Source organism: Lampetra planeri, chromosome 78 (assembly GCF_965212315.1).
Source record: "Lampetra planeri chromosome 78, kcLamPlan1.2.h2, whole genome shotgun sequence".
In the NCBI taxonomy this organism is placed as follows: domain Eukaryota; kingdom Metazoa; phylum Chordata; class Hyperoartia; order Petromyzontiformes; family Petromyzontidae; genus Lampetra; species Lampetra planeri.
Genome location: NC_136183.1, coordinates 1,311,352 through 1,383,440, shown reverse-complemented (window position 1 = coordinate 1,383,440; position 72,089 = coordinate 1,311,352). Strand labels below are relative to the sequence as shown.

At 50.5% G+C, this 72,089-nt stretch overlaps 1 protein-coding gene across 1 annotated transcript; it reads left to right on the top strand.

Moving 5' to 3' along the window:
• Window positions 1–37,130: 37,130 nt before the first annotated feature.
• Window positions 37,131–56,279, top strand: LOC144738220 (uncharacterized). Its single transcript, XM_078621217.1, has 4 exons — window positions 37,131–37,266; window positions 38,458–38,518; window positions 39,226–39,718; window positions 54,646–56,279. The coding sequence occupies exons 1-4, from the start codon at window positions 37,131–37,133 to the stop codon at window positions 55,915–55,917; spliced, it is 1,962 nt and encodes a 653-aa protein (XP_078477343.1). The 3' UTR covers window positions 55,918–56,279.
• Window positions 56,280–72,089: the final 15,810 nt, after the last annotated feature.

Here is a 72,089-nt window from a genome sequence, read left to right as displayed (position 1 = left end):
GTGGCATACTGCAGCAGGGTTCTGTCCCCTGCCGAAACGCGATATTGCGTGACGTGACGGGAACTGTTAGCGATCATACATTTTGTTCGCCAGTACCGGCCGTACCTGTATGGAAGGAAATTCCTCGTGCGCACTGACCACGCGGCCTTGCAATATTCGTTGAAATTGGACCAACCATCGGGCCAATTGGCTCGGTGGTTGGAATCGTTACAGGAATTTTCCTTCGATATCATGTACGGCAAGGGTACTCGCCATGCCAATGCGGACGCTCTCTCCAGGTTGCCACCCACTCCTCCCTGCGCCTGTCTGACGGGTACGCACCACTGTGCAGCGCTGCCTACCTCGCCCTGTCCGGTTATGGGGGCAATGTCGAACGATGAAGGCGAGGATGTACCCGTTGGCGCCGACGATACACTGCGTTTGCCGCACTCGATTGGCTACGCGAGCAGGAGGCCAATGCCTCTCTGGCTCCGCTGCGGAAACTGATCGGGAAACCGAGAGCTCATTTGGCGGGATGGAAATGGCAGATGCTCCGGGGCCAGGCGGGACTATTGATGTGTACTAATGGATTGTCTGACCGTTCACGCCTGGTCGTGCCGACATCCCTTTTATACGACCTGCTCCGCGCTCTGCATGCTGACAAATTGATGCACCTCGGCGTGCAGAAAACGTTGGCCGCGATGCAGCAGGATTTCTTTTGGTCCGGCATGACGGCAGATGTCCCTGACTTTGTCCGGTCATGCCATGATTGTGCGAAGAGGAAATTGCCTCGGCAACATTATGTTCCGCCACTAGGTTCGATTGAGGTATCTCGTATCAATGAACTAGTTGCTCTGGACATCCTGGGCCCGTTCCCTCCATCGGCTAGGGGAAACAAATGGCCTATGGCCTGGCCTCTGCCTGACCAAACGGCAGCGTCCATCACCGAGGCTTTCTTGAATGGTTACGTCATGGATAAAGGAGCACCTGAAGGGCTGCTCACGGATCAGGGATGTAACTTCTCCTCCAAATTGCTCAAGGATGTATGTGTAACGGGTTCCAGAGACACTTGTAGAGGTAACTTCTTTATTACTCTGTAACAGCACTCCAACAGTCCAACACTCTAACAGTCCAACAGTCCTGATACTCTGTAACAACTCCCAGGTACACAGCCTAGGTACACAGCCTAGATACACAGCCTAGATACTCTACTCTGGCTACGCTCTGGAACTCTTACAAGGTCGTAGAGTCGGGAGTTCCAGAGTCCCACCACTGGCTCTCACAGCGTCCCAGGGTCCTCAGATGGCTGGTCTTGGGTCTTGGGTCTTGAGCTACGACTGGCCCTGATCGTCCAGGGAGCTCCCCTTTTATGCCTAGTCCCCAACGAGGGGTGGGGCCGTGTGCGCCCCCAGATATCCCACAGAGCACACACAGCCCCCCCCCCCCCCCCCCCCCGTTGGTGGCGCCAAGCGGCTTAAGCGCCTGGGCCACCCGGGAACCCAACGCCTGGCACCAAGAGGCTTAAGCGTCTGACCCGCCTGGGAACCCAGCGCCTGGCGCCAAGAGGCTTAAGCGCCTGGCCCGCCCAGGGTCCCAGAGCCCCCAGCAGCGCCTCCCTTCTTATGTCACTACATTACCCCCCTCTACGTAGCCTCCAGCCGACCCGGCTGTCAAAAAAAATACAATTGTACAATAAATTATTTGTTAACCATCAGAATGAGTGTGTGACAAATCAAGAGAAAAAAAATGAGAAGAAAGCGCCTCTCCCCCTCCTGTGGTCACGCGTATAAAAAAAAACTCCAGGCCACCGATGCAGAACAACACTGTATAAACACATATATGCAGGATGAACGCACGCCCCAATCGCCCACTATACATGATGGCAAGGTGAGTGGCGTCGCGTTGGGACGAGAGTTCGGGGCGGGGGTCATGAAAATCGTTTGAGTTTGGAGCGAGTCCGAGTGGCAGGTCCATCGGCCGCTGTTGCGCTTGTGTCCTGGGTCGCTGATCCCGCGGGCAAGCTTGTTCCCACTGGGTCGGCCGTGGCGGGTTTCATTCCCAAGGCACCTGAGGGCGGGACAGCGGGACCTGCCCGAGAGTTAGAAGCAGCATTATCGCGGCGCGGCTCATCAGACATGTCGCGCTCTCGGCCCCGGAGAAGTGAAGGAGGTGTGTAGGGTTGAATGTAAGGTTTTAGACGTGACGGGTGCACGAACCAACGTCGCTTGTCATGCTGGATCCTGATACACTGCGGGCGGAGAACGCGAATAATAACAACCGGGCCTCTCCAAGGCTTAAGCAGTTTTGAGGAAGTAGCCAATGGTACCTGCGGGCAGTGGAGCCAGGCACGGTCCCCTTCTACCCAAACGTGGCGGGACGTGCGGAGATTCCGCAACCGCTCGTTGGCAAGCTGACGGGCTTCTGAGTTATTTTGAGCAGCCTCCCGGGCATCCACGAGACGACGCACATTAGCACGGATGTGGTCGGCAATCTTAGCCTTAGGTGCGGGCTATTTAATGCGCAATTGTACGTCGATTGGGGGGCAAACCTCCCTACCATACATAAGATAGAATGGCGAGTACCCCGTGGCAGCATGGGGCGCTATTCTATAGGCGGCCAAGACACCAGGTATGTCGAGATCCCAATCAGTCTGTGACTCAGACACCTGGTGGCTTAGCATGGAGGTAAGTGTCCTATGTAATCGCTCGACCATACCGTCAGTCTGGGGGTGATATGGCGAGGTGCGAATTTTGTGTGTCCCTAGCAGGTTGCACACATCCCGCAACAGGGTGGAAGAGAAATTTTTCCCTTGGTCGGTCAGCAGGCGTTCGGGAGCACCCTTATCCAGGACGTAGCCCTGGAAAAAGGCCTCTGTAATGGCTGCTGCAGACTGGTTGGGGAGTGGCCAGGCCATGGCCCATCGGGTAAAATATTCGACCCCAACCAAAAGGTACTTACTACCCCGAGGAGTAGCAGGAAACGGACCCAAAATATCCAATGCGACAATCTCATTGACACGGGAAACCTTAATGGATTGGAGCGGCGGGCAGGACGGCCTAGCAGGTGGTTTCCACCGTGCACATTCTGTGCGACCTTGCACAAGGTCAGCCACATCGTTTGCCATGCCCGGCCAGAAAAATTACAATTGGATTTTAGCTAGTGTTTTCTGAACACCCAAGTGCAAGAGGCGACTGTGGGTTTCCCACACAAGTCGCCCCCCAGGGAGGTGGGCACCACCAACGTGTGGGATTGGGACCCCCCATCCCAATGCATGAGGACGCCTTCCCGGATGACATATGATACGGGGCCCCCCTGCCCCCTGTGGCCCTCGGCATCCCTAGCGCGGCGTCTCAATTTGAGGAGGGAGACGTCTTCCATCTGAAGACGTCCCCAGTCGTCCAACCCGAGGCCTAGCAATGCGTCCTGCGGAACTTGCGTGGAGGGAGCCCCGTGGTCCCCGACCCCATCCCCGGCCGCGGCTGCAAGGGATGGGGGCGGTACCCCGGCCTACAACGCCCCGCACCCAAAAAACAAGCACAGCGCCCATTGGTCGGCAGTCGCGACAACCCGTCGGCGTTCCCGTGTTAAATCCCCTTGCGGTAAATGACAGTGAACGCAAAGTCCTGGAGGATCTCGAGTCAACGCGAGAGCTCTCCAGATGGTTGGTCCATTCGCAAGGCGTATTGTAGCGCCACGTGGTCGGAGCGTACTGTGAAATGCCTGCCATACACGTATGGTCTGTACTGCTTTATGAAAAAAACGATAGCAAGCAATTCGCGGCGCGTCACGCAGTAACGTTGCTCCGCGGGTGACAGCACCCTGCTGCCATAGGTGACGACGCGCTCCACTCCATTGACAATTTGCGACAGCACCCCTCCAATTCCGGTGTTGCTGTCGTCTGTATCCAGAATGAACGGAGTGGTAAAATCTGGATAAGACAGGGTAGGAGCATTGACCAGTGCTTTTCGGACGGCATTGAACGATGCCTGTTCTAACTCTCCCCAACGGAATTTTACCCCTTTGGCCGTTAATGCATGGAGGGGCTTCGCGATGGATGCGAATCCCGCAACAAATCGTTGATAATATGAGGCGAAGCCGATAAAACTCCGCACCTCCCCAACAGAGGTAGGAGTTGGCCATGAGCGCATGCAATTTGTCTTTTCGGGGTCTGTGGCAATTCCCGAGCGGCTGACAATATGGCCCAAGTAACGAATCGAATCCCTCATGAGGTGGCACTTTTGCGGTTTGAATTTGAGGTTAGCCGCCCGCATTTTAAGGAAAACTGCCTTCATTCACGTGAGGTGTTCATCAAAAGTTTTGCTGAACACGATTACATCGTCGAGGTAGATTAGGAAAGAATCCCACTGGAGCCCAGCGAGGACCAGCTCCATCAGGCGCTGGAACGTCGCCGGGGCCGAGTGAAGACCCATGGGAAGTCTGTTGAATTGGAACAGTCCCTGCGGCGTGCGAAAGGCCGTCTTTGGTTTGGATGCGTCATCAAGGGGTAGCTGCCAAACCCCCGAGAGGAGATCCAAGGTGGAGAAGTAGTACGCACCTGCTAAGGCATCAAGCGACTCGTCCATCCTGGGAAGCGGGTAGGCGTCGGCCACAGAAATCTTATTAAGTTTCCTGAAGTCAACACAAAAGTGGAGGCTCCTGTCGTGCTTCTTAACAAGAACGATCGGCGCCCCCCATGGGCTATTTGATGGCGCAATGACATCGTCCGCCAACATATCGTTGACGGCCACCCGTACATGTTCCTTTTCGGCCGGGCTCAACCGGAATGGGTTTTGACGAATTGGAGCGGCATCACCCGTGTCGATGTGGTGGCTTGGCAATTTAGTGCAGCTAATGTCGAATTTGCTTTGACTGAAAACGTTGGCGAAATCGCTCAGCAGCGTGCGTAATTTAGCATGCTGTAATGGTGACAAATCGGCAGAAGTGGAGCAAAGCGCGTCGAGCCATCCTGTGTCAGGACCTGGCTTGGCAACGGAAGAGGACTCGCCCCCTACGTGACCCACGATCACATCTTCTGACGGGGCTGGCGTCGCGTGAGCAAGCACCATTCCCTGACAGATAACGGCCGTTTCCAATCCCGCGTTAAGGACCTGGATAAAGGGGTCGTGGTCGCTTCGCATGAGCGTTTGTGCACACACGAGGTCCGACACCCGCTCAGCTGAACGCGAAGGCTCGATCACAGCACCCCCCATGAACGCGTCGTAGTCAAGGGGTTTACGAAACCGGAGGGGAACTAACATCTGAGAGCCGGGAGGAATGTGAATTGTGCAGGCCGCCAACGCCTGCACCGTCGTAGATGCGGAGTGCAACCGAGTGGGTGTGGGCAGGAAGGCCATGCGTCGGCAGGAGGGGAGCTCAATACACCTTTTGTTAATGAGAATTTTAATGGGCATCTTCCCCAAGAAATCTGTTCCGAGGAGGCACGGAACGGCGAGGGTTGATGAGACCAAAATGGGCCCAACTAATTGGACGTCAGCAATGCGGATCTGAGCATTGATCCGTCCGGTGATGCCCAACGAACCCCCATTTGCGGCATAGCATGGCACATTAACTGGCTGCAAGGGACGGAATGTATCGGGCAGAATGTTATAAATTATGTCTGAAATGATGGTCGCCGACGCACCCGTATCGATCAATATACGAACATCAACACCCTCGATGGAACCTACTACGGCAGAGGACCCTGCCGCCGCGGCCACGACCCTATGGGCCAACTCAGACCATTGACCTGGCCCGAGCGCCCGGTTGTTCAATGATGGGCCCGAATCCCCCTCCTCCGAAGCATGACCCCCCTGTGTGGTGTGAGGGTGCTTGCTTGTTGTAAGTGGGGGCCGAGAGTGCGAGGTGTCGTGACTCGCCTGGGTATGCCGAGGATACGGTGGTGGGCGATGCGCCGGAGGTCCTGAAGTCCGGCGTCGGGGGACCCGGCAGCCGGACGCCACATGGCCCCGAAGGCCACAGTTGTGGCAGAAGATGGACGCCCCGTCCTGGCGCGAGGTTGGCCGGTCCCGCTGGTGGTGATCTCGCTGGGATCGCCAGTTAGACGATCCCCGACTTTCTGTTGCCGCGAAGGCCTGATGAGGCCCCGAATGCACGTCATAGGCTTGTGCATCAGGTGGGCCTGCGCAGGCGGCGATGGTCGTGTCCTCATCGCAATGTAGGTGTGCTTGGATGCACCTGGCAGCACGTAGCGACGTGAAGTCGTCGTCGTCGGCGGTCGGCATGGCAACTCGAAGCTGGCGGGCCAAGCTCATGAGCTTTTGCAGCACGAGTGACTCCACAGCGTCTTCATCCATGCGAGGGTAGGCAACCCGCGCCATGGCCAGCAGCGCGCTGCAGTACCCCATCGCCGACTCGGAGGCCTTCTTCCTCGCATGGAAGCGGTGACGTGCTTCGGACGGGGGTCCATAAATCAGCCGCATCTGATGAAGGGCATCCGTGAGCGTGGCACGTTTCGCTTGTGGCGCCGCAAGAAGTGCTGCGAGGGCGTCGTCGTCGAGCATGGCCGGGAGGCCCTGGAGCGCTTCATACTCCGACCAGCCGGACGTCTCTATAAGAGAGACGAACCGGCGTTCGAACGCTGCCCACTCACCCCCCTCTGAAGAAAATGCCTTGAATTCCGGCAGGCGTTGCTGGACGTGAGCCCCGCGCTCGTTGCCTGGCAACCCGGCTGAAGCTGGCTTCGCGTTCGCAGCGCTGTCACTCGGCGGTGAGGGACGCAGCGCTGATGACGCAGCGTTGCTAGGTTGCAGACAGCTGTCACCCGGTGGTGAGGGACGCAGCGCTGATGACGCGGCGTTGCTAGGTTGCAGACAGCTGTCACCCGGCGGTGAGGGACGCAGCGCTGATGACGCGGCGTTGTTTGGTTTGACCACGCTGGGCCCGGAAGTGACGTCGCTCCCAGCGGTCATTGCTCCCCCGGCAGAAGTGACGACACACCCGGATGTATTTGCGGTGGGAACGGCTGCCATCTTTGTGTTGGAGCCGGCGGAATGGCGCGGCCGCTGCGCCGCCTCTCTCCCTCCTGCCTCCGCCTGTGAGCGACGCATGTCGTCCAGGATGGAGACGGTGGCGTGGAGCAGCTCAGTGAGGCGAAGCAGCGTTTCCTCCATTGCTGCTCCCGACGCTGGAGGAGGATCGGCAGGTGTGGTGGACGGCTGCTCAGCCGGCGGTGCGGCGTCGTTATCGGCCCGAGTTGGCTGCCCCGTCGCCGCTTGCTCCTCGACATCGCCGTCAGGACTGAAGGTATACTTCTTGTTCCCATGGCCACTTCTGACGCCAAATGTAACGGGTTCCAGAGACACTTGTAGAGGTAACTTCTTTATTACTCTGTAACAGCACTCCAACAGTCCAACACTCCAACAGTCCAACAGTCCTGATACTCTGTAACAACTCCCAGGTACACAGCCTAGGTACACAGCCTAGATACACAGCCTAGATACTCTACTCTGGCTACGCTCTGGAACTCGCCCTCACAAGGTCGTAGAGTCGGGAGTTCCAGAGTCCCACCACTGGCTCTCACAGCGTCCCAGGGTCCTCAGATGGCTGGTCTTGGGTCTTGGGTCTTGAGCTACGACTGGCCCTGATCGTCCAGGGAGCTCCCCTTTTATGCCTAGTCCCCAACGAGGGGTGGGGCCGTGTGCGCCCCCAGATATCCCACAGAGCACACACAGCCCCCCCCCCCCCCCCCCCCCCGTTGGTGGCGCCAAGCGGCTTAAGCGCCTGGGCCACCCGGGAACCCAACGCCTGGCGCCAAGAGGCTTAAGCGTCTGACTTGCCTGGGAACCCAGCGCCTGGCGCCAAGAAGCTTAAGCGCCTGGCCCGCCCAGGGTCCCAGAGCCCCCAGCAGCTCCTCCCTTCTTATGTCACTACATATGCACTGCGCTGGGCACAAAGAAAATCCGCACTTCCCCTTACCATCCGCAAACGGATGGCATGGTGGAATGGTTTAACCGCACCCTTTCGGCCATGCTTTGTCACACGGTAAGTGAAAAACAAACCGATTGGGACTTGCACATACCGAGCGTCCTGGCGGCATACCGCATGGTTCCGCACGCGTCCACAGGATATTCGCCATTTTTCCTGATGTATGGCCGTGAGAATGTACCCCCGATCGATGTGCAACTGGGTACGGCAGGTAAACAACCATCCCCTTCCTTGCCTGATCACGTACGGGACTCACTTAAACGGGTTACAGAGGCGCGAGAGGCCGCCAGATGTGCGACGGCCCGTACGCAGGCAAGGAACGAGAGGTATGCGCGTTGATCGCGAACTGACATGCCTTGGTCGGTGGGCGATTTGGCATGGCTCCATTGCCCTCGGGTACCAGTGGGAACGTCCGCTGAACTGCACAGGCCTTGGCGGGGGCCTGTGAGGCTGGTGGACATTCGGAACCCCCAGAGTGTTCGCATCCAGTACGGCCAACATCGTTAGTATGTCCATTCGTCGGGACTCAAACCCTACGTTGACCCGCGTGCTGGGCCCTCATCTCCACTTGTTGATCTGCCGGGGTCTGGCGTGCCGAATGTGCCACTTGCCTCGCCCGTTGATCCCCAGCGGGGCTGTGTTGTACCCCCCGCAGATGAACAGGTTTTGAGGGACAACGAGACCCCGGACGTCCCTCCTCCAACGGGACCTATCCCAGATATGACCGAAACCGAACATTCTTCTTCTTCTCCACGGCAACCACCTCCTGCAGATCGGGCGGCGAGGCGACCATGCACGAAAAACAAAGAGGGTCCTGCGTCGCGTACGCGGTCGAAATCTCTTCCGTTTCGTTAGTAATGATTGCCTTGCGGTCTGTTACCCTGCGCTACAGGGGCGCCCTAATGTATGTCCATTGTTTAATGTTTTTAATTCCTCGGCGCGTAGATGCCTGCTCCCCCCCTTACCTTGTTAATGCGTCTCAGACGCCCTAATATTTATCTAAATTGGATTCGGCTTGTCACCCTTTTCCCAGCCGAGACGGCTGACTTTTTACACCGGGGGGGGGTGGGGGTGATGTAATATGAGGATATATCCGGCTCACTGACGTATCACAACTCGTCATGGTGATTGGCTCCGCCGGTCCTGGTTTACAGCCAATGGGGGGAAGTCTGGGGGCATGGCCCTGGCGTGACGGAAAGGTGACAGCTATAAGGATTGGTTCTGCTGGCTTTGGCCACAGCCAATGGGGAGATGAGTCAGGGGCGTGGTCCCGAGAGATGATGAGGGAGCCTGGAAGATTCCATGCAGGCTAACGAGGATTGGCGGAAACATACCACGTAACCCAGGTATTAAATAGGGGTGGAGACGAACGACACGTGGTCCGAACGGGAACTAACAGAGGGGGGAGGCCACGCGGGAGCGGGGCTCCGAGTTGCTACGTGGCAGTGCGTCTCTCTCTCTATATCTGTCCCTCTCACGCTACCTATCAGCAGCATGAAGTAAACTGTAAGATAAGTTGAATAAAAGACGAATTCCAGAAGTTGCCTCAACGAGCTTTATTACATATGCATTCATCTGTGCCTCGATACTGACGTAGATGGTGTGGATATTTTTTTTTCTGCATTTGCGCTTCCTCTGCAAAATTGGTCTGATGGAGCAAAGGCACTCAGCGCAGCTCGGTACAAGAAGGAAACAATGCGACCAGTGTGCATACAGCACGGATCGTACTGGAAATTTGACACAGCACCAGGGAAGGCGTTTGCACCTTCATGATCACATCTTCAAAGACACCAGATAACACACAGGCATCAGATGATCCCCAAGCAGTGGAGTCTGAAATCGAAGTGATGGTGAATAGCGAATAATTGAAGATAAAATGTGAAGATGAAGATTCAACTCCAAAATCGGACCTTCACATCGATGGAGGCAACGTGAAGCAGGAGGAGAATTCTGATGCAGAGCGAGGCAACTCCAAGCAGTATGTGCAAGTAGAGGTGTGGGTGAAATTCTTAGACAATACAAAGTCAAATGGAGACCCGGTTGATGTGTAAGCTTGAGACAATGAAGCCCCAATATATTCACATTTGTCACAGGCCTTTAATGAATAGAATGTGAAGTTGAACACTCCATTCCTCGGTTCAAACTGCAGAGTAAGAGCAACCAGTATTTGCGGACCTGTGGGTTGGGTAGATCTCTAACTAGGAGCGAGAGCCAATAAGCTCCCAATCATTAACTCTGTTATAAAATCATTTATATGGTGCTTGCTTAATCGCCCCAGAAACTCAGAGCTTTGTATATATCTCATCACAAACACTCGAAGAGCACCCCCAAGAGGCTGCTGCACCTGTGTGGCATAGGGTGGCCCTGTACCAGCCTGCATTTGGGCATGAGTCTGTCAGTAGGGGGCGATAATTGACGTGTAATCTCCATTATGTAATTTCTGGATGTTTGGAATTACCCAAATATTGATCACTCGCGTTAAGAACCCGGCGTTGCCCGGGCGATAAAGGCAGACAGACAAATGGACTTACACACAGACATCGACCCACACACATAGAAACACATCGACTTAGACGCACACACACACATGGTTAAACACAGGATAGAGCGTTAGCAGGCCAGCCTAAATGTTTCTAACCGGCGAAGATGTTCCATTAGGGGGGTGCACGTTTTGCAAGTGTAGAGAAGGGAGGGAATTAGCGTGGACGAGAAGACCTGGAGCTTAATGCGGAGCGAGAGACCAGGTATCTTCCACACAGCATAACGCAGCCGATAAAAAGATAATGGCGCTCGACTGATTTGGAGTGAGACCTCTGCTGTTAAACCGGAGCCAGTCATGAGCACACTGGCCAGGTATGCGAATCTCTCCAAACTCTCCACAACTGCCGCTCACCAATTGTTAGTTGTGGAGGTGGATTGTCCGATGATACAAAATACCCAAGCACGTGCTTAGTTTTGGTGGGGCTGATGGTAAGCCACCACCTCTTAATGGCAAGCTCCAGGTTCAGCAGCAGTGCCTCCAACTCCTCCTCTGAATGAGTAGCAATCACCAGAGCATCGGCAAACATAACATGTTTGAGGAACAGGGAGCCATCCCTTGACCGCACCCGGGCATCGATCAGCCTCCCATTGTATCTGTACCATATGGTAATTCCTCCAGTACAGCCATTGAAGGCTTTACGAACTATGTGGTCAAAAGATATGTTAAATAATGTGGGAGCCAGAGGACCTCCCTGTCACACCCCAAGGTGTAGAGGTAATGGCTCTACTTTGACGCGGGGCCGCTCACCATCATGAAGGTCCTTAAGGATCGTGAGCAAAGGGTGAGGTACTCCGAAAGCATGAAGAACAACCCAGAGGCCATGCCTACTGATGGTGTCATAGGCCTTGAGCAGGTCAATAAAGCACATACATTCACTCACACGCATGGACCTACAGACACGCAAAGAAATGGACTTACACTGACTGACATGGAGCCATGCACGCAAAGCGACTAACACAGACGCCCATGGACTGATACACACATATGGACTCACACACGCATAGACATGCACTTTAGATACACACACATGGAGTTACACACACATATATCGATGTACACACAGCGATTCACACACACACACATCGACTCACACACAGACATACGTGGACTCGCACACACATGACGTAAACACACATATGTACTTACACACATCCATATCGACTAAGACACACACACATGGACTTACACACACATACATAGACTGACACACATTGCCCTACACACATACACATATGGACTGTGACACACACATTTACTTTAGATACAGACACATGGATTAACACACATCGACTCACACACACGCATTGACTTACACACACATCGAGTGACACACACATGTATGGATTTACACATGTGGACTAACACACACGTATGGACTGACACACATACACATCGATGTACACACATACACACCGACTGACACACATAGACACACAAACGCACATTGACTTACACACTCAGATGGAGCCATGCACACACATTGACTCGCACACACGCATTGACTTACACACACGTATGGACTTACACACACATGTGGCCTAACACACACACTGCGACTGATATGCACACAAATGAACTGACACACACAAACACTTGTACGTACACACATACACGGGGCGTTGTCCGTTTGAAAAAGACAGAAACACACACATGTACTTACACACAGACATGGACCCACACACATAGAAACCCATCGACTTACACGCACACAAACACATATGGACTCACACACACAGACATCGACTTTAGGCACACGCATGTAGTTTCTGCACACGAACATTATAATAGTAATACAGTATTAGGCAACGTATTAGTTTCATAATAGTAAAGAATGAAGCAGAGTTATGTGCACAAAAACATTATCATTGTAATATTAGTAAACTTATTTGTTTATGAATAGTAAACAATAAACCTGAGTTGTTAGTGAAAGATTCAATAAAATTGTACTTTACCTAGGCGTGGTGATGCCTTGTCCCGTGCAGAGCCCGTGGCCTCGCCTAGATTGGCAAGCCGGAGGAGGTGAGACGTTGCCAGGCTGTGAGGTGGGCCGCTACCCCCGCCCCCCCCCCACCATCCCCCCGCCCGAGGCAGAATAATATTATGTAAGTGCTTAAATAATATTAAATTAATATATACGGACTTCATATCAGTAACTGCACGCATTGGGATGGGGGGGGGGACATCACACTGTGAAGAGAAATCGGCAGCATGATGTGTATATCTATTCCATGTTAAACGCATGAAATAAAATGTCCCCCGTTGAGCTGGAGGCAACGCGCATCACTTGGCAGGGTCCGCCCGCCCCCAGGCAATTGTCGTGAGTTGGTACGGTCCGTATCGCGCAATAAGTAAATAATTAAAATAAGAATGCCACTAATTCGTTAATTAAACGACTTTAAAATTTACGGACGTGAAAACGGAATAGCCTATTCCCACCGCGGGGCTTAGGGCGTGCCGGCTGGCAAGTTATTTCGGTCTTAAACTCCAACGTCCGAGAGCCAAATCCCCCGCAAGCTCGAGTGCACGGAGACTTTTACATATAAGAAGATAACACCAACATGCAATGGCATGCGTTTTGAATGACACAATAGTATGTTTACATCCGCTTTTAAGCAAACGATGCATATTTTGGTAAATATTACTGGAGTAGACAGGGGTGCCTGTCGGATTTGAACCTTGAACTTCTTTAATAGAGATGGTGCTACCACCTGGCTTCCCTCAATCTGAGTAGGCATGGCAGCGTAAATGTTCCTAACTGGCGCAGATGTTCCATTTAGAGGGGTCCACGTTTCACATGCCTAGAGAAGGGAGGGTATGACTGTGGCCGAGAAGACCCGAAGCTCCGTGCGGAGGGACAGACCAGGTAGCTTCCACACAGCATCGTGCAGCTGATGAAAAGATAATGCTGCCCGACTCTTTCGGACCACCCACACAGTGTACACACATACGCAGTGTAGACATGTATTATGTACACACACAGCGAAAACACACACAGTGTACCCGCACAGTATACACAGTGTACCCACGAGGTGGACACACACCATGTACATACACACCGAGCGTAAACAATGTACCCGCACAGTATACAACAACCGCCATTCGCCACTAAGTGGTGGTGACGTCACCACGACGCTTGTGCCAGGCTATATGCACCTTGAGGCCACGTGAAGTGTCGAACGCCCACTGGCAGGAGGTCACGGGGCAGACCCAGGTGCCACGGGTCGACTGACTGAGATGAGTGGCTGATGCACCACCTGTGCCCTCTACTGTGCAAACTTGCTGTGCTTTAGTCACTCGGCGCTCCACTCGTTCTTGTGAGCGTCGCTCCGCCCTCCTTTGTTGTTGGAGGGCGACTGCCTCCAACTGCCCAGTAACGTCCTGCACGAGCCTCCTCCACAGAGACCGATCTTGACACCACTGGTACAAGTCATCGGCAAGTCCACTCAGCTCCACATCCTCCTGTACCACATCACTCCATTTCTTCTCTAGCCTGTGCCACACCCGTTTAGCCCCCTCGATCCGGCCAAACAAAAGCTGTTTCGGCATGCGGTGACTTGGCATGAGCGCTACACGGCCCAGCCAATGCAGCCTTGCCTGCTGGAGGAGCTCACCGATGGGATTTTATCAACATCTGTCAAGGATTTGTGAGCTTCTCACACAATCCAGCCTGGTTAAACCCAGGATGAATCGTAGGCAGGCCAGCCTAAATGTTTCTAACCGGCGAAAATGTTCCATTAAGGGGGGTCCACGTTTCGCAAGCCAAGAAGACCTGAAGCTTTGTGCGGAGCAACAGACCAGGTAGCTTCCACACAGCGTTACGCAACTGATGAAAAGATAATGCCGCTCGATTGATTCGGAGTTAGACCTCTGCTGTTAAACCGGAGCTGGCCATAAGCACACTGCCCAAATATGGGAAACTCTCCACTCTCTCCACAACTGCCCCATCACCAATTGGGAGCTGTGGGGGTGGAGTGTCCGATGGTGCAAAATACCCTGGCAGGTGCTTAGTTTGGGTGGGGCTGATGGTAAGGCCCCACTTCTTAGTGGCAAGCTCCAGGTTTAGCAGCAGTGCCTCCAGCTCCTCCTCTGATTGAGCAGCGATTACCAGATCATCGGCATACATAACATGGTTGAGCAATAGGGAGCCATCCCTTAACTGCACCCGGGCATCAATCAGCCTCCCATTATATCTATAACAGATGAAAATTCCTTCGGTACAGGTATTGAAGGCCTCACGAACTACGTGATGTTAAATAATATGGGAGCCAGAGGACATCCCTGTCACACCCCAAGGTGTACAGCGAATGGCTCCGACTCCCGGCCACGTAGTTTTACCCGGGCCCACTCACCATCATGAAGGTCCTTAATTATCGTGAGCAAGAGGGTCAGGGACTCCAAAATCGCGAAGAACAACCCAGAGCCCAAGCCTCATGATGGTATCATAGGCCTTGACCAGGTCAATAAAGTAGAGATGTAGGTCTTGTTGGAATTCCCTACACCTCTGCTGTAGCAGACGGACAGAAAAAATTACATTCGTGCAGGACCACCTTTTCCTGAAACCACATTGAGGCTCTGCAAGCATCTCCTCAGCATGCCTGGACCTTTCCCGGCACACTGAGGAGTGAGATGCCCCTGTAGTTGTTACAGTCTGTGCGGTCCCCCTTCTTAAATAGAGGGACCACCAAGGCATCCTTCCAGTCCTGTGGAACCCGTCCAGTGGTCCAGACTGTTATTATGATGTCATGTAGGGCAGTCTGTGCACAAACGCCACCCTCCCTCAGCATTTCACTTGGGAGATCATCTCTGCCCGGTGTCTTTCCTGGTCTCAGACTTTGGATCGCCTTTTGTACCTCCTCAACTAATGACACCTCAGCCAGTCACTCACAGGGGGTGACTTCTTCAAATATTTGGGGCACTGCAGCCTCCGAAGGATCATCCCCACTTTGTCCCACGATGTTTCCCATGCCGAGGAATTTCCCCTCCCCCAGGACCTCACAGAAATGCTTAGCAAATCTGCAAACCTGTTCCTGGCGGTCGGAAATTGGATCACCGTTTTTTCCCCTAATGATGGTAATAGGTGTGGCACTGCAGGTTACTTTTTTGATGGAGTTATATAGGGAGATGTGATCGCGGGCCATTGAGGCAGACTCCATCTCCACAGCAACCCACGACCACCACCCATCCTTGCAGTGCCTCACGGCTCTCCGAACCTCCGAGCGAAGGCTGCGGTAAGCCTCCTCATAATCTGACGTAGGATGCTGTAGATGATTAAAGTGGGCCTGTCGCTTTTTCTCATCTATCCTGAACACCTCCTCTGTTAGCCAGGGTCTCTGGGGAGGTCAGGACCGCTTACCAAAAGCAGCCATTGCAGCTGCATGAGTCACAGTCCTAAACCTCGCCCATTTACCCTCGACATCTGGAGGAGTGGGGGACGATGCCAACCCCAGCTGTAAGCGATGATGAAATTCTCGCCTGCAACTTTCATCAGCTAGCTGAGACCAGGCCACTTTAGGTTGGAATGGGGTCCTGGGTGTACATCCACCACCGGAGTGGAAGAATGGCAGGCGAATCTTACAGATGACAAGTCGATGGTCAGAGGGCAGATTAGCTCCACGGTAGGTCATGGTGTCAAGGACATGGGCCCGCATCCGCTGATCCATCACTATGTAGTCCAGCAGATGTTCTTGCTTGGACCCGGCATGCATCCATAATGTTGTGTGGATGTGCCGATTCCTGAACAGCGTGTTGGTAATTACAAGCTCATGCATGGGCTGCACAAAAATCTAGCAGCCTCGTACCGTTGTTATTGATCTTATCGGGCCCATGCCGTCTAATCACTCCAGTCTAGGTGCCAGCATCATGACCAACTCGGGCATTGAAGTTGTGGGGGTCGCTAGCCCCCGAGATCCCTCCCTCGATAATACTAACGGCCGGACTAACATCATCAATCGCCCCCCCGCTGCTAAGCGAACCGCCGCTAAGCTCCTCACCCATGGTGTGGGAGCCGTCACCCGAGGATTCCCCTCCACCGCGGGTCCGCGTAGCAGGCATAGTTAACCACGTACGCGCACACCCACACACAGCTCTGCACGGCACTCACCCAACACTGACCACTCACGTTAGGATCGCGCACCTGTGTTACACACGTCGTGAACTTACGCAAGTAACGAGCACACGCAAGCGGGGCACACGCCGACACAACGACTCAAGCCGCCGCCGCCGTGCGCGCGAGACAAACCGTACAACAATGCGCAGCCGATTACGCGCTCGAGCCGTGGGGTCGGGGGTCAGGGGTCCACCACCGCGCCGCACTTTACGCAAGTAACGAGCACACGCAAGCGGGGCACACGCCGACACACAAAAGTGCTCTCCCCGGGCGTTAACGCACACACCCCCGTACCCGCACAATCGTACAGAGACCACGGCCTTTATGCATACGACCACACACTCGCGAATGCAGTGCACGCTAATACCACGTTCCAAAAACACCCAACAACACGGTTTTGTTACTACGCTCGAGATTTTATTAGCCCTTGCTAACCAACCGAGCCACCCGTGTGTGTGTGCGGGACAGCAAGGCGCTTCTAACCCACACTCTGGTGCCGTGTAGCCCTATTCTATGCTGTGCTCTCTGCTAAACCGCTTTCCTACTCGTCCTTACCCCGAACTAACCCTCTCCTACGGATCCTACCCTCCGCTCTGAGGTGTTGTAAGGCGCGCAACACGATACCGTCTGTAGTCCTTGGTGACCTTGCGGCGCTCAGATCGTCCTGCAGACAATCTAGCGGCTCGCCCGATGACTCCTTCGTCGCTGACCCCGTGTCCAAACTCCAGAAGAAGAGAGTTCCCTACTGCCCCTGCGTTTTCTTTTAAACTATTCACATCAAAGGCTAGGCGCCCCCGTCCCGACCGCCTTGGTCTCTCGACCAATCCTGAGCCTAGGATTTCCCGCTCTTTTGCGATCCCGCCGGCCTTTGAACTTTCGACCAATCAGTCGTCCCGGGTCCTGATCCCAGCTATCTGCCTTGCTGACCCGTGTTTGTGTTTGTATGCGTTTCTAACTGCGGGGCTCTCTGAGCTCGCCGTGGTCGTGCGATCTCAAATCCGCCCACGGCGCCGCAGTGTTACTTGGCCTGGGAAGGGTCCTGTCCAATTCCCTGGCCCTGAGAAACCGTGGGGTAACCCCCCTAGGGGGCCCTCGGGTGAAAACTCAGGGTAGGTGACCCGACCACGAGGCCCTACGTGGGTGCGGGTGCGTGTTTATGTGGGGGAGGTGATGGGGGGCAGTGCGGCGGTGGAAGCCGGGCGGCTCCCTGGCTCGGCCGAGCGGCCCCGTCGCTGTGGCACCACATAGCCCCCCGGGGTGCCAGTCCCCGTCCCGGGTTGACTGGAGCACCTCGCCTGGGTTGCCCCCACGAGGTATCGCCGCGGGGTCCGCGGGATTCGCCCGGCCCTTGTGGCTGGCCTCGGGGGTGGCGGCTCCGTCTCCTGGGGCTCCGGCGGTGGTCTCCTCCTCCATTCCAACGGCTCCCCTCGGTCTCCGGCACCTGCGGGCTGGGGGACAAACTCAGAGGCGGTGGGGTTTAAGGGTCGCCGTCCTCGTCGCCCCCGGCCCCGCCCGGGGCCCCTCGGAGCCCGGGGCTCCGTGGGGCCCATATACTGCGCGAGGCCCCCGGGCACGGGGGGTGGGGGGACCCCGGGGTTTCGGGGTACTTGGACGGCGGGGCTCCCCCCCTCGGGGGCTGCTCGCCACGGCTTCAGTCGGCGGATGTTGACCACCATCTCCCGGCCCCTCTCTCCTCCCTGAATCAGCACCGTCCATGGTGAGATCTGCCGTCTCACAATCCAGGGTCCTCGCCAGTAGGTGGTCAGCTTCCCCACCTGTCCGGCACCGACGCGGGGAGTGTACAGCCACACCTCGGAGCCCGCAGTGTAGAAGGGGGGCTCCATACGGGGTCGGGCGCCCTGCTCTTGCCGCTGGTGCGCGGCCTCTCCGTGCGGGTAGGCTCGGCCCCTGGCCTCTCGCAGGGTCTCCAGCAAGTGCTCCATGGGGTGGCTCCCTTCCTCCCGTTGCGGCGGAGGGACACCGAACAGCAGATCTGCGGGCAGGCGAGACTCGCGACCAAACATCATTAGGAACGGGGTCTGTCCTGTAGATGTGTGAACGGCGGTGGTGTAGGCGAACAGGGCATAGGGGAGGTGTTCGTCCCAGTCCTGATGATTCGCGGCCGCCATGCGTTTAAGCTTCCCGGCCAGAGTCTGGTTCATCCTCTCTACCATCCCGTTCGCCTGGGGGTGATATGCCGTGGTTCGGTCCTTCTGGATCCCGAACTCTCGGCACAGCGCCTGGAATAGTTCGGCCTCGAATTCACTACCCTGGTCGGTAATGACTCGTTCGGGGATCCCGCACTTAAGTACGTAGTTTTCCACGAAGGCCCGGGCCACTACGAGGGCTGTTTTATCCGGGATAGCCACCGCCACGGGGTAGCGGGTGAAGTACTCCACCGCTACAAGAATATATCGGTTGCCCCGGTGGGATCGTGGAAAGGGCCCCTGCAGGTCGATTCCGACCAACTGATTCGTCCGACTGACTCGGAACGGCCTCAGGGGTACCTGGTACCTCGCCGGCTTTTGCCCACACTGCTGACAGGCCCGGCAGCCCTGCACCCAGGCGGCCACATCTTGCGCTAATTTAGGCCAGAGATACTGGCGACGCAGAGTCTCCCGGGTGCGCCGTTCCCCATCATGGCCCCCGAGCGGGTGGTCGTGTACCAGTCGTAGTAGTTGGGGCCGCACATGGGCGGGAACGCAGATGCACCCCGGCTGCCCAGCGTCGGCCAGTTCCCTCACCACCCCGTTTTCTACACACAACCGGGCATACAAACCGCTCCAGGGCCCTGGTAGTGCATCCTTCCTCTCTCGCAGTGCCGCCTCCACCGCCGCCAGATCCGGATCCCGCTGCTGGGTTTGTCGCAGCTGCTCGTCGTCCAAGCCCGGGAAGGCGCAGCCGACATCCTCTTGGATCCGCCCGGTTGGGGTGGGATGATCCGTCTGTCCCCGGGCTCCTTCTGCAGGGGTTCCTGCGGCGCACACTGCACTCTCTCTCGGGGGGGGGAGTTTAGTTTCCGCGCGCTCCTTGGGTTCTGCTGCCTGGCGGCAGCGTCCCCCCGTGAAGCACGGGCAGGCGTCTCCCTCCCTCGTCTCAGCGCGCACCGCGGGCCGTCTTGACAAGGCGTCCGCGTTCGCGTGTGTTCGCCCCGCTCGGTACTCGATCTGCAGGTTGTACTCCTGCAGCTGCGCCAGCCATCGAGCCATCTGCCCCCGCGGTTCCTTGAATGTAAGGAGGAACTGCAGTGCATAATGATCGGTGCGCACACGACATTTCCTGCCGTACAAGTACGGTCGGAACTGTTTACACGCGAAAATTACAGCATACAGTTCCTGACGGGTTACACAATAGTTCAGTTCGGCCCCGCTCAGGGTCCGACTGGCGTATGCGATGACCCGCTCCGTCCCACCCTGCACTTGCGACAGCACCGCGCCCAGCCCACTGCTGCAGGCGTCAGTGTCCAAAATAAAATCGGTGGTGAAATCTGGGAAAGCCAAGGTGGGGGTGTGGGTGAGGTGGTCTTTGAGTGTGGTGAAAGCCGTCTGGCAGGCCTCCGACCACTGATAGGGGTTCTTAGGGGAGGTGAGTTGGGTGAGGGGGCGTGCAATCTCACTGAATCCCTTTACAAATCGACGGTAATAAGTGGCGAGTCCCAAGAATGACCTGATCTCCGTCAGGTTCCTCGGCCGCGGCCAATCCACTACGGCACGCACCTTCTCGGGATCGGTGCTCACCCCTGCCTCGCTGACTCGGTGTCCGAGGTACCCCACCTCGCGTTGCGCAATGTAACACTTACGTGGCTTGAGCTTGAGATGGGCTGCTCGCAGTCGCTGGAATACTTCCCGCAGCCTGGACCAGTGTTCGGACAGCGACCTACTGAACACTATTACGTCGTCCAGGTAAATCAGGCACTGTTCCCACTGCAAGCCCCGCATCACCAACTCCATCAACCGCTGGAACGTCGCGGGCGCGTTAGTGAGTCCGAACGGCAACACTCGAAACTCAAACAGGCCCATCGGGGTGGTGAATGCTGTTTTTGGCCGATCCTCCTCCGTCATCTCCACCTGCCAGTAACCGGACGCCAGATCGAGGGTGGAAAAATACCGCGCTCCTGCGAGACTGTCGAAGGTGTCGTCGATGCGTGGGATGGGAAAAGCGTCGCCGAGGGTGACTGCGTTCAATTTTCGGTAATCAACGCAGAACCGAGTCGATCCGTCCTTTTTCGTTACCAGTACCACCGGGGCAGACCAAGGGCTCGCGGAGGGCTGGATTATGTTATCGCGTAGCATATCCGTGACTGCCTCTTTGATCTGGGTCCGTTCAGGCGCGCCCACTCGGTATGCAGGGAGTTTGATGGGTCGGGCTGCACCTGTGTCAATTTGGTGCTTGACCAGGTCGGTCCGGCCCACGTCCGAATCGTGCTCACTGAACACGTCGGCGTACTCCCACAATAACCCGCGCAGCTGATCGGCCTCCCCCTTAGGTAAGGCTGCCCAAGGCACATGTAACGCATCCTGCAGGGGAACAATCTCGGCTCGGGGGGTCGGGCCGACCCGCCAGGCCAGATCCTGGCTGTCCTCGGGGCGGCCAGGGTCCTCCGCCCAGAGTGCGAACACCGAGTCGTTCGAGTGGCGAGCGTGCAGGGGGTGTACGGTGGCTACCGGGGTGCGTCGTCGTATCATTGCCGGGGTACTGTGTGGGTTAAACACACGTATAAACAGCCGGCCCCCATCTGCGTTTACCAGTGTGGCTGACCCTACCACCCCGTATCGCGATGCCAACTCCGGGTGAGGAGTCAGCATTACCTCGCCCGATGGTCGGTGGGTTGGGTCGGTGGAGAGGGTTGCCACTGGCACCAGCATCTCGGCGAGAGGCCCGATGGTGACGGCCGACACCAGCGTAGCGGCCACGGGTGTGAAGCGTGGGCGATTCGGCTCCTGTCCTAGGAACGGAATCCGCTCCCCGCTGCCCTCCACCGTAGCGCATCGTTGCCGGGGCTGTACGTTAAGTCCCAACTTTTCCAGGAGGTCCGTTCCTGCAATGCACTCGTGGCACAACACACTCGAAACGTAGAATTCCTGTGTGCACACCTGGTTTCCTAGACGGACCTCGAGGGAGACCTTCCCCAGCAACCCCATCCCGGCTCCGCTTGCCGTGTGCAGCGCGCGATCCGGGGCCTGCAGGCAGCCCACGTCCACCCCGAGCATGCTGCAGTGCGCGGCGCTCATGAGAGAGGCCACGGCGCCCGTGTCCAGCAGGATCCGGGTGCGCTGCCCGTTCACCTGGCCTTCCACCAGCGACGTGGCTCCCGTTATCCCTGCCACCAGCTCCCGCAGCCAATCGCCCGAGGTCCCCGCGCCCTTGGGTGTTGTTGTTGTAACCTGTTTATGGATCACTCGCTCGCCATTATTCTCATTACCGTCTATTTGTATCGGGACCGCGTCGATTGCACCCCTAGTTGGTCCGCTCACTAGGAGGCGTTGGAGTTTAACCCCCGCGCCTGCCTAGCTCGGGTGATTTCAGGACAGTCTCTCACTAGATGCCCTCGGCGATCACACATATAACATGCCCGGGGAGGGGGGGCGGCTCCGTAGTGGGCCCCCTGCCCACTCCCTCCCCCCCCATTACGCCGCTGTCCACCCTCCGCCTCTAGTCGGGCTACCCTCCCAGATAACCCTCCCACCGTGGCGCGTAGGTCCCCCATTTCGGATCGGATGGTCTCAACGGAGGATTGCAGTTTGGCCATATTTTTATTCGTTTCCTCACCTACTTGGTTTACCTTGTTGTCTATCTGGGTTACCTGGCCGGAGACATCCTTTATACCCGTTTGTATACCGGCAACCCATCCCGGGGTTGTCTCGCGGGACACTGGAGGCTCTCTTTCCCGGCCCCTTACCGTCCCCGCGAGCTCCTGTTCCTCCTCCTCGTCTTCCGAGAGCAGGCTCGCAATGGCGCGCTCTCGTCCCAGCCCCCGGAGCTGCGCGCGTTCGCTGTGAATTCTTTCACACTTACGTGCGCGCTCGACAAGGGTGTTAAAGGGAAGACGTGGGCAGCTCAGGTCTGGCTGCCACCACGCCGTGCGAGACAGGTACCGCTGGATTTTCTCGGCAGCCAGTTCCTCAATAACCTCCGTTGCGTACCCCGGGCGTGCGATCTTTGTTAACTCGCGCACATCCTCGGCGTAATCACGGAGATCTTCGCCAGGTTGGCGACGGCGCGCCTCTAAGGCCGATTTTGCTTCCTCCTCGTCACGCGTGCCAAAACGCTGATCGAGTCGGCGCATCAGCTCCTCTAGCTGTGTCTGTGCGCTCGCGGGTAACGCTTCTACAAAATCGGCTGCCCGCCCATCAAGATTCATATTAAGTTGACGTACTGCCTGCACGTCCGTCCATCCATTAATTTCCTTAGCCCCTAAGAGATTGCGGGCGAATGCCTTCCACGAAGGGGCCCCCCTGCCGGTAAATATTAGTCTTATTTTAGCGTGAGGTAACGCGGGGGTCCGTACCGCTTCTGACACCAATTTGTGGGGGTCGCTAGCCCCCGAGATCCCTCCCTCGATAATACTAACGGCCGGACTAACATCATCAATCGCCCCCCCGCTGCTAAGCGAACCGCCGCTAAGCTCCTCACCCATGGTGTGGGAGCCGTCACCCGAGGATTCCCCTCCACCGCGGGTCCGCGTAGCAGGCATAGTTAACCACGTACGCGCACACCCACACACAGCTCTGCACGGCACTCACCCAACACTGACCACTCACGTTAGGATCGCGCACCTGTGTTACACACGTCGTGAACTTACGCAAGTAACGAGCACACGCAAGCGGGGCACACGCCGACACAACGACTCAAGCCGCCGCCGCCGTGCGCGCGAGACAAACCGTACAACAATGCGCAGCCGATTACGCGCTCGAGCCGTGGGGTCGGGGGTCAGGGGTCCACCACCGCGCCGCACTTTACGCAAGTAACGAGCACACGCAAGCGGGGCACACGCCGACACACAAAAGTGCTCTCCCCGGGCGTTAACGCACACACCCCCGTACCCGCACAATCGTACAGAGACCACGGCCTTTATGCATACGACCACACACTCGCGAATGCAGTGCACGCTAATACCACGTTCCAAAAACACCCAACAACACGGTTTTGTTACTACGCTCGAGATTTTATTAGCCCTTGCTAACCAACCGAGCCACCCGTGTGTGTGTGCGGGACAGCAAGGCGCTTCTAACCCACACTCTGGTGCCGTGTAGCCCTATTCTATGCTGCGCTCTCTGCTAAACCGCTTTCCTACTCGTCCTTACCCCGAACTAACCCTCTCCTACGGATCCTACCCTCCGCTCTGAGGTGTTGTAAGGCGCGCAACACGATACCGTCTGTAGTCCTTGGTGACCTTGCGGCGCTCAGATCGTCCTGCAGACAATCTAGCGGCTCGCCCGATGACTCCTTCGTCGCTGACCCCGTGTCCAAACTCCAGAAGAAGAGAGTTCCCTACTGCCCCTGCGTTTTCTTTTAAACTATTCACATCAAAGGCTAGGCGCCCCCGTCCCGACCGCCTTGGTCTCTCGACCAATCCTGAGCCTAGGATTTCCCGCTCTTTTGCGATCCCGCCGGCCTTTGAACTTTCGACCAATCAGTCGTCCCGGGTCCTGATCCCAGCTATCTGCCTTGCTGACCCGTGTTTGTGTTTGTATGCGTTTCTAACTGCGGGGCTCTCTGAGCTCGCCGTGGTCGTGCGATCTCAAATCCGCCCACGGCGCCGCAGTGTTACTTGGCCTGGGAAGGGTCCTGTCCAATTCCCTGGCCCTGAGAAACCGTGGGGTAACCCCCCTAGGGGGCCCTCGGGTGAAAACTCAGGGTAGGTGACCCGACCACGAGGCCCTACGTGGGTGCGGGTGCGTGTTTATGTGGGGGAGGTGATGGGGGGCAGTGCGGCGGTGGAAGCCGGGCGGCTCCCTGGCTCGGCCGAGCGGCCCCGTCGCTGTGGCACCACAAAGTCACCCAACAAGATGACTCTATCCCGAGGGGCCACTTTAGCCAGCACCTGTGACAGGAGGTCATAGAAGGTATCTGACTCATCGGCCTTGCCTGCATCTCTCCACGGATGTTCGTCTTCGGTGGGGGCATAAGTAACCACTCCTCGCCTCCGGTTGATGAGAAGGTGAGCCCAAAGTAGCCTGGGGCTTACAGCTTCCCACACCTCACCGCCACGCTCCCACGCCCCCTTCATTGTTTTGTTCAGAAGAAGAGCCACTCCCTGTTGTTTAGTAGTCTCCTGCCCTGATTAGAGGACTGTCCACCCCTCATAGTGGCAGGAGCCAGAGCCGATCCACCAGACCTGAATGCCACAGATCCAGGCGGTACCGGTCCAGTTCCCGACAGAGGAGTGGCAGCCTCTCCTCCGCAGTGAGCGTTCGAACATTCCACGTGGCCATCCGTAGTGGCTTTTTGTTGATTCTGGAGGAGACCCGAGGTTAGAGATTCAATCTCCTGGCTGCGCCAGATGGGGTTTGACCAGGAGATGTCATAGACACCTGTCCCCCCGGAGCCTCTGGCAAAAGCTTATTAATTAGATATCTTAGACGTGGTTTAGTGGTAATTTATTGAAGGTGGAGGGGGTACCACCCCCTCGCACCCGTCCAGAGCCACCTGGGGAAAAAGTCTAATCGGAATTGGCCCTCCCCCCACAGCACTGTCCACAGTAAAAAGAACAACGACCGCCATTCGCTACTAAGTGGTGGTGACGTCACCATGGCGCTTGTGCCAGGCTATGTGCACGGGGTTGACCCAGGTGCCATGGGTCGACTGACTCAGCTGACTGGACGATGCACCACCTGTACCCCTGACTGTGCCAACACAGTGTATACACACACACACAGTTTGTACACACACAGTGTACACATACACAGTGTGTACACATACACATTGTATACACAGTGTACACACACTAAGTGTACACACACAATAATGTTCACGTTGTTGTTGAGCTCACGCACCCAAGAGGTCTCTGTTCAAGAGAGGGAGCAATATAAATGTAACCTAAATAAACTTAAACTCTAAAAGCGATCCTACTAACAGCCTAACGGCAAAAACCAACAAGATCATCACGAGTTCGACTTCCCTAATCGAACCAACCAAACGTCCCTCTCTAAAACCCTCGGCTGCTAGACCTCCCAGACTCTATGGTCTTCCCAATATCCATAAAGAAGGCACCCCGCTACGACCCATCGTGTCAACGATTAACTCCCCTACCTACAAACTAGCCCGTTTTCTATCAGATACTCTACTTCCCTTCACAGGCAAGAACTCTTCGGCAGTACTCAACTCAACCCAATTAGTCTCTATGGTCAAGGACATGGTACTATCTCCTGATGATATCCTCGTCAGTTTTGATGTAGTATCTCTGTTTACCAAAGTTCCAGTGCCTGACACCCTAACAATAATTGAGGACTTGGTCCAACATGGATTGAATTCGGATGTACCTGCGCTGGTTAGGCATTGCCTCACCAACACTTATTTTACCTGGAATGGCACCTTTTACAAACAGAATGAGGGTACCCCTATGGGCTCCCCCTTGTCACCAGTGATAGCCAACATGTTCATGGAAAAGTTTGAATCAGACGCCATCCAGACATCCACCCTGCGTCCTTCCCTGTGGAAGAGGTATGTGGGTGACACTTTCATCATTTGGCCACATGGCCTCCCAGCATTGAACCACGTCTTGGACCACATCAATTCCAGACACCCATCCATCAGATTCACCATGGAAGTGGAGAAAGATGGCAAACTACCATTCTTAGATATTCTGTTTGAGAGGAGACCTGACGGATCCTTGGGACATTCTGTCTACAGGAAAGCCACCCACACAGATTCCTACTTGAAACCGGATTCCCACCACCACCCATCTCAAAAGAACTCTCTCATCAAAACGCTATACCACAGAGCTCATGGCATTTCTGACCAACACCACCTGGCCAGTGAATTAAGACACGTACATCGGGCCCTCAGGATGAACGGATACTCTGAACGCACCATCCGCCAAGCTGTGTCTCCCACCATACAGAAACAGTCACTTGAAACTCCGATCAAAACTGTCACGTTACCATACATAGCAGGCGTGACCAAAAAGATCTCCAAAATTCTGAACAAACATAAGATCCAAGTCCGATTCAGTACAGTACATAAAATCCGTGATCTAATTCCATCTGTGAAGGATGTCATCCCTGACTTGCAATACCCTGGAGTCTATAAACTGAGTTGCAGCTGTGGTGACTGTTACATTGGGGAAACGAAACGTCATGTCTCTGATCGTGTCCGCGAGCACAAGTCAGATTTGAAACACGGCAAAATTGAGTCTTCCGCCGTTGCCGATCATTGCTACAATGCGGTGGGCTCTCATGATATTGTTTTCTCCGAGACTAAGGTGCTCTGCAAACCCTCTGGCTACCATCAAAGGTTTGTACACGAAGCCATTCAGATATACAAACACAGACATAATTTCAACCGTGATGATGGGTACAAACTTAGCAATTTAACTACACATTTTTGGACCATCTTATCTGACAGGCACTATTTTACTCTACCAAGTGTTAACATCCCCAGCGTTTATCAGTACTCTCCTTTTTCGTATTTAATTAATTTACCCACCCAGCAGCATAACAAAAGGCGGCTTAATCGTATTTAATTAATTTACCCACCCAGCAGCATAACCAAAGGCAGCTTAAACCTATATGCCATCTACATTACAAAGGCTAAGTTCCAGCAGCAGTACTGATCATCTCACAACTCCTCCTCTCCCGTGGCCCTTCCTGGCTCCTCCCCCCTTAACCAGTATATAAGGTCGTACCTCTTGGGACTTCTCTTCACTTGATATAGATATTTTGCTGTGACAGTTTTACCTGAAGACGGAAGCTTGTGTTGCCTCCGAAACGTCGTGATTTTTTTATTTTTATTTTTTATTAATTTTAATTTCATTTTTTACCTACGTGACTTTACCGAAAGAACTAAGGGTATGAATCCTTGCAGTCACGAAAGCTTCAAATCTAGAATTAAACTCTAACCCTGACTTCGCTCTCGGACGTCACCACTCATTAACTTGTCGGCGTGAGACGCCAGGGAGAGCTGTACCCCGCTAGTGACGTCATGTCACCAAGGTATTCAACCCCCCAACCCCCCCCCCCTCTACTTCGCTTTTGAGCGTGACGTCACGTCTGGTTGGTCACTTCTGATTTCCGTTCCAGTAAACACATTCCTGCGGAGGGAGCTGGTAGGAACGTTGGGTTACTCGGTCAATGGCCAGGGTCATTCCGCAAATATGCCCGACTGTGAGGGCGGGCACAAGCCGGCGTGAGTAGGTTAAACGTTGAGTTTTATAAGGGCACCACGGGGTGACCAGCCCCTCCCCCACACCCCCTACCCAGCCCCACCCTCCCCACCCAGCCCCTCCCCAATCTCCCCACCCCTCCCCACCCAGCCCCTCCACACCCTCCCCACCCAGCCCCTCCCCACCCTCCCTCCCCACCCGGCCCCTCCCTCCCCACCCAGCCCCTCCCTGCACGACGGACGGACAGAATAATCCCCTGTGGGCTGGTGTAACCAGGAGGTTCCTACCAGTAAAATCTTTTTTTGTGCAAAGCTACGCCCAGTCACTGGCGGTTCATTAACATATTTTTTTTCATAAATACCGTCGCTAGTTCATTGCGACGGGTTCAGCAGCCAACCCCAATCACCCCACATGGGCCCAACTTATTAACATAATTTATTCAATTACACCGCCGCTCGTTGGGGGAGGGGATTGTGTGATGAACCCCGTAAGTGACGTCATGTCACCTCCTGCTGCCGCGTGACGTCACGATATATCCGAAAGCTGCTGCACCGCGCTCGCTCTCACTGAGATCCGAGGTGAGAAGTTCACATCGTGGTTATGGTGGTGGTTGTTGTTGTTTACCCAGGTAGAGCCTCGCTCCTCTCTCTCTCGTAGGGATATCAATTGAGTAGCAGCGAGTATGGAATCGATGTCCAGGTTGGAACATTACAACGCGGGGCCTTGCCTCCTGCCCTCGCCTGATTGCATTTGCTTTAATTCTCTGCTTAAGTTTAATTTGTCTTCATCTGGCTCACTACTTTGAAACTTTGTTTATTTTAAATATTTCTACAGTTTTTTTTCTCTTACCAGGCCAAGCCCACTTCAGTTGCTATACCGCTCTTGTTTTCAGAAGCGACCTGCCCACAACAAAAGTGGCTTATCAACGTGTGAAAATGTCTGTCGGTCAAATACTCTAAACGCGTGGTGATGTTGACTCTAAATGTGGAGGGGAAAACCCTGAGGATCCGGAGGAAAATCCACGCGACCACGGGGAGAGAGACACGCAATCTAAAAAAAGATACATCCTTAATACAGGTTTGTTTGGGTTAGATCGTCTAACTATATAAATGTGTCGTTAAACCCGCCACCACCCGACACTGCCAACTAAGGGTTGGTCACATGAACAGCACGTGGCCAATTCGTCACTAGTGCAGCACGACACCGGTTGTGTGTTGGAGAGCCAAGCCATAACATTTACAATCTGAGTACGTTTCGCCAGTAATTACAACCAGCTTAATCAAGCGATAGCCAAATGTTGTGGCTTGGCTGTGTGGAAATATAAATCGGCTCACTGGGATTATAGCTCAGCATGCTAAGCGTTGCACTACCGCTCCCCACTCACGCACAAACATCATTGAAAGTAAAATAATTATTCAGTACTAGCTAAGTTACCCGGCTTCGCACAGGTCTCAGTAATCAAACATGAGTAATGTCTTGCCATGCTTGCTTTGTTAGAATAATTGATTTCTGACAATGAAGTCGGTATGTGTTTTTTGTAACGGTTTTTCGGTTGTGTTATACAATCGCAGGGCTTGTTTGTTTAATAATGAGGGCAGATTTTCAATCCGTTGCCCTTGGAGAGCTTCAGGATAGACAATGTTGGATGTTTTGCCATCTGATGGGTTTCATTGAATGAAGCTTAAATTTTGGCATACATGTCGACAGCAAATTAGGGGAAGAGCTCTTTGCATCTCAAGCAGATATTGAAGCCGCCGTTTCATACCATGATCCTGAAGGCAAAGACCTCCATGGCAGAAATCTTATGTTGTTTTGGCAAGCCTATTGCTGGGTCACTTTGGCGGAGTAGGAAATGGTCGCCATCATCACCTTGCAGGGTTTGCATCTTGGTGTTGATGACATTGTTGCAATGCTGGTGAGCCTGTCTAGTGCTGTCAGACATGCAAGTAAATCTGTGAGAGCAAATATAGCAGTGCAGTGGAGACACTTATGTTATGGTGAGTGTGTGGAATTGTAGTAGATGAAATGTCAAAATGTGTTGTCATGTGTGGCAAACCGGAAGTAGTGAGAATTCCCCGGGCTTTAACACATGGCAAGATAAAGTGAGGGGGGGAGGTGAGAAGCGGGGGGGGGGGTTGGAGTGTGCAGGTGGTATAGGTGATGAAGGTGAGAAGGTGTGTTTGCTGCAATTTCGTTCACAAAAAATCTACACAAGCGCAACTCTCTGCTTTATCTTCATAGATTTATACCATACAATTTTTTGTCTTGGAATACTTTTTGTATAGGTGTCTTCTTTATTTCAATTGTATAGTTTATTTGGAATACAGTACAGTACTTCATTTAATTGTAAAATTTAGTTGACGTTTGCTTAACGCCATTACTTAGGTAAGGCTTAAGTATTGAATATCGCGCTTTTAGCTTTCGCGCGGCAATTTCCCAGAATGTAACCTGCATGATAAGCTAGGGGCTGCTGTATTTTCTGTCTATTGACTACAGCAGAGGCTTACGGATTTTCAACAGAAACTAGATCTCTGCATTCTTAATTAAATTAAGGCCTATAGTACCATAAAGAGGCTTGGGGCTTTGGGTTGTTAATTGTATTCATATATATGCATCTGCTCACATTTGAGGATTTGTATGATTTTGGGCAGGATGGTCTAACGCTGCGTGACCAGGAGTCCGAGCCATTTCCTGTTCAACATAGCTTGTCACAGAAATTCACTCTGGCCCCATGCATTACATTACATAGCATCTTCAATAACTATGTAGTTTGAGAAGCTCCCAATGGTCATATACAAACCATTGCATTCGTTACGGTTACAATGATATGCTATTCAATGCCTGGTTATAGTTAAAAGATCATTCCCTGCCTGGTCAACCATGTTATATCTGCTGATGATTTGGTAATGGCTACTCAGTGGGATGGAATTAGGGAATCTTGTTCTGTGCCTTGATAATTCCATCATGAAATGGGGCCTTGCAAATGTTCCACAAAAATAAATGACCTGCCTGGGAATTTCATGTTGTACAACACTGCACCTGCTCAACTCTACATGAATAATCAGGAAGTTCTACAAGTGTTGGAGGAGCTTCCATACCTGATTAATGTGTTCACGACCAGCTCTGGTTTGGCAGCCAAAGTCTCATTTAAAATTGGGCGAGCAGCATTCTTTCATTAGACTACTAGCTGTAGTACCCGGCTTCGCCCGGGACTTGGATCCACCACGCCCGGCCGCCTTTGTCTCCCCAGTGGCGATGTTCATACGCCACACCAGTTACTCGTTTTGAGGCTGAGTCGACCTAGGGGAGGCCCAGGACCGGTTCAAATAATCGTCACCGGTGGTGGCCGTGAGTGGGAATGAAACTCGGGTCGCCGGGTTCGTAGCGCGGCGCGCTAACCACGACACTCCAATGCGTTACGCTTCCACATGCGCGGGTCACATGAGAGATTTTATGTCAGCTCAATTGCTGTGCAAAAATATATGCATTATTGAGCTCCCCCCCTCCCCTAAAAAAAAGTGTATTTTGATAATGTTTGCATGGTGTACAGTCTGGAAAGTACCCACATGCCAAATTTGCTGTTTGTTGCATGTCGGGAAATACGCTAAACATGTTGAACAGACACACATATTGACAACTTTGCCAATTAGCAGTAAAACCCGGCGTTGCACGGGTCTTCACGTGTTGTCTGAGTTGGAGGCTTAGTATTTTGTGGTTTGCATGTGGACGCGTTCCGCTTGTGGCGGGTACATAAGTGGGGACAGAGAAAGATGTAAAAGTGTATAGAATATTTTATTACGGAGTGTTAGAAATAGGTAAGTAAAGAGTGTGTTTAAGTGAAGTGTTTAAAGATAATTTATGAGGGAAGTTTAAAAACTAATCAATGAGAACTTGTGGGTACACAATGTTTTTCGTGACACCGCCAGGTGCGTAGACAAATACGTTTTTGGCGGATCCGACGCGAGAGCAGGCCACGTATAGTTGGCCGTGGGCAAAGCAAGCCATTTGTAGATTGATCCCAGCAATTACCAATGTTTGACCTTGAGATTTGTTAATGGTCATTGCATAAGCCAAACGAATGGGGAATTGCGTTTGTTTGAAGGGAAATGGGACATCTTCGGCAATAATGGGGATCCGTGGCAATAGCACTTCAACCCCTTTGTGACTGCCAGTCAACACAACTGCTTCAATTAAGTTAGGAAACAAAGACTTGACACAAAGTCTTGTACCATTGCAGAGTTTAGGAGCGTTGAGGTTTCACAACAAAATTATAGGTGCGCCAACCTAGAGCTCCAGTTTGTGTTGAGGCATGCCTGGCAATTTTTGAGAGTCAAGAAATTCAGTGGGAAAGCGGACTGCATCGTCATTTTCAAGTGTCTTGTTGAACGACTTGTACGTCACAGCAGGCTGTGGCAGCAACCCCAAAATATCAGCATTGATTGCATTGACATCATCGTTCCGGGGTGCCAGTATAGCTCGTGCACATAGCCAAGTGCACAATTCATCTCCCATAGGTTTGGTGGCGATATCAGGATAGACTTTGTCTTTTAAGTCGCTAGGAGACGACAACATATGACAAAAGTCGATAGGGAGTGCAACGTCATCGTTATGGATTGGCTGCATAGTCCCATTCCCAATGTGGAGTAATGTGTCGGCAAAACGTTGAGCCGACACCGCCACTGGTCAATAGGCGCATGTTAGTAGTCAACTTTAGCTTATCGACCTGGGTCCAAAGCCGGCTTTTCTTCAAGCACGCATGGACCTCATCCACCATGGTTCCCCGGGTAATGATAGGCAGGGTCTGACGAAAGTCCCCTGATAAAATGACACAGACTCCTCCCATGACTTGACCGGGTTCGCGGATATCGCGTAAAGTCTCATCGAGGAGTTCTACAGCTCTTTTGTGTGCCATGGTACATTCATCCCATACAATGACTTTGCAAGCACGTAACAATTTGGCAGTACCACTTTGGTTGGAGATATTGCAAGTGGCATCTTCACGTGTCAAATTCAGAGGTAGCTTGAATGTGGAATGAGCTGTGCGTCCCCCATCCATAAGAGTAGCAGCAATGCCAGAAGAAGCTGTTGCTAACGCAATATCTCCTTTGCACCGGACAGAGGCTAATATGGTGTTGATGAGGAACGTCTTCCCAGTGCCAGCAGGTGCGTCGAGGAAGGTGACAGAACCTTGTCCGGAGTAGATCTTCTCTATCAATGATACATATGCCGTATGTTGCGCAGGCACATTCTGCAATAGAGGCAGATTGTGCTCCACAAAACGAGAGAGCAATAGTATCGTAGTTCTGCTCCCGAACAATTTCAGCACAAAGGGGCACTCCAAGGTCTCGTCGAGGTGGATCCAGACCAAAGTGGTCCAACGGCCGCCCCGCCATAGACAAAGTGATGTTCTCAATCAAGATCAAAGCGTCATTAGTCATAGCATGGGACAATTCAAGTCCTTGGTCGTTGGACTCATTTTGCAAGCGAAACAGAATGTCTTCAGCCATGTGATCTTTGTAAGCATCCCACAGGTCCCTCGCATTAGCTGGAGTATACGTAGTCAAAATAATAGCGAATAGATCGCGGATTTTTGACGGTCCTCGACAGTCTACTGCTTCTCGCATGGCCTGGTGCAAATGATCTTCGCTTTCAAGAAGGTCCAAACCTTGGCATGCTTGTTTAAAGATATCACAAAGTTGTCCATCGACCGTTTTAATGGACTCAAAGGATGTTGGGCCTCTGACGTTAATCAAAAGCAAACGGAGATAATAGCATTCCGTTTAGGACATATGAACGGTATACAGCCGACCCAATGCGTGGTCCTTGCAAACGCCAGGCCAGCCTTCCACTGGTAGCCCCTTGAGACGACGGTTCCAAGTGTAGTTCTTCCAAGTGTAATACGACGGAATGTCTGAGTACAGTAGCGTACGCGCAAACTCATCGCTTTTGCAAAGTTGGAAGAATGCAGTCAACGTAGTATTGCGACGCAATTGAAGGACTCTGTCGACGTTGCCCGCTGTAAAAAGATGATTCCTTGCAGTCACGAAAGCTTCAAATCTAGAATTAATGCCCTCTACGGGGAGGAATTCCACCTATCTGTTAGAGTTTTTAACAGACAAAGAGACAAGAAGTCACAGCTTCTCGAGACGCTGGCCTTCCTCAAGAGATGCCGAGATAACAAGGTAATACCCATCGCTTTCACACTCACATCCGCTGCTGTGTCCTCACCGAACTCCAAACAGATCTTATTTAAAGCCAGCCTATCACTAATCTCGGAGAGAATAAGGTTACTCCGATCTGAACTAGATAATTTAGACAAGACTCTCTTACAAACACATTTAATGTTAACACAAAAAATGTCACCTTCTGATTGGAACCACGTTGATAACATGACTTCTGCTTCTGCTGACTCACTGTCAGCCAAATGCAAAGCTAACCTGATTTCTAAATTCAACCTCCTATCTAAGAAGAAACCAGAGCCACACATCGCAAAGCTGGATGTTAACAAGACCGTGATTAATCAGAGTAACATCCCAATTTCTGACACTCTAAAAACGGTACTGGCCAAAGGACTAAATTTCGCCGTCACCCCTAAATATATACCAGTAGAGGATATGATTTCCCAGATTGATGTAGCCCTCAGAGGCATAGGACACATCCATGCGGATGTAGCAAGAGCTGAAATAGCTACTATTCTTAAGAATGCTAAGAAACCCACTAGTAACATCAGCAAAAACGAACGCTCTGAACTCGCGGACCTAAAAAAGAGAGATGATATAGTCATCCTCTCGGCAGACAAGGGCAATGCCACGGTCATCATGGATAAAGATTCATACAACAACAAAATCCTGGACCTTCTTAATGATGGGAGTTACTCCAAAATTAAAAACGATCCCACTAAAAGGCTAACGACGAAAACCAACAGTATCATCACGAGTTCGACCTCCCTAATCGAACCAAGCAAACGTCCCTCTCTAAAACCATCGGCGGCAAGACCTCCCAGACTCTATGGTCTTCCCAAAATCCATAAGGAAGGCACCCCGCTACGACCCATTGTGTCGACGATAAACTCTCCTACGTACAAACTAGCCCGTCTTCTATCAGATACTCTGCTCCCTTTCACAGGCAAGACCTCTTCAGCAGTACTCAACTCAACCCAATTAGTCTCTATGGTTAAGGACATGGTACTATCTCCTGATGACATCCTCGTCAGCTTTGATGTAGTATCTTTGTTTACCAAAGTCCCAGTACCGGACACCCTAACAATAATTGAGGACTTAGTCCAACATGGATTGAATTCTGATGCACCTGCGCTGGTTAGGCATTGCCTCACCAACACCTATTTTACCTGGAATGGCACCTTCTACAAACAGAATGAGGGTACCCCTATGGGCTCCCCTTTGTCACCAGTTATAGCCAACATATTCATGGAAAAGTTTGAATCAGACGCCATCCAGACATCCACCCTGCGTCCTTCCCTGTGGAAGAGATATGTGGATGACACTTTCGTCATCTGGCCACATGGCCTCCCAGCATTGAACCACTTCTTGGACCACATCAATTCTAGACACCCATCCATCAGATTCACCATGGAAGTGGAGAAAGACGGTAAACTACCATTCTTGGATATTCTGTTTGAGAGGAGTCCTGACGGTTCCTTGGGACATTCTGTCTACAGAAAAGCCACCCACACAGACTCCTACTTGAAACCGGATTCCCACCACCACCCATCTCAAAAGAACTCTCTCATCAAAACGCTATACCACAGAGCACATGGCATTTCTGACAAACACCACCTGACCGGTGAATTAAGACATGTACATCGGGCCCTCAGGATGAACGGATACTCTGACCGTACTATCCGCCAAGCTGTCTCTCCCACCACACAGAAACAGGCACATGAAACTCCGACCAAAACCATCACGTTACCATACATAGCTGGCGTGACCAAAAAGATCTCCAAAATTCTAAACAAACATAAGATCCAAGTCCGATTCAGTACAGTGCATAAAATCCGTGATCTGATTCCATCTGTGAAGGATGTCGTTCCTGACTTACAGTATCCTGGAGTCTACAAATTGAGTTGCATTTGTGGTGATTGCTACATTGGAGAAACGAAACGTCATGTTTCTGATCGTGTCCGCGAGCACAAGTCAGATCTGAAACACGGCAGAACTGATTCTTCTGCCGTGGCCGATCATTGCTACAACTCGGTGGGCTCTCATGAAATTGTCTTTTCCGAGACCAAGGTTCTCTGCAAACCTCCCGGCTACCATCAAAGGTTTGTACACGAAGCCATACAAATATACAAACACAGACATAATTTCAACCGTGATGATGGGTACAAACTTAGTAATCATTGGAAAGATGTTATCAACCACGCAAAAAAGACTTAATCACAAATTTTTTGGACCATCTTATCTGACAGGCACTATTTTACTGTACTTTACCGAGTGTTAACATCCCCAGTTATTTTAACAGTACTCTCTTCATTGGTCAGCCAGCATTGGTATAAACATGGGCATTTTCGTTCTTTTGTCTATCATGTGTATCAGACCCCCCACTCCCCCTCTCTCTCCATTGTGTTGGCGTGTGTAGTAATTGGCCGCTTGCGCACAAGCGCTTCCACGTCCGTCGCCCACCCTTTTGGCCTCGCCCCCCCCCCGCCCCCCCTCCCTCCCGATACGTTCCATTCATTGGCTACCATAGTCTGATGAGCTCCCCCTAAGTTTGTACCCATCATCATTTTCGTTCTTTTGTCTATCATGTGTATTAGACCTCCCCCTCCTCCTCTCTGCCCATTGTGTTGGCGAGTGCAGTGGCTGGCCGCTTGCGCACAATCGCTCCATTGTGTTGGCGTGTGCAGTAATTGGCCGCTTGCGCACAAGCGCTTCCACGTCCATCGCCCACCCTTTTGGCCTCGCCCCCCCTCCCTCCCGATACGTTCCTTTCATTGGCTACCATAGTCTGATGAGCTCCCCCCTCCCTCTCCCTCCCCCCTCAACTCGCTTTTAAGGGATTACATCTTGAATCATTGCCTCACTTGATACAGCTAATCTGGCTGTGATGGTCCCACCTGATGACGGAGACTTGTGTTGCCTCCGAAACGTCGTGATTTTTGTTTTTATTTTATTTTACTTTCTACGTGACTTTACCGAAAAAACCTAAGAAGATGATTCCTTGCAGTCACGAAAGCTTCAAATCTAGAATTAATACACGTATTCACCGTTTTCGAGATGCACATCAAGATGGACAACGGCAGGAAACCGATCATGGATCGAGAAGCTGAAGATTCTCCATATAGCCTCGTTGCTGCTTATGTAGCGGCCCTGTTGAAACTGTCGAACCTCGTCCAAATTTTCAGTGCCTCCAGTGACCTCAAACACAGCTTGGTCGCTGCCTTTGTAGACATACTTGCAAATGTATTTGATAGCCTTCACAGACTGACAATATTCGACATTGATGTGCGCATGGAACATCTTGCACAAAATCGGCGAGTATGGCACAACATATCGGTTGTCGTACGTAAAATGTTTCCCACGGATAGTCTTTTTGAATGTATGACCACCATGGTTGGAATCTCGTCTTCTGTACAAAGGATACCCTTCTTTGTCAGTTTGTGTTTCGACCATGAATTGCCTCGGGTAGCGCTTGGAACAAACGCCATTTAGCATGCACGGTGAGTAAGGATTGTCCCTTCCGCATGGACCATGAAGCAAGTTTGTAGTGACAGTTGTGTACAAAGCAGGGTCGATGTTGGAATCTGGGATCTCAGCAGTGATAATGAGATCCACTTGATTCGGGCGTATTTTTTCTGCCAACCAAACCAAGATGTGCGCATGGGGTAACCCACGCTTTTGCCATTCCACCGAATACATGTGGCAAATGGTGTCACCAAATATCTTTCCCTTCCAGATGACTTCCATCATTTTTTTAATCTTGAGATGAAAGACCCGAGCGATCACATCGTGACGATGTGTAGGTTTTTGGTTTTGGAATAGATGACGTTGTATTTCCTCCCACTTGGGGTTGCATGTGAACGTAACAAAAAGATCAGGTCGCCCGTACTTGCGCACATACGCCATGGCATCTTGAGCGTATTTGTGCATGTGTCTGGGGCTACCAGTGAACGTAGCAGGCAAGACGACACGTCTCCCAATTTGAGTAGGATCCGCGTCTGCCTGATTCATCGTGTCACACAAATGGAAGTAAGATTCACTCCGCAATTTTGTTTGGTTGTAACGGATGAAGTCCAATCGTTCAGATTCAATTTTGGTGTACATGTCGACCACGAACTGATGGAACAATTCACGATAGTACAGCAATAGGTTCTTAGTACCGTCGCGAATCATGAGCATGTAGCAGTAGAATTGCATACATGACACCTTTTTAGCACTTTGCCCTCCGTTTTGATAGATATCAAAGTGATAACCATCATGTCCGTTCCAAAAAATCAAGGGGTACTGCAGTGGATCATACGTTGGATTAAATTCGGAAATCCGCACCAGAACACCGCTTGATTTCTCAAGCACAATGTCCCTTCTCTTTCCGTTTTCTCCACAGATGATAACTGCGACGTCGGGTGCCGTTGGTGCGTTGTACCGCCCACGATGCTCATCCCCAGGTGTTTTGTCCCCACGAATGATCAAGCGCTGGCCTGGCGTAGTCAAATTCCCAAGATGGTTTTTGAACTGCCGCACCAACTCGTTGTGGTCATTAAGCATGTCTTGAAGCATCACAACCACCTCACGGTCCTTGGACCGATCTCGTTCGTTCTGAACTGTGAAGCTCAATCGAGCATCGGTGGCGGTGTCGATAGCATCGCAAAAATAAATCTGCAAGAACTGAGGATTATTATCACCGAAAGGCAACAATGACCCTATTCTATGGTACACTTGACCCTTGACGCGAAACGTTGGCATAAAGCCCCCTGATCCTTAACGTCTGCACCAAAGCTGGTCATCTGAAATGCAGAGTTAAAGCGCCGGATATTGTTTTGGAAATGCCGATCCAAGTCTCCATTCCCGTACAACAGTTCAATCAACGGCGAAGGGGGTTGTGGCAAAGCAGGCAATACGACCTTGCCACTTGCACAAGATAGACCCTTGGGTTCTCCTGCAAACGTCAAAGCAGTGCATTGGACACACCGCTTGTCCATGAGACCAAGTTGGAGAACGCGCATATCGGCATATGGGTCGTGGGGTGAATAGACGAATGCCGCGCCAATTAGGTCTCGATAGTTTGTCGAGACCTGGACAGCTCTGCGCTGCGCATCGTCAGCGCGTCGTGCTGAGAGCTGGCGTTCATCTTCATTTTGCCGTGCCACGGCAGTTCCCTCGCGATCCACTCGGCGTCACGCTTCACGCTCTTCGGTGCTTTCGTTGGCACGTGCGTCCGACGTAAGTTCGCGGTCGCGGAGGCGGCGCGCCTCGCGTTCTTCGTCGGTTTCGTTAGAACGTGCGGCCGACGTAACTTCCCGGTCGCTCTGGCGTCGCGCGTCGCGTTCTTGATCGGTTTCGTTAGCACGTGCGGCCAACGTAACTTCCCGGTCGCTCTGGCGTCGCGCGTCGCGTTCTTCAGCGGTTTTGTTAGCACGTGCGTCCGACGTCACCTCGCGGTCGCGGAGGCGTCGCGCCTCGCGTTCTTCGGGGGTTTCTTTGGCACGTGCGTAAGACATGAGCTCTTGTTTGCGTTGGCGTCGCGCCTCGCGTTCATCGTCGGTTTCCTCGGCACGTGCGTCCGACATGAGCTCTCAGTTGCGTTGGCGTCGCGCGTCGCGTTCTTCCTCGGTTTCCGCGGCACGTGCGTCCGACGTAACCTCACGGTCGCGTAGGTGTCGCGCCTCGCATTCTTCGGGGGTTTCGTTGGCACGTGCGTAAGACATGAGCTCTCGGTTGCGTTGGCGTCTGGCTTCAAGTTCTTTGGCAGTAGCTTGGGTGCGCAAGCGCGCCTTGGCAATTGCTTTATTCTCGCGGCTTTGTTGCAACGCTTCTGCCGTTTGCGCCGCATGTATAAACGCCGCCCGTTCACGTTTTTGCTTTTTTTGGTGTTCGGTCATAACGCGCTTTGGTGCAGGTATGGAGGCTGTTTCGTCGGTCGTTGTACGGGCTTTCTTGTTGGCTTGTTTAGTTGTCGTGGTTTGCGCTTTACGCTTTCCCTTGCTTGATGTAGACATGGATACTTGTTTTCTATGGAATAGAAAGGAACTTAGAATTAACTCCAGCAAGTTCACACGTGCGTGGGAAAACACGACCAATAGCGCTCAACGCAAAAGCGTCAACACGAATTGTCGGTTGACAGTCGGGTTGTAAATCCCTACCAATGGGGAAACCCAACTGTAGTTTAGAGTCGTGTTGTAGTTCCCTACCAATGACGCAACACGACTATGGCGCTGTGAAAATAGTGTTGCGTGCCCCCCATTCATGGGGTCCGAACGAAACGTTGACCTGACGCCTTTCAGTATGACCAGTCTGTTTCCACCTTGCGCTGTTAACACGTCTCTGCCATTGGCCATACAACTCAAGTTGTAGACGGTTGGCTCGGATCATTAACTTTATGTGAAGTCCGGTTCGCTACAGGAAACTATAGAGCGACGCAACACAAAATTCCCGGACACATGGAAAATGAGTGTGTACCGGCTTGGGGATCCTTGAGATATCCGTAAGTCCGGAAGGTAAATGTGGGCAAAGCCATGGTCCAGAAAACGCACAGTTGGCCGCACCCCCCTCCGGAGAAGTTGATGTGGCAGGACATCACGGCAGTGAAGAATTTAGCAGAGCGTTTAGTGTATTTTTAAAGCATTTATAATGGTAAAAAAAATGTTCCCCTCACTACCAGCGTGCCACTTGGCATGAGCCGTCTCCCCCACGAAAGGCGCGTGAGTTGGGATGGTCATGCACATGAATAAATAATAAGTATAAGCCGTAAAAGTAAAGTTTTTCACTCAAAATTCTTTATATGCGTGGCAGCGAACTTAATATAAAAGATTTTAAAATATATTCGCCTGTGAAGGACGCGGGGATCGATCCCGCAATTTTTGGCATGGGAAGCGCCGAGCGGCGCGGTGAAATTTATAAATAAAGTTGAATATCACTAAATCCATCATTAAACCACTTTAAAGGTGACGGATAAAAAAACTGACATGCCTATTCCCATCGCGGGGCACGGGACGTGCCTCCCGGCAAATCCCTCGCAAGCGAGCGTACACAGACGGACAGACAATTTTAGAGTACGACGTTTGGCTGGTAATTGCATCCAGCATAAGCGAAACGTCCTACTCTGAAATGGTAATTGTTGTGGTTTTACGCTTGAGCACACCGGTGGGCTAAAGCAGTGAACTATTAGTCTTTTATCAACGGGACACTTTTTTACTGATTGGCCGTGTGGGTTGGTGGAGGGTTACAACACATTAATAAATAAGGCCATATAAAGCCAATAAGGTTGTTTTTGAATAATGGTCGCGAAAGCGTACGTGTTACAAAATGACTCACTTTACTTATTAACCAGGCTACAGTCTACATTATAGACTGGCAGTACAACCACCCAGCTTAATAAGCAGGCTACAGTGTACATTATAGACTGCCAGTACGCTCACCCAGCTGAATGACTGTTTGTACAGTGAACATTTAAAAAATCGATTCTTGGCGCGTCCGGTTTAAAAGTAATAACACAGTTGTTTTTTCATCAGAAATGGTAATTCTTGTGGTTGAACGCTTGAACACACCGTTGGGCTAAAGCAGTGAACTATTAGTGTTTTCTGAACGTGACACTTTTTTACTGATTGGCCGTGTCGGGTGGTGGAGGGTTAGAACACATTAATAAATAAGGCGATCTAAACCCAATAACGTTGTTTATGAATAATGGTCGCAAAAGCGTACGTGTTACAAATTGACTAACTTTACTTAAGAACCAGGCTGCAGTCTACATTCTAGACTGCCAGTACACTCACCCAATTTAATAAGCAGCCTACAGTCTACATTATAGACTGGCAGTACGCTCACCCAGCTTAATGACTGTTTGTACAGTCAACATTTAAAGAATAGATTCTTGGCGCGTCAGGTTTAAAAGTAATTACACAGTTGTTTTTTCATTGCTATGTAATGTTTGAAAGTTTTCATAAGATTTTCAATACAATACTGTCTAATCGCTATAATTTTATTATGTACCGACCCTATAATAGTAATAGCACACATTGTGATGGGGGGGGAGTGAAAAGGACGTGAAACTTTGAATTTACCTCACAGTCGCGTGCCGGGTGTCGAGGCCTAGTACCGTGCAGAGCCTCCGGCCTCGCCTAAATTGGCCACCCGGGTGAGGCTGGGTACGGGTGCCGTTCCCCCCCCCGCGCTACAATAATACTGTGTAATCGCTATAATTTAATTATGTACCGACCCTATAATAGTAATTGCACACATTGTGGTGGGGGGGGAGTGAAGAGGACGTGAAACTTTCATGAATTTACCTCAGAGTCGCGTGTTAATGCGTGCGCCTATTTTTAACGGGAATTAAAAATGGCGTCCACCCCGCGGCTACTTGTTGCCAGGGGCAACCGCCGTCCAATGAAACTGCGTATGGTCCAGCGACACATAGACACACACACAGACAGACAGACAGATTCGCGATTTTATATATATATATAGATAACACTGTGTGGAAGGTGCCTGTACTTTTGCTCCATACAAAGCTTTGAGTGTCCATCGTCAATGTCTAGTCCATCTGAGACCATCCCTCTCCCTGCCATACTGGCATCGCACCGGCCCCTCACCCTTCATCCTGTGGATGTTTGACGCACAGGATGGCACCACTTAGCCAATTCGAGTTGGCCTGAGTGAGTTCGTGGGTCACACAGCCACGAGGTGCTTGTTTTGTTTACACAACCCCTGGGCCTGGCTCTAGGGGTGATATCAATATAGAATATAAGTAAGAATGCTCCCCAATAGACTCCCCCTGGAACTCTACCAGACACGTCCCACTGGGCGAAGACCCCGGGGCTTGCCCAAGACTATGTCGCTCGGCTGGCCTGGGAACACTTTGGAATTCCCCAGGATGAGCTAGAGTCTGTCGCCAGGGAAAGGGAGACCTGGACCACCCTACTCAGCATGCTGCCACCACAACCCTCACCAGGACAAGCGTTTTCAGAAACTAACGAACACAGCTGTGATTCGTCTAGTTTTACACGAGCCCGCTCACCATCATGAAGGTCCTTAATGATCGTGAGCAGAGAGTCAGGGACTCGAACATCACGAAGAACAACCCAGAGCCCAGGCCTACTGATGGTATCATAGGCCTTGACCAGGTCAATAAAGCATAGATGCTCCCTACACCTCTGTTGTAGCAGACTGACAGAAAATATGGCATCTGTGCAGGACCGCCCTTTCCTGAAACCGCATTGGGGCTCTGCAAGCCTCTCCTCGGCGTGCCTAGCAAGGCGATGTTGAATAATTCTTGCCAGGACCTTTCCTGGCACACAGGAGTGAGATGCCCCTGTAGTTGTTAGTCTGTGCGGTCCCCCTTCTAAAGAGGGGGACCACTAGGGCATCCTTCCAATTCTGCGGAACCCATTCAGTGTTCCAGACTGTTGTTATGATGTCATGTACAGTGAGGGAAAAAAGTATTTGATCCCCTGCTGATTTTGTACGTTTGCCCACTGACAAAGAAATGATCAGTCTATAATTTTAATGGTAGGTTTATTTGAACAGTGAGAGACAGAATAACAACAACAAAATCCAGAAAAACGCATGTCAATTTTTATAAATTGATTTGCATTTTAATGAGGGAAATAAGTATTTGACCCCTTCTCAATCAGAAAGATTTCTGGCTCCCAGATTAGGAGCACACTCTTAAAGGGAGTGCTCCTAATCTCAGCTTGTTACCTGTATAACAGATGCCTGTTCACAGAAGCAAGCAATCAATCAATCAGATTCCAAACTCACCACCATGGCCAAGACCAAAGAGCTCACCAAGGATGTCAGTGACAAGATTATAGACCTACACAAGGCTGGAATGGGCTACAAGACCATTGCCAAGCAGCTTGGTGAGAAGGTGACAACATCTTCTTAGTTCTTTCGGTAAAGTCACGTAGAAGGGAAATAATAAAATAATAAAAATAAAACATAATTAAATTATTCTCACGACGTTTCGGCCACAACGCAAGCAGCCGTCCTCAGGTGAAGAACAGGTCTGTCGGAAAGACAGCGTCTGAATGAAACACCACCAGGCTTGGAGCGTATATTTAAGCTGGGTTGGAGGGGGAAGAGCGCCTTGACAAAAGAATTTGCATATCAAGAGGAATTTAGCATATTTATGGGAAATGCAGATATTGGATTAGTCATTACTTGTGGAATGCGTAGGAGGTGGGCGGGGGGTTTCAAAGTCATAATATGCCCGTGCATTATGCAGGATTAGCAGCATCAAAGGGAGGTATTAGGGTTAGCATTAATAAAGGGAAGGAATGTTAATAGTTTGGAGCTGCAGCAACTAAACCACCACGTAAAAAAACTAAAGTATAAACTACATCAGTATCATCAGTATACTAAATATACTCTCCAATAAGCTGAGCTACTAACAGTAAGTAATACATTACATTTCTATGTCGCAAAAAATATAATATGCTTCCAGCTAAACTTTTTTCTCTTACATCACACGGGTCTACCCTGTACTATATACTGCCATAGACAAACCCAACATTAAATTATATACTGTATTACTATACACCACCCTATACCTTAGACTATACATTGTAATATTATACTATGTATTATTCTACCCACCCTACTGTATACCACACTGCTGTATATTCACTATACACGCGACGGTCAATGGAATAGTGTATAGCAGATTGTATAATAATAAATAGTATAAAAGTGTAATGTTTAATACAATGTAAAAGGTAATATATAGTATCGTAATTGACTTTGAAACCCCCCGCTCACCTCCTACGAATTCCACAAGTAATGACTAATCCCATATCTGCATTTTCCATAAATATGCTAAATTCCTCTTGATATGCAAATTAGTTTGTCAACGCGCTCTTCCTTCTCCAACCCAGCTTAAATATACGCTCCAAGCCTGGTGGTGTTTCATTCAGACGCTGTCTTTCCGACAGACCTGTTCTTCACCTGAGGATGGCTGCTTGCGTTGTGGCCGAAACGTCGTGAGAATAATTTTTTTTATGTTTTATTTTTATTATTTTATTATTTCCCTTCTACGTGACTTTACCGAAAGAACCAAGAGGATGAATCCCTGCAGTCGCGAAAGCTTTAAATCGAAATTAAAGGTGACAACAGTTGGTGCGATTATTCGCAAATGTAAGAAACACAAAAGAACTGTCAATCTCCCTCGGCCTGGGGCTCCATGCAAGATCTCACCTCGTGGAGTTGCAATGAAAATGAGAACGGTGAGGAATCAGCCCAGAACTACACGGGAGGATCTTGTCAATGATCTCAAGATTGCTGGGACCATAGTCACCAAAAAATAATTGGTAACACACTACGTCGTGAAGGACTGATATCCTGCAGCGCCCGCAAGGTCCCCCTGCTCAAGAAAGCACGTATACATGCCCGTCTGAAGTTTGCCAATGAAAATATGAATGATTCGGAGGACAATTGGGTGAAAATGTTGTGGTCAGATGAGACCAAAATGGAGCTCTTTGGCATCAACTCAACTCGCCGTGTTTGGAGGAGGAATGCTGCCTATGACCCCAAGAAGACCATCCCCACCATTAAACATGGAGGTGGAAACATTATGCTTTGGGGGTGTTTTTCTGCTATGGGGACAGGACAACTTCACCACATCAAAGGGACGATGGACAGGGCCATGTACCGTCAAATCTTGGGTGAGAACCTCCTTCCCTCAGCCAGGGCATTGAAAATGGGTCGTGGATGGGTATTCTAGCATGACAATGACCCAAAACACACGGCCAAGGCAACAAAGGAGTGGCTCAAGAAGAAGCACATTAAGGTCCTGGAATGGCCTAGCCAGTCTCCAGACCTTAATCCCATAGAAAATCTGTGGAGGGAGCTGAAGGTTCGAGTTGCCAAACGTCAGCCTCAAAATATTAATGACTTGGAGAAGATCTTCAAAGAGGAGTGAGACAAAATCCCTCCTGAGATGTGTGCAAACCTGGTGGCCAACTACAAGAAACGTCTGACCTCTGTGATTGCCAACAAGGGCTTTGCCACCAAGTACTAAGTCATGTTTTGCAGAGGGGTCAAATACTTATTTCCCTCATTAAAATGCAAATCAATTTATAACATTTTTGACATGCGTTTTTCTGGATTTTGTTGTTGTGTTTCTGTCTCTCACTGTTCAAATAAACCTACCATTAAAATGATAGACTGATCATTTCTTTGTCAGTGGGCAAACGTACAAAATCAGCAGGGGATCGAATACGTTTTTCCCTCACTAGGGCAGTCTGCACAAACGCCACCTTCAGCATTTTGCTTGGGAGATCATCTCTGCCTGGTGCCTTTACTGGTTTCAGACTCTGGATCGCCTTCAGTACTTCCTGAACAGATGGCACCTCTGCCAGCCACTCACACGGGGTGACTTCTACCAATATTTGAGGCATCGCAGCCTCAGCAGGGTCATCTCCACAATGCTCAGCAAGTTTGCAAAGCTGTTCCTGGGGGTCAGAGATTAGGTCACCACTCTTTCCCCTAATGAGGGTAATAGGTGTGGCGCTGCAGGTTGCTTTTTTGATGGAATTAAAGAGCGATTTGTGATCGGGGGCCATTGAGGCAGACTCCATCTACTCAGCAACCTGCGACCACCACCCATCCTTGCAGTGCTTCACGGCTCTCCAAACCCCTGAGCGAAGGCTGCGGTATGCCTCCTCATTCTCCGACGTGGGATGCTGTAGGCGATGAGAGTGGGCCTGTCGCTTTTTCTCAGCCAGCTTGAACACCTCTGTCAGCCAGGATCTCTGGGGAGGTCTGGACCGTGTACCCAATGCAGCCATTGCAGCTGCATGAGCCACAGTCCTAAACCTCGCCCATTTCCCCTCGACATCAGGAATAGTGGGGGACGATGCCAATCCCAACCGCAAGGGAAGATTAACTTCTCACTTGCAAATTTCATCAGCTGGCTGAGACAATGCCACAAAGGGCTTGAATGGGGTCCTGGGTGTACACCCACCACTGGAGTGGAAGAATGGCAGGCGCATCTTACAGATGACAAGTCAGTTTCAGTTTAATTTATTTGGTATTTCCCTGTGAGCCATTCAGCTCTTGAATCGGGTGCAACCGCAACAAACAAAAAACAAAAACACGAACAAGAAAACATATTCAAGTGACTATGCGCAAACAGAAACATCCAGTAAAGAACAGCAAAATCTTCCAGAAAGCATCGTACACCAACGTTGTGTGCAAAAATCCCAGTGGGATGCAAGTCAAACAACAACCACAGGAAAACTTATATTAAAGCCATCAGTCTTAACTCCGTACTACAGCAAACAAACATGGTCAAACCAAATAACGTTTTCGAAATCACAAATAAAGCCATAAAAGCAATGTAACAGTGATCATAGGAACTGTGACCGAAATTTCACAATGACATAAAACAACATGGCAATAGCATTCCAGACCCTGGGGGCATCAATAGCAAAGGCCCTTCCTCCAGTTTTTGTACGGCAATAAGGAATGTGAAGCTGGTAAATGAGCGAAGACCTTAGGTCACATACTTTTTCTTCGAAACAGAGAGGGGAACCAGCAGGTAGTCTGCAGATTTTTTTGTAAGTACATCGTGAATAAATAAGATCTGGTGCACAAGCCGTCGAACGTTAAGAGATGTTAAGTTTGACCCAATGTAGAGATCACAGTGGTGAGTCCTATATTGACAGTTAAATGCATATCCTAAGGCCGAGTGATAAATTGAGTCAAGCTTCTTCAGTACAGTACTGTGGGGCTGATTTATATACGATGTCACAGTAATCAAGTAGAGGCAGTATGGTAGATTTGATCAAATTCCTAACGGGAAGCAGTGCTTGTGTCGATACAGAAAACCAATTGTTATTTTTGTCTTTTTACCACTATAATCAATGTGATCTTCAAAATTCAGTTTTGAATCCAGGATGACCCCAAGATACTTATAGATCTTGACTTGCTCTATTTGATCATTATTTAAGGAATGTAATTGGGGGAAAATAACTTCCCGCTTTAGTCCTGGTGAGAAGCATAGCACCTTGGTTTTGGAGGTATTCAGGACTAGTTTAAGAGCAACTAGCTGATGTTGTAGTTTGTTGAAATCACCCTGGAGCTTAGCAATCACGTCATCTGGAGAGCGGCCAGCAGTAATCAGTATCGTGTCATCTACAAAAGATTTACCCTGGAATGATTTAGATCAGTGCCCAAGTCATTGACATAAAGAGAGAACAAGAGGGGGCCGAAGGATGGAACCCTGTGGAATCCCTTTTGTTATCTTAACACTGACCTTCAACCATCTGTGAATACAGTTTGGGTGCGAGAAAAGAGGTACATTTTTAACCATTCTACTGCGTGTTTGGAGAAACCGAGGCAACTTAGTTTACTAAGCAGGGTGTTGTGGTCGACTGTATCAACGGCTTTGGACAAGTCAAGAAAAAGACTGGCGCAGTACTACAAATTATCAAGGCTACTAATGCAGCAGATGTGGTGCTGTATTTTTTTCGTAACCCAGATTGTTTTCGATGTAATAGATTGTTGTCGGACAGAAAACTGTTAATTTGGTAGTTCAATAATTTTTTTAAAACATTTGTCAACGGGGACAAAATTGGGATTGGTCGGTAGTTATTTGGATCATCTTTAGGGCCCCCTTTGTAAAGTGGACGAACATAGGAATGTTTCCATTCTAGAGGTACTGATGCTTCTTTGATGGACCGGTTGAAAATATGGGCTATAGGTTTATATATTATGTGACCAACAGTTAGCAGAGCAAAGACGGGAATACTATCTTCTCCGTTAGAGGGGAGGACCCTTTGAGGTAGGACAGTTGTTTCAGAACATTACTTTTGTGGATTGGCTGGAAACTAAATTCGTTTAATGTTTGGACAAGGGTATAGGAATTTGCATGAGCAGGGGTGACTCCCAGTACATTATCAAAAAGGTTACCAGCTTCAGAAAAATGAAGGTTAAAATTGTCAACAATTTTTTTGGGCTCTGAAAAATATTCCCCATTTCGGTCAAGCTCAACGGGCAGATTATCTGTTTTGGATGCCTTTTCGATATTTTTTTTTTGTTTTCCAGAAGATCCTGTCACTTCCACGTGATTCCAGGAGAGTGGAGGAAAAGTAGGCATTTTTTGCATGCCGTGTTTTTTAAAAATCCTGCATTATAGCCAGTCATTGACCAAACACATTTTCTGAGCACATGCCCAAGCCTTGTCCCTAGTTTTCATGAGCTTAGTAATCATATAAACGGAGCATGTTTGTTAATAATTTGGAGAAACGTGTATCTGAAGGTCTCCCAAGCCGTAGTCAGGTTTGGGATATCACAGACCTTGTCAATATCCGAGTGAAGCACATTATTAGTAAATGCCTGAATGCTAAAGTTTCTCTCAGAGTGCTTCTCAACCAATTTAGGGGGGGCTTTGGGTCTGGCTGATGATCTCACCCCAAATATGAAGGAGTGATCACTAAGGTTATTAGCCAGAACACTAGTCAGTGCGAATTGTGAGGGGTATTTGTCAATATGGACGTCTAGCAGAGATGACTGTCCCGGATTTTTTAGGTTGGGTCTTGTGGGGATATTTATTAATTGAAACAGGCTAAATTAATCTGCAAAATTTGTGACCACGGCCGGTGGGTTTAGCCAATTCTAATTTAGATCACCCACAAACTATTTCACCTTTCGGGAGGCCCCCAAGAAGCTCTCTCGGTGCAGACACAGCTTCAACATCCTTCCCACTAGGCAGTCTATAGCAGCACACTACCAATATCTGTTGATTAGTTGGGAGAGTTATTCTGAGAGCCAGACCTTCAAAGCAACATTTTTTAAACAAGGAGTGAGCTGGTGAACATGCAATAGCATTATGAACATAGATGGCAATTCCACCTCCTTTAGATCCTCGGTCACGCCGAAAAAGGTTGTAGTTGTCAATCGTAATTTGCAAGTCATTAACGGCAGGAGTGAGGAATGTTTCTTTTAGGCAAAAAATGTCCCGGTCCAGATTTGCCACTTCAAGTTTTAGTTGACTTCATTTAATCACAGGCCCTCTGATGTTGACATGTAGAACACCGACACCTTTTCTGCCAGAAAAATCTACAGGATTATACAAGTTCTTTACATTTGTGCCAGGATGAAGCTCAATACCACCCAGAAACAAGAAAAGTAGAATTAATAGTCTGCACAGGTATTTTCTGTGAAAGGATGAAGAGCGGCGAACCTTGGACAAATAGCAGCAGCTCGCAGTTGGTAATGTTTTTAAGAGCAGAATGAAGTTTGGAAGGAGTACTGGTGAAGTAATGGGACAAAGATAAAGTTAGAAGTGTCTATAAGCTGTTTCATTAGCAAGTGTAGTGGAAAATTGAGCAACAAGTATGGACGCGAAGTTAGGCGGGTATCCGTTTGTAGAGTTGAGTGTGGCACTAGATATAGCTGGGAGGGACAGCAGTAGGATACACAGCAGGAGAATTGCCATCTTTAAAATATCAGGGTTGCACACAGTTTAACACACAAGCGAAAAGAAAAACATATATATACTTGTAGGCCGAGCGTTGAGAAATGTCTTGCCGCACTCGTCACACATACACGGCTTCTCGCCCGTGTGCTAGAGTTTTTGGAGGAGCTTGAGGGAGAGAGCTAGGCCGCAACCTCGGTGTGGGTGGTGTCTCTCTCTCCATGCATCGCACTTTCGCCGGCAGGGATATCCAGGCAAGCAGGGGGGTACGTGGGGAGCGTGAGCTAGGCCGCAACCTCCGTGTGGGTGGTGGCGTCTCTCTCCACGCAGTGAACACCGCCACGCGTCAGCCCTGACGGATTGCAGCCGCTGCCTCCGCCCCACCCGTGGCACAGCTGCAGCTGCAGTAGTTTTTGCTGCTGTACTCATACCCCCACAGTGATCGTGGTGAAGAGTGAGGCAGTTGTTTCGAATCCTCAACCAAGCATCCTCAGTTAAAATCTCGAAGATGTCGGCGAGTTGACAGCGTGAACATTAGAACATTAGAACAAAGAACAAGTTTAGTTTGTCGAACATGTAGGCTTTATCCTTTAGCTGTATCCCTTTAAATTGAGTTTATCCTTCCCCATGCTGCGCCACTGCTTCCAATCAGCGGGGGGTGGGGGGTGAAGGGGTATGCCTCGGCCCAATCCAGGCAAGGCCTCGCTCTCTCACTCGTCGTTAACTGTAAGCCACACTGCTTAGGCAGTGGTGCACAAGACAAAAACTTAAACACGTTTGGCAATATATATAGATGCGACGTGTCCGCAAATGGGCCTTCCTGACAGCACAACGCACAGGGCATGGCGTCTCGATTAAACCCCCCTGCACCCGTCAATCTCAATTTAAACACAATTTAGACACACACACAGTTCACTCACACACACAGCTCACTCACACACACTCAGCTCACTCACACACACTCACACACAGCTCACACGCAGCTCATTCTCATGCACAGCTCACACTCACTCACGCAGCACAACTCACACACCACTGCACACGCCGCCGCCATCCTGAGACGTCGATGGGCAGATCAGCTCCACGGTAGGTCCTGGTGTCAAGGACATGGGTCCGCATCCGCTGTTCCGTCACTATGTAGTCCAGAAGATGTTCTTGCTTGGACCCGGCATGCATCCATGATGTTGTGTTGATGTGCCGATGCTGGAACAGCGTGTTGGTATTTACAAGCCCATGGGCTGCACAAAAATCGAGCAGCCTCCTACCGTTGTTATTGAGCTGATCTGGCCCATGCCTTGCAATCACTCCAGACCAGGTGCCAGCATCATGACCAACTCGGGCATGGAAGTCACCCAACAAGATGACTCTATCCTGTGGGGCCACTTGAGCTAGCACCTGTGACAGGAGGTCATAGAAGGCATCTGACTCATCGCACACACACACGGACTCTCACAGACACAACGCACATACATATATGGACTCACACCCACATGGACGTCCCCACGCACACACGAACTTTTATATAGAGTAAATAAGTTTGTAAATAGTTTTTTTATGTACGTGACTTTAGCACTACATTTTTAATTTAACTACTTTAAAGTTGACGGATGCGAAAATGGAATAGCACTGGCTCACTTACAGGGCTTATGGCGTGGTACCTGGGTTCTTTTTTTTTTTTAACCAAATCCTTCGCAAGTTTTGTACACAGACAGATACACAGACAGAAATAATGACGTTTATAGGTCAGATGTTAATGATCCATGTGAAATGCATGTGTATTTAAGAGTTTATCTTTGTGGTGAGCTGTAGCGCAGTTATTTCACTGCATTATGAACTCAACAATTAGTTTGATTATCGCCGACCGCAAACATGATTGATAACACTGCGTAACAAAAAGAATTGTCCCTGCGTAGTAAGTGTTATTTTCTAATTGCTTATGCCTCAAAAGTACAGAAAATGGCTATTATTCCCACAAACTTTGCTTTTGCGACCAAGACAGTGATATTTTGAAATGTACCTATTTTCAATGAGTAAATGTGTTCATTTGTGTCATTCCTTAACGTAAAGTCCTGGTCACAAAAGGAAAGTTTGTGGGCATAACCAATAAAAAAAAATAACACTAGCCATCCAGAGACAAAAATTGTGTTACATAGTGTAAGTGAAAGCTGAACTTATTGTGGGCCCCTGCTATGTTGATTCATCTTGAATTAATTACATGGTGAAGTGAGGAAGCATTAATACTGAGCAGATGAAGGTGGCCAGGCATGGTTCTGGACACACCACCACCACCTTTTTACCATGCGAGTGTGTGACAGTGTCAAGTTTGTATTTGCAGTAAAGTATATTAACTATTGAACATGGAGGTTAAATCAAAACAATAGTTTAATTTAGTTTTCCTCTAGGACGTTTTGTAAGAATGGAAACAGTCAGGAAAATATCTCAGCACATATGCAGCTGAAGTTAGATCTGTTCATCCGAGCATTCAAGCAAATCCACCTCGAAGTTTCGATTGAACATTCATTTATGCATTTCGGTATAATACAAATAGCATTATTTTCAACACACTTTGTTATTATAGCTGAATTTTTCTTAAATATTCTTTTCATAGCTAGACAGCCGAAATTGTGTGTGTGGAGTTTTGGGTAAACATTCATTTTGAAGATACTAGAGCATCCAGGCATATTTATGACCATTGACCCTCCCATTGTGTGCCTTAACAGCCCGCGTGATGAATTGGGGAATTATTTTCACTATATCATGAATTCTAGATTTGAAGCTTTCGTGACTGCAAGGATTCATATTCTTAGGTTTTTTCGGTAAAGTCACGTAGGTAAAAAATTTAAATTAATGAAAGTAAAATAAAAATCACGACGTTTCGGAGGCAACACAAGCTTCCGTCTTCAGGTGGAACCGTCACAGCCACGACAGCTGTATCAAGTAAATGAGAAATTACAAGAGCTGGTTGAAGAGGGGAAGGGCCAAGTACGGCACACTTTTTATTAATATGGTAAGGTGAGGCTTAAGACTAAGAATAGACTGCATAACAAAAGATTGAGCCTTTGTTATGGAGAGGTGCGGTTTGTGACTACGCCTAGCCTACATAACAAAAGTGTGAAAAAATAAAAAAATAAACCTGGTAAAACAAAACTGGCTGTCTATCAATAACCTGTAATAGTTGTCTGTCAAATAAGATGGTTCAAATAAGTGTAGTTAAATCTTTTTTGCATGGTTAATCATTGGAAAAAAAAGATTTAACTACACTTATTTGCACCATCTTATTTGACAGACAACTATTACAGGTTATTGATAGACAGCCAGTTTTGTTTTACCAGGTTTAGTTTTTTCTTTTTTTCACACTTTTGTTATGTAGGCTAGGCGTAGTCACAAACCGCACCTCTCCATAACAAAGGCTCAGTCTTTTGTTATGCAGTCTATTCTTAGTCTTAAGCCTCACCTTACCATATTAATAAAAAGTGTGCCGTACTTGGCCCTTCCCCTCTTCAACCATTATATATACGGAGTGGTAGCTCTTGTAATCTCTCATTTACTTGAGACAGCTGTCGTGGCTGTGACGGCTCCACCTGAAGACGGAAGCTTGTGTTGCCTCCGAAACGTCGTGATTTTTATTTTACTTTTATTAATTTAAATTTTTTACCTACGTGACTTTACCGAAAAAACCTAAGAATATATATCATGAATATATGAATAAGTATAGATGTGTAAGTCATGTGTGACTGTGTATATATGCATTCCTCTGTGCCTTGATACTGACGTAGATGGTGTGGATATGTTTTTCTGTCTGCAGCTGACGCTTCCTCTGACTCTTCCTCTGCAAAATTGGTCTGATGGAGCAAAGGGACTCAGCGCAGCTTGGTACAAGAAGGAAACAATGCGACCAGTGTGCAAACAGCACGGATCGTACTGGAAGTTTGACACAGCACCAGAGAACTCACACAGGAGAAAAACCATTCAAGTGCACTGTGTGTGACAAGGCATATGCACAGTCATCAACTTTTCAGATCCACCAGAGAACACACACGGAAGAGAAACCTTTCAAGTGCAATTTCTGTGTAAAGGTATTTTCAGGTTTATCTCCTCTGAAACGACACCAGATAACACACAGGGGAGAGAAACCCTTCAAGTGCACTGTGTGTACGAAAGGCATTTACAGAGTCATCACATTTTAAAATACACCAGAGAACGCACACAGGGGAGAAACCCTTCAAGTGCACTGTGTGTGGAAGCGCATTTGCAGCGTTATCAAATCTTCAGACCCACCAGAGAACACACACAGGAGATAAACCCTTCAAGTGCACTGTGTGTGAGAAGGCATTTGCACAGTCATCACATCTAAAAACACACAAGAGAACGCACACAGGAGATAAACCCTTCAAGTGCACTGTGTGTGTAAGCGCATTTGCACAGTCATCAATTCTTCACGACCACCAGAGAACGCACACAGGAGAGAAACCCTTCAAGTGCACTGTGTGTGAGAAGGCATTTGCAAAGTCATCACATCTTCAGAGTCACCAGAGAACGCACACAGGGGAGAAACCCTTCATGTGCACTGTGTGTGTGAAGGCATTTTCAGATTCATCACTTCTTAAAAGACACCAGAGAATACACACAGGAGAGAAACCCTTCAAGTGCACTGTGTGTGAGAAGGCATTTGCAAAATCATCAAATCTTCAGAGTCACCAGAGAACGCACACAGGGGAGAAACCCTTCAAGTGCACTGTGTGTGAGAAGGCATTTGCACAGTCATCAAATCTTAAAAAACACCAGAGAATGCACACAGGGGAGAAACCCTTTAAGTGCACTTTGTGTGGGAAGGCATTTGCACAGTCATCACTTCTTAAAAGACACCAGAGAATACACACAGGGGAGAAACCCTTCAAGTGCATTGTGTGTGTGAAGGCATTTGCACTGTCATCACATCTTCACAACCACGAAAGAACACACACAGGACAGAAACCCTTCAAGTGCACTCTTTGCAGGAAGGCGTTTGCACTGTCATCACATCTTCAAATACACCGGAGAACACGCATACATCAGAAGATCCCCAAGGAGCGGAGTCTGAAATTGGCTTGTGAAAGTCCAAGTGCTGCAATGAGCCCATCCCTGCTGAAAAAAGAACCAGAATTTAATTCCAGCTTGGACGCAATTAAATGTATCAAGGTGAAGAGCGCAGAAGTGAAGGTGAAATGTGAAGAAGTGATGGTGAAGAGCGAAGAAGCGATGGTAAAATGTGAAGATGAAGATTCAACTCCAAAATCGGACCTTCACATCGATGGAGGCAACGTGAAGCAGGAGGAGAATTCTGACTGTGAGGCTGAGCGAGGCAACTCCCAGCAGTTTGTGGAAGTGGAGGTGTGGGTGGACTTCTTAGGCAATGCAAAGTCAAATGGAGACCCGGTAGATGTGTATGTTTGAGACAATGAAGCTCCAATGGATGCACCTTTGTCACAGGCCTTTTAATTAAAATAACGTGAAGTTGCACACTCAATTCCTAGGTTCAACCTGCAGAGTAAGAGCAGCCAGTATTTGCGGACCTGTGGGTTGGGTAGATCTGTAACCAGGAGTTAGAGCCAATAAGCTCCAAAGCATTCTCTATGTTATACTATGTTATAATAATTTTAGCATTTATATGGTGCTTGCTTAATCTCCTCAGCAACTCAGTTGTTTTGTATCATCTCATCACAGACACTCGAAGAGCATGTTGTATATGTAATGCGAGCGTAAATCGGGTTGTTGCTGGGCTCTGGCCCAATCACACGGCCCGGAGTATTGGGAGGCGGAGCCTGGTCTGCGGAGCGTGTGAGAGGGGCCACCGTTCACCTCGGCTCCCAATGGGAGGCGAGGTGAATGGGGGCGGAGCCAGCAAGGGCAGTATGGGAAGGCCGGATCTGACGATCCGGAAGGCGAGGAGTCAGGGTCACGTGGGGGGAGAGGATATAAGTGGGAGCCCGGAAGAGATCGGGGTCAGTTGGGGAAGTTAAGAGTCTGAGCCACGTTGGGTGGTGAGAGAGATCCGCGCCATCGGCCACGTGGCCGAAGGACCTCAGCACGCCGTCGGCCAGCGGTGTGCGGAGTACGGGAGTAGAGGAGCTAACGGAGGAGCGTGCGTGGCACGCGAGAGGAGACACTGGTCCCTTATCAGGACCAGCGGGGTGTGAGGAAGAGTGGAGGAGCTGACGAGGGAGCGCGTGCGGGGCGCGCGCGAGATGTCGCTGGTCCGCGGAGGAGACCAGCGGGGTGCGGAGAAGAACCTAAATAAAAGACAAGCGGAGACCAACAGTGCCTGACGGAGTCTTTTATTACACTGGGGTCAGAAGTGCTTCGAGATGTCAAAACATCTCAAGAAAAAGAATATACCTACGCCATCTTCAGAAGACGAAGAGGACCTTCCTCCGGCGGTGGCGATCCCGACCATGGAGGGCGCGGGCAAAGTGGCGGCGAGCGACACGACAGGAGTACAAGATGTCGTCGCGGCGTCCGGGCCGTCTGCGTTAACGAGCACCGAGGACGGCTGGTGACACGTGGCAGACCAGCTTGATTCGCTACGGGCCATTTTGCTGGATTTAGTCACCCTGGTGGCGCCTGCGATGAAGCCGGGACAGCCACGCGTTGGGCCTTCAAGCGGGGAGCCATCGGGTGGGGCCGAGCCGTCCGCCATTGGGGCCTCTGCGAGGCTTCCTGCCCTTCCCGATACGCAGCAGGACGCCGCCATCTTGGGTGTGGCCGTGGCCGAACGGCGGGAAGCCGCCATCTTGTCACCGCCACATGGGACGCCTGCATCGGAAGACAGCAGCTCGGGGACTCGCAGCCATCGCCTGACGACGATTAAATAATTCTCAGTTGGAGGAGATTGGAGCGCATTTGTGTGGCGTGTTGAGTCGGCCGTCCGATCCGTCAAGTGGACGGATGCGGAGGCCTTGGAAGTTCTGCCGACGCTCCTGGATGACAAGTCTTTGAAATTCTTCTGCTCCATCGCGGCCGTGAAGAAGGCGACACTGAAAGGGGCGTTCGCCGAAATGGCAGAAGTGTACGAGCCTCAGGACGACGCACACCGCAGGTTCGTCCAGAGGCAATGGGCAACGGAGGAATCGCCTGTGGCCTTCCGGGGCGCTGTGCTTGAGCTAGCCATGGCCGCGTATCCAGAGACGGAGCCCGACTTGTTGGAGCCCTTGATACTGGGTCAGATGTTGGAGCTGTCCAAGGACTTGGGCATTCCACTGCCGGTGTGCGGCCATGAGCAGCTGACCTCCCGGATGGCTGCCAAGTGCCTCAACATGCAGTTCAACTTGCGCCGTTGGGCAGAGATGACCGCCTGGATGGGGAGCCCGACCGTGGAGGGAGACGCCGTCGTGTGGACTCCGTCGAAGGCCGTCTTCGTGCCGGACGAGAGGGGGCCTGGCGATCTCACTGCGGCGGCGGGCCAGTGGGTTCTTCCAGGGGGAGTGGTGTCGTTCCGGGCCACCGCCGATGGATCGCCGAGACGAGGGGGGAGCCGGGCGGCGGGCCGACTCGTCGTGTTACCGCTGCGGGCGTATTGGACACTTCGCGCAGGACTGTCGGAGTTGCCTTCGCCCGCCTCTTCAGCCGGAGTCCCCGGCCAGGGACGCGCCTTCAATGCCGGAGAGTCAGCCGTGTCAGGCAAGTCGGTACGCATCAGACACCCGGCAAGGCCTGTCATCTCATTCATCACCGTCGGTATGCGTTCCGGGGGCCTGTTCTAACGGGGGGACTCTAAGGGATCCGCATCGCTCGCTGACACAGTGGCGAAAATTGGCACTGAGGGTGGTCGCAGCCGCTACTGGGTCGTCAACCGTACCGGGTTCGATACAGGGGATCGACGTGCGGATTTTGGTAGATTCGGGCGCGTCCTCCACTATCATCTCAGACGTGATATTCCATCTCTTGTCCATTCCGCCGTCGCGGGTACGACCGGTTTACGATTCATGTGTTGCGGCAAACGGAGGGAGTATCGGCATCGTTGGTCAGGTGGAGGCGCGTATTTCGGTTGGGGGTGCGTCGGCTTCGGGGACGGTGTTAATTTCCAGGTCCCTCGCTGTGCCGTGTTTATTGGGGACCGATTTCCTGGCAAAGATGCCCATTCAGATAAGGGTAGATCAGAATTGTATTGAGTTACCGGCGGGCCGGAAGATTTTCTTTTTGCCGTCGCCGTGGGGCCAGTCCGCCCCAGACCGCCAGGTGCAGGCGCTGTCCGATGTTTCGGTCGACATTCCACCTGGCTCGCAGATGCTCATTCTACTGCGTTATCGGAAGCCCGTGCCTGGGGTTAAAGGGGGCGGCGGGGGTGTTGTTGTCGCCATCCAACGCGGTTACGGCTGGCCTGGCGCTGGTCGCGGCACAGACGATTGTTCGGCCAGGTCAGCCTCCGTGTTTGCAAGTGTTGAATTGAGGCGCGGACAATGTCGTCGTGCCGGCCGGAACAGTTCTGGCCCATGCCACGACCGCCTTCACGGCCCATGATGATCCGGCTCACCGGGGCCTCGTAAGGGGGGTTTCGACCTCGACGTCGCAGGACGATCGATGGATCACCGGGTTGTGCCAGGAAAATGCGTCTCTGACTACGGACCAGCGATCCGCGCCTCGCGTGCTGTTGGATAAATATTCTGACGTCTTTAGTAAAGACGATTTCGATCTGGGGGACGCACCTCGTTGCTCTCCCACCATATTGATACCGGGGATGCTGCTCCCATTCGGATGAATCCATATCGGTTGAGCCCGGTGGAGAGGGATCATGTACGCGGCGCAGTGGATGATATGCTAGCCCCCGACATTATTTCTCCGTTCAACAGCCCATGGGGCGCTCCGATGGTCCTGGTAAAGAAAAAGGATGGTAATTTGCGGTTTTGTGTTGATTTTCGGAGGTTAAACAAGGTGTCGGTTGCGGACGCTTACCCCCTGCCGCATATGGATGATTCCCTCGATGCCTTGTCTGGGCCGAAATTTTTTTCCACTCTTGACCTCTCTTTGGGGTTCTGGCAGCTCCCCCTGGACGAGTCCTCGAGGGAAAAGACGGCTTTCCGTACGCCGGAGGGCCCTGTTTCAGTTTAATTGTTTTCCCATGGGGTTGAACGCTGCCCCTGCTATGTTCCAGAGGTTGATGGAACTCGTGTTGACCGGTCTGCAGTGGGACACGTGCTTGATATATTTGGATGATGTTATTGTTTTCAGCCGTACGTTTGAGGAGCATCTTCAGAGATTGGATGCTGTTTTTGCTAGGGTGCGTTCCGCCAATTTAAAATTTAAGCCCAAGAAGTGTCACCTTTTGCAACGATCCGTGCGCTATTTGGGCCACATTGTCAGCTCTGACGGTGTGGCCACGGACCCGGAGAAAACGGCGTGCGTCCGGGACTGGCCGATTCTGGCCACGGTGGGTGATGTGCGTCGATTTGTCGGGTTCGCTTCCTATTATCGCAGGTTCGTTCCAAATTTTGCTACGATCGCTACGCCGTTGCACCTCCTTACGGCAAAGAACCGGAGGTTCAGCTGGGGGCCGGCGGAGGAGGCGGCGTTTCATGGCCTATGTGATCGCTTGGCGTCAGCGCCGACGCTGGACTACCCTTATTTCACTCTGCCTTTTATTCTGGATACCGACGCTAGTGACACGGGGATTGGGGCCGTCCTATCGCAGTTTAAGGGTGGCGTTGAGCGCGTTGTGGCTTACAGGAGCCGCGTTTTATCTCCGGCGGGGACCCGCTACTGCGTTACCCGCCGGGAACGGTTGGCGACAGTACATTTTGTCCGTCAATACCGCCCGTATTTGTATGGCCATAAATTCATTGTGCGCACGGACCATGCGGCTTTACAATATTCCCTGAAAGTTGACCAACCGTCTGGCCAATTGGCACGATGGTTGGAAAATTTGCAGAAATTTTCGTTTGAGATTTAATATCGTAAGGGGTCGCGTCACGCAAATGCGGACGCGCTCTCCTGATTGCCGCAGGGAACCACCTGCGCCTGCGCCTCTGGCACGAATAGGTGCACGCGGGTTACACAGCCCCCGCGTCCTGTCATGTCCGCTGTGGAGATGCCCGCGGCTTCCACGTGTCCGGAACCGGCCGACGGGGTTTTGAATTTGCCGCGTTCCGTGTGGGTTCGAGAGCAATTGCTCGATGATTAGCTGGGGGCCTTGCGGAGTCGGGCTGCGAAGGAAAGGGGATATCCGTCGTCCAATGGGACGCCGGGAGCGGCTCCCCGTGATGGCTTGTTGATGTGGAGGGAAGGCTTGCACGATCGCTGGTGTCTTGTTGTGCTGTCGTCATTGCGATATGAGTTGATTCGGATTCTGCACGCTGAGAAGTTGTTACATCTCGGGGTGCAGAAAACCTTATTGACATTGCAGCGGGATTATTTTTGGCACGGCATGACGACTGACGTCGTCGGGCATATTCTGGCGTTCTCCCATTGTGCCCGGCGGAAGCCGCCAAAGCAACCGTATATTCCCCCAGTTGGTGGCGTTGGATATTCTGGGGCCCTTTCCCCCGTCCGCTCGGGGGAACAAATTTTTGCTGGTCGGGGTTGAATATCTTTCCCGCTGGCCGATGGCCTGGCCTTTGCCCGACCAGTCGGCGGCGTCTATCACGGATGCATTTCTGTTCGGATATGTGATGGACAAGGGGGCGCCGGAAAGGTTGCCTACAGACCAAGGGCGAAATTTTTCTTAAAACTTATTGCGGAATGTGTGCGACACACTAGGGACTAAGAAAGTTCGGACGTCTCCCTACCATCCACAAACTGATGGGATGGTTGAACGATTGAACCGGACCCTGTCGGCCATGCTCTGTCATACGGTTAGCGAGAAGCAGGCCGATTTGGATTTGCATATCCCTGGAGTGCTCTCCGCTTACCGGATGGCGCCACATGCGTCGACGGGGTACTCATCTTTCTTTTTGATGTACGGCCGCAAGAATCTGCCGCCTGTGGAAGTGAAACTGGGCACGCGGGCGAGGGGTCCTGTTAAGCCCCTCCCCGAGTATATTTGTGACGCCGCTCGGCGCGTGGCGGAGGCGCGGGAGGCGGCCCGATTGGCTACGGCCACGATGAGAGAGCCGGGCGCAACGTTCGTTCCGGGGAACGAACGTTGCGCCCGGCTCTCTCATCGTGGGTCCCCCTGGCGAGTGGGGGACATGGCCTAGCTCCACTGCCCACAGGTACCGGTGGGGACCTCCCCTAAGTTGCACAAACCCTGGCAGGGGCCGGTTGTGCTCATTTAGGTCCCAAGCCCGCAGTCCGCGCGCGTTCGGGTCGGATCGCGACGTTGGTACGTTCACACGTCCCGATGGAAACCCTACGTAGTCCCATGTGTGGATATGTCATCTCCTAACGTAGCTTTGCCGGTGTCTGTCGCATCTGACGCGCCACTGACTTTACCTGTTTGACCTGCAAGCGCGCCTGTCGTGCCTCCTGTAGATGGCCCGGCTGTGATCCTGCCGGACACATGGATTCTTGCACCGAGTGGGCCTACCACGGCGACGGGGACACTTGGCCCCGCTGCCCCTACAACCCCACCGCGGTTGCAGTTGCAGGGGCCCCGAATACGGACCTCTCTGGGGAACGGGGTGCTGGGACGGACAGGCCTCCACCAGCGGCGGATAATTCCGGTTCCATCGCTCCTAAATCTCTGTCGGGACTGCGACCTTTGGGGGCGCCGCCTCTCGTGAAGGACGGGCCGGTGACCCGCACTCGTTCCAAATCCCTTCCCTTTCGTTAATTGTGTTGTTGTTATACTCTCCGTTGTGTCTAGTGATTCCTGATTGTGATGCTGTCGCTCGCATTATTTTATCCTATTGCAGCCGGAACGGCTGGCGAGCGTAAATCGGGTTGTTGCTGGGCTCTGGCCCAATTACACGGCCCGGGGTATTGGGGGGCGGAGCCTGGTCTGCGGGGCATGTGGGAGGGGCCACCGTTCACCTCGGGTCTAATGGGAGGCGAGGTGAATGGGGGCGGAGCCAGCAGGGCAGTATTAGAAGGCCGGATCTGACGATCCGGAAGGGGAGGAGTCAGGGTCACATGGGGGGAGAAGATATAAGTGGGAGCCCGGAAGAGATCGGGGTCAGTTGGGGAAGTTAAGAGTCTGAGCCACGTTGGGTGGTGAGAGAAATCCGCGCCATCGGCCACGTGGCCGAAGGACCTCAGCACGCCGTCGGCCAGCGGTGTGCGGAGTGCGGGAGTAGAGGAGCTAACGAAGGAGCGTGCGCGGCACACGAGAGGAGACGCTGGTCCCTTATCAGGACCAGCGGGGTGTGAGGAAGAGTGGAGGAGCTGACGAGGGAGCACGTGCGGGGCGCGTACGAGACGACGCTGGTCCGCGGAGGAGACCAGCGGGGTGCGGAGAAGAACCTAAATAAAAGACAAGCTAATGAGATTCTGCAGGAAATCCCCAGTTGCCTTCAAGAGAAGGCCGCCATAAAGGAAAACCCCCACAATAAAACAAATGATGAAAACAGCAGGGGTCATGAACCTCCCTTGGACAGTGAAATTCACCCAAGGGCAGTTAATCATTGCGAGTTAACTGGGTTTTTTAAAAATACAACAGAAATGTTTGAAGCTTAGCTATATCTTCAACCTCAGGATATCAAAATATAACTTGAGAATAAGAAGCACGGATCCCTGGCAATACAGACTGGGAACAAATGTTAATTAAACCCTCGTAATATCCTTGGTAACAACTCATGGTATACCACAAATCTTGGTTAAGCATGAACCAAGTAATTATGAAAGTATTAGACCTAGGGTCATTCAGAAGAGATAATGCGAAATATGCCAATCACACACGACCAAGATAATATGTGTTCCACAGGATCAGAGCCTCGCCAACCGCCTTTGTCTTCCAGTAGCTAACACAGTACATGGTCAGTTTAACACGTAGACTTTCGCGACCAATATTAGTCAAATGTGTCGTAACCCTCCACCACCCGACACTGCCAAACAGTAAAAATTGTGTTGCGTTTACCAAGACAAATAGATTTTCGATTTAAAGCTTTCGTGACTGCAGGGATTCATCTTCTTGGTTCTTTCGGTAAAGTCACGCAGAAGGGAAGTAGCAAAATAATAAAAATAAAACATAATAAAATAATTCTCACGACGTTTCGGCCACAACGCAAGCAGCCGTCCTCAGATGAAAACCAGGTCTGTCAGGGCGACAGCGTCTGAATGAAACAGCACCATGCTTGGAGCATATATTTAAGCTGGGTTGGAAGGGGGGGAAAGGGCGCCTTGACAAAATAATCTAAATCAAAAGGAATTTAGCATATTTATGGGAAATGCAGGTATGTGATTAGTACTACTTATGCCCGTGCATTATGCAGGATTAGCAGCATCAAAGGGAGGGGATATGGGAAATGCAGGTATGTTATTAGTACTACTTATGCCCGTGCATTATGCAGGATTAGCAGCATCAAAGGGTGGGGATAGGGGTAGCATTAATAAAGGGAAGGAGTGTTAATAGTATGTAGCTGCAGTAACTAAAACCACTGCGTAAACAACTAAAGTATAAACTACATAGTATCATCAGTATACTAAATATACTCTACAATAAGCTGAGTTAATCACATACCTGCATTTCCCATATCCCCTCCCTTTGATGCTGCTAATCCTGCAAGAAACAGGTCTGTCGAAGACAGTAGGTATAGTGTATAGCGGATTGTATAATAATAAATAGTATAAAATTGTAATGTTTAATACAATGTATAAAGTAATATATAGTATCGTAATTGTATAGTGAATCTACAGCAGTGTGATATACATTAGGGTGGGTAGAATAATACAGTGTAATATTACAATGTATAAGGTATAGGGTGGTTTATAGTAATACAATTTAATGTTGGGTTTGTCTATGGCAGTATATAGCAGGGGGTAGACCGATTGATATGCAAAAGAATTTCCATATCAATCGGAATTTAGCATATGTATGGGAAATGCAGATATGGGATTAGTACTACTTGTGAAGTGCGTAGGAGGTGGGAAGGGGGTTTAAAGTCATTATGCCCGTGCATTATGCAGGATTAGAATCAAAGGGAGGGGGTAGGAGTAGCATTAATGAAGTGAAGGAATGCTAATAGTATGTAGCTGCAGTAACTCAACCACCACGTAAACAACTAAAGTATAAACTACATAGTATCGTCAGTATACTAAATATACTCTCCAATAAGCTGATCTACTAACAGTAAGTAATACATTATAATTCTATGTCGCAAAATTATAATATGCTTCCAGCGAAACTTTATTCCCTTACATCACACGGGTCTACCCCCTGCTATATACTGCCATAGACAAACCCAACATTAAATTGTATTACTATACACCAACTTATACATTGTAATATTACACTGTATTATTCTACCCAACCTAATGTATATCACACTGCTGTAGATTCACTATACAATTACGATACTATATATTACTTTATATATTGTATTAAACATTACAATTTTATACTATTTATTATTATACAATCCGCTATACACTATACCTACTGTCTTCTCGACAGACCTGTTTCTTCACCTGAGGACGGCTGCTTGCGTTGTGGCCGAAACGTCGTGAGAATTATTTTATTATGTTTTTTATTATTTTGTTACTTCCCTTCTGCGTGACTTTACCGAAAGAGCCAAGAAGATCAAGACAAATAGTTCACTACTTTCGCCCACCACCGGTGTGTTGAGTGATTCAACATCATTTAAAATTTTGAGTACAACGTTTCGCTGGTAATTACATCCAGCATCATCGGGCAATTTGCCATAATGTTGAGGCCCTCCACTCGCTCCTGGTCTTAAATAGAATAACAGGGTGACGTCATCTTTTATCTCAATCTGGTGCAGTGATTCGAGGCGGAGACGGGGAGGGTATTGTAATTATATAATTGACTAGCATTACTACCCGGCATCGCCCGGGACTTGGATTCACCACGTCTGGCCGCCTTTGTCTCCCCAGTGGCGATGTTCACACCACACCAGTTACTCGTTTGAGGCTGAGTTGACCTAGGGAATGCCCAGGACCGGTTGAAATAATCGTCACCGGTAATGGCCGTGAGCGGGAATCGCACTCGGGTCGCCGGGTTCGTAGCGCAGTGCGCTAACCACGACACTACAATGCGTTACTGTTCCACATGCGTGGGCCACATAACAGATTTGTATGTCGGATTATGAAATTTTGATAAAAATAATAAAAATTTATGAAAATTTTAAAAAATGCGTAAATCGCATAAATTATGATAATGTATGTAATTATATGCATAAATTCTGATCATCACGGATATAATCGTAGTAATTTATGTGAATGCTTGCGATTATTTTAATGTGTGCAGTTATGATAATTAAGCTTAGCTTCGTTATCCAGAGTTGTATCAATTGGGATAAAACGATTATCTTTGATTAAACATTTACTGATTATCTTAGTGTGGTTATGTTATGTTAGGTCTCCAAATTCATATCTCATCGCAGGATACAGTTCTTATGAATAAGACAGTTTTGCATGGACTGGGAAAGAAGCACTCGAACTCTTGGTGTTAAGCAATTTTAATTCTAAACAAACATATGACACTCTAATATGCAAAGGCAAAAGTATACGTCAATAGATTCATTGGTAAGATTATGCAATTAACGAAAATAAATGACTAAAACATTTCTTATTCATGTAACTCGACGGCAGCAACTGTTTTGCACGATCAGTAGATATTGAACGCACCACCTTGAAATGGCAACCCTTTTGAAACACAAAGATAACTTTTTGAAAATCTTATTCGTGTGCGTGTTGTGTGTGCGTTGTCCACTTGAAAAATTAATTTAAAATTTTTTAGAGCCGGGAGTTGTGTCGTTAGCTTGTGGGGTGGGGGAGGGAATATACAAACAACGGCCAGAGAGTTTCTCTCCGGCTTGGGCTTGGCTGCAGCGAGCCCGTCCTGCTTTCTCTCTCAACTGCTCGATCGAGCGGCGTTGGCACGATGTTCGCCGTCGTGGTGCGCGATGATTCCGTCGTCGGATAGCGCGCAGCTCCTCCACCGCTGGATGACGAATCGGCACGACGCTCGGTGACACCCGGGTCGTGCTGCTCGTGCGCTCTCTCTCTCCGCTGCTGGATGACGTGTTGGCACGACGCTCGCCGACGTGGTGCGAGATGATTCCGTCGTCGCTGCTGGACGTCTTGTCTGTTCTCACTGGGTGTTGGTCGGTGTGTGTGTGTATCAAACACGGCGCATTCGATGGCACTCTCTCTCTCTTGGTGGCAGCTCCAGGCATCTTTACTGCTGGGTGATTGTTGAGTCGACACGATGCTCGCCTTCGGCGGTGCGCGATGATATCGTCGTCGGATAGCGCACAGCTCATCCGCTGCTGGATGAGGAGTCGGCACGACGCTCGGTGACGCCCGGGTGGTGCTGCTGCTGTGTCCCTCTCTCCTTGATCGCTGCCAACTTCACACAGACACCCGCCCTTTCTTCAGGCTGTGTTGGCTCAGGCTCTGGACGACGCGGCTGTGCGCGCTCACCGGCTTGGAGCGCTCTGGCGATGAACGATGATTCTTGTTGCTCATCCACTGCTGCTTGGTCGACGCTTGGCGATTTCCGCCCTTTCTACAGGTTGATTGCTTGTTGTCACTCATCACTCTCTCTTCTCCGTGCTTTCCTTTGTTCGTGCAGCTGCCAGCTTCACTCGCACTTAACCACACCTCGCCACTTCGTTCTGCGAGAAGCAACACCTGCCATCGGTATCGGTGTTTGCTCCCTCACGACGCTCCGCCAGCCGGAGCACGGCTGAACCCAGCCTCGACCCAGGTTGAACTCAGATTTCTGCCCTAACGACCCCTCGTCGTCCCATCTCTTCTCAAGGCACGACTCGCCCCAGCTCCCTTGCGAGCCCCGTCGCAACGCTGCGTCGCAAGCCGAGTCCCGAGACTGAGCACGACTCGAATCAGACTGCTCAATCTTCTGCCCGTTTGTGCTTAAAACTCAAAAACGTGAACCCCCCCTGCGCATCTCTTGTGAGAGAAACAACAACCCGAAGAAAAAAAACCAGACACCCTCCCGACCCCTCCTCGTGACCCTTTCTAACCCCCTAAGTATTTATGGTGCCATCTGTTTGTGCCGGACCGTTGGAGACAAAGGTGGCTGAGGAGATTTTTGCAATACATTTATGTGGTCCTGTGTGTTACATTTGTAATAAAGGACTCGACCGCTTGTATCTGTCTCCGTGTCCTTTATTTGGGTTCGTATACTTTTCCCACACGGCTCTCCCCTAGAGACTCTCCGCTTGGCAGCCCCAGGCTGCTGTCGCTCTCGTAGCCTCCTTCTCTCTCGTAGCAGTCCCGCTGCTGAACTCTTCGTGCAGACCCCCGCTGCCGATCTCCCCTTGCAGACCCCCAGCTGCTCTCTGCAGCCTCCTAGCTGCTCCCGCTTCTCCGGGGTCGGTCACCGCTGGCCGACGGTGCCGAACCTCACTCTGTGTATGTGGCGATCTCGCCACTCTCTCACCCTCCGCCCTACGTGGCCTTTCTCTATCCCAGTCTCCGACAACTCCCCTTCCTCTTCCGGTTTCTCCCCTTTTAGACTTGAACCCTCTCCCCCACGTGACGTAACTCCTCCCCCCATGACGTCACATCCGGAAGGTCGTTTACGCCCACATTACACATTTATTCTTGATATTTCTTATGAGTTCCCTCGGTCTTAGTTTATCGTGGTTATTATTCGGTCTATGTTTAATGAATATTCGTAATGATCCTCGTTACATCATTATTTTGAGGGCTTTGCCAAGTTTGGTTATGCGTTTGTCTCCAGGAATTGGTGTATTATTCTGAGTTATATTTTAATGTCCTGAGGTTAAGTGTAACTAAGTTTCCACTTAAGCTTTCTTGACAGCTGGAATTCGTATTCTTTAGTTTTTGGTAAGCTCATGTAGATAGAAACATACAATACAAAATAATATATATGCGGTGAATACGAGTAAAATGAGGGAATTACTAATAAATAGCCTCTATTGTAGGCTGGTTGATTCTTTTTGTTAAGTTTCTACTTTTCGTTAAGGAAACGTTAAAGAAAACGCGAGTTGCAACAGTTGTTTTTCTCTGCTCTGCACGATATCCGTGCATCTCCAGACGTCTTGGGAAGGTTAGGCCATCGACCTTTTGTCCATCTGGATGTCTCTGACCTCTCTGCTCCGAATGGCCTTCCACGGTTTTTTTTTCTTTGTGTGGCATGCGAGGGTTAGCGGGTTGTTTTCATTATTTAATTAAAAAATATATATATATTGATGTAAAAAAAAACAATTTTTTTTTTTGCCTAATTATTCTTAATATTATTTTTTGGAAAACAGGGCATAGATACAACACGTCACAGCTCCCCCCCCCCCCCCCCCCCATAAAAAGTTGATTTTTATAATTTTTGCATGGTGTACAGTCTGGAAAGTACCCACATGGCAAGTTTGTTGCATGTCGGGAAGTACGCGAAACATTTTGAACGGTCACATAATCACAACTTTGCCTTTTATGTGTAATGGGTTCCGGAGACACTTGTAGAGGTAACTTCTTTATTACGATACCACACTCCAACAGTCCTCTGTTATAGCCTAGGGACACAGCCTAGGGACACAGCCTAGGGACACAGCCTACTCTGGCTACGCTCTCGGGTCCTCCGGCTACAATTACCCTAGGGGAGGCTACCTGACCTGACCCAGCCAAGGTGCGGGTTTCGACTCTGGCTTCCTCGGAACTCGCCCTTACAAGGACGTAGAGCCGCGAGTCCCAGAGTCCCACCACTGGCCCGCACAGCGTCCCGGCCCTTACAAGGACAAGCGGGGCGAGGGGGTCCAGGGTCCTAAGTTAGCTGGTCTTTGGTCTTGAGCTGCGACTGGTCCCGATCAGTTGGGGAGGTCCCCTTTAATGTCCCTTTGCCCATCGAGGGGTGGCGTTGCGTGGGATCGTAGATCCCCCGCAGCCCCCGCCCCCCCCTTGGCGGTACGGGGCACCCTTACAGATGGACCTCGTCTACCACTGCCGGTAAGCGTGGCCCATCTACGGCACTACATATGTATATGGAGATTGGTAATCATTCAATTGTTGTTCATTGCTATTTGTTTCCCCTATAAGGAATGGGAATTGTAATAGAATATGCTTCCAGGCTGCACTAAGCCTGTAGCTTTCAGAGCGATTCAAGTTACTTGTATTTCGCTCAATTTCAATGGATTATATAATTAGTCTTGGCCAGTAATAATTAGTTTTACACAACACTTCAACATTATCAAAATCAATTGAGTGTCCTTGACAAGCATGCTCTGCCACTGCCGACAGTTGTGTTTGAGATTATTTAATAAGACTAAAAGAACACCAAAGAAAGTACTGTCTGTGAAAAGACATTTGCACGGTCATCAGTTCTTCAGATCCACTAGAGAACATACGGAGAAACCCTTCATGTGCAGTGTGTGTGGGAAGGCATTTTCAGGTTCACCTGCTCTTAAAAATCACCAGAGAACACAGGTGTAATGATTGTGGTGTTGCTGCTGTGTACACACGCACACGTGTGACGTCACTGTGCCGGGAGCGTTTCTACCACGTGGGTCTACACACATGACGTCATCCTGGCTGGAGGCGGGAATGACGTCAGGGCTGGTGCTGGACATGTGACCGAATCCGAGTGGGGGGCCGGGGGCCCAGGGGGACCTCGGGGGGCACGTGGACAGCAGGGGGGCTTCGAGAGGGTGCTCGAAGGGTGGCGTGGCCGGGGTGAGGCCGGGCACGCCGAGGCCCATATAAGCAGCCTCAGGGGGTTCGAGGCTGCCCGTGCCGAGAATGAAGACGCCTCATGAAGATGCCAAAAAGAGAATTCCTCCAGTGAGCGGACCTGCCAGCAGCCCACCTGGCTGGGTCACGCTAGAGTAGCTAGGAGAGAAGTGTGTATTAGCTAGGGTAGGTCGGTGGTCACCACCCTATGTGTAAAGTAAGAGTAACTGTTGAGTCACTGTTGTGTTAATTAATAAATGAGTGTTGCCTCCCAAGAAATGTGTGCACCTAATATGAACCTATTACACAAGCATCAGAAGATCCCCAAGGAGCAGAGTCTAAAATCGGCTTGTGAAAGTCAAAAGTTCTGCAAGGCGCCCATCCTTAATGATAAGAACTACAAGAAAATCTCAGCTTGGACACATTCAAATGTATCAAGGGGAAATTTGAAGAGGCGAAGGTGAAATGTGAAGATGCGGCAGTGAAGAGCGAAGAAGTGACGGTAAAATGTGCAAATGAAGATTCAACTCCAAAATAGGACCTTCACATCGGTGGAGGCAACGTGAAGCAGGAGGAGAATTCTGACTGAGGCAGAGCGAGGCAACTCCCAGCAGTTTGTGGAAGTGGAGGTGTGGCTCGACTTCTTAGAAAATACAAAGTCAAATGGAGACCCGGTAGATGTGTAAGCTTGAGACAATGAAGCTCCACCAGATTTTTCACAAGTCTTTTATGAAATAATGAGAAGTTGAACACTCAATTCCTGGGTTCAAACTGCAGAGTAAGAGCAGCCAGTATTTGCGGACCTGTGGGTTGGGTAGATCTCTAACCAGGAGTAAGAGCCAATAAGCTCCCAAGCATTCACTATATTATGATAATATTTGCATTCATGTGGAGCTTAATTGCCCATAATTAGATCGCGTTAATTTAAATGTTTGGTGAAACCCGCTACTACGCGATTTGTTTTCCAACACACTAGTGTAGTGTAATAACGCCGACTGTTGTCAAGCAACGGCAACTGCTGTGGACAAATAATACACACGCCAGTGAGCAGAGGAACTGGGGCAAGGGTCATGGAAGACCCTATCTGGAAGCCCCTGGAACTTGCTAGAGGGTTCAAGAAGAAAGGCGCGACCAGGGCGGAGCCAGGCCGCGCTGGCTACAATAAAAGCAGCTGAGAGCAGGAGTTCAGCGCTGCCGGTTCTGGGAGTGGGCTCGTATCGTCGTCGCTGTCATCTTCGCTAGATATTGTGCGGCTGGATAGTTGTTGGCTGTCTCGGTCAGCGCCATCGGTGTTACACCGTCAGGGTTGGGTTTAGGCTAGGCTAGACGACTAGAGAGAGTGCATTTATATTTACGCGATCTAACCCCAAAAAAAATCTTATGGATGATATTGGTCGCGAAAGCCTATGGGTTAAACTTGCTTAATTGCATCAGCAATTCGGAGTTTTGTATCATATCTCATCACAAACACTCGAAGAGCACTCCTAAGTGGCAGCTGCCTCTGTGTGGCATAAGGTGGCCCAGCACTAGCCTGCATGTGGGCATGAGTCAGTCATAGGCGATAATTGATGTGTAATCTCAGTTGTGCAATTTCTGGATAATATTTGGAATTTCTCAAATTTTGACAATGACACCAACATGCAAAGACCTATGTGTTTTGAATGACACAATATGTTTTACATCCACTCTTTAAGCAGATGGTGCATATTTTGGTTGATGTTACTGGAGTAGCCAGGAGTGCCTGTCGGATTTGAACCTTGAACCTCTGCAATAAATATAGAATGCGCTACCACTTGGCTTCCCTCAATCTGAGTGTAGGCATGCCAGACAATGTTTCTAACCAGCGCAGATGTTCCATTTAGAGGGGTCCA

What these genes read in the sequence shown, in the direction of transcription:
- LOC144738220 (XM_078621217.1), top strand. Translation starts at nt 37,131, where the DNA reads ATGCACATCAAGATGGACAACGGCAGGAAACCGATCATGGATCGAGAA. An exon ending in CCCACGATGCTCATCCCCAG is followed by an intron (nt 38,519 to 39,225) that starts GTGTTTTGTCCC and finishes GTGCCACGGCAG; the next exon opens with TTCCCTCGCGATCCACTCGG. An exon ending in GCGTCCGACGTAACCTCACG is followed by an intron (nt 39,719 to 54,645) that starts GTCGCGTAGGTG and finishes TGTGTACGAAAG; the next exon opens with GCATTTACAGAGTCATCACA.